This window comes from Leuresthes tenuis, unplaced genomic scaffold (assembly GCF_036924035.1).
Source record: "Leuresthes tenuis unplaced genomic scaffold, fLeuTen1.0.hap1 SCAF_7, whole genome shotgun sequence".
Lineage (NCBI taxonomy): Eukaryota > Metazoa > Chordata > Actinopteri > Atheriniformes > Atherinopsidae > Leuresthes > Leuresthes tenuis.
In genome coordinates, this window is record NW_027325361.1 from 35317754 (window position 1) to 35389105 (window position 71352).

Below are 71352 nucleotides of genomic sequence, written 5' to 3' on the forward strand. Positions count from 1 at the left end.
CCGAGATCTGCCAGACAGGTCATTTCCCAGCCCACAGCATGCTGAGACAGTCCCACACTGATTAACCTTTGTTTTATTATTACATTATTCATTGTATCAAAAGCTTTGGATAGATCAATGAAAAGGGCCGCCAAGTTCTGTTTGTTATTTAAGGTTTCAACAAAATAATTTATTAAAACCAGATCGATGCTCTATAAGATGTTTTTAGTGGAATGAAACTCTTTCAATTGGTCACTTGCAAGAATTTTGAGAACTTTTATAAGCACAGACAACTTGGAGATGGGCCTGTAGTTGTTTAAGTCTGAGTGGCCACCTCTTTTAAACAAGGGAATAACAAAGGCAGATTTCCATACAGGAATCATTTCATTTGTGAGCAATGAAATATTAAAAACATGTGTTAGAGGTAATGCAATAAAATCAGAAGCTAATTTTAAAAAGTATGGCTCCAGATTATCCAGAACAGCTATTTTCTTAAAATTTATGAGATTGAGAGCGTTATGTACCTCTGAATGATCGACTTTGTAGTTATATCATCAAACGTCCACCTACTGGTGGTAAAGTGGATCTGTTGGCAGGGAAGACCGAGGGAGGCTGGGGACATGAAATCTGAATAGACCACGTTTAGAATCTCAGTTGCTGATGTGGCTTCCAACTTGTGGCCATAAGGTTTTTGCCACCAGAAGTCTCGCTGGCTGATGCTCTAAGTGAGGGAAACCATCCGCTGAAGTAAGAGGTTTTTCAGGCCGGTTGTCTCAGTAGTCATCTGACACACCTGATAGGTAACTGCAGCTGTGGTGGTTGCAGAAACTGAAGCTTCAGCGTGGCAAGACCACTGAATTTGGCAAGACCACGGAAAAGAACTTTCGGTTTGTCTCAAGGGTGTCCTGGCAAATTATTCGGCAGCTCAGAAAAGGAAAGCAGGGCCCATCCAGGTTGTACTTTTCCTCTCTAACAACTGCAGCTGTTCATAGCTACACAGAGTTCATTTGTCATTTCAGAATTTATCATCAAAGTATTGAAAGGAACAATCAGGGATCATCAATTTACACTGGACAAATTATTGCAACGTTGTTGGAAGGGTAGTGGAATTAGGATACAAGACCATTAAGATCTATAATTTCTTAAGGCTTTAGCACATTAGTTTTTTGTTTTTTTTTTAGTTTAGTTTATAGAGTTCAAAGATAACAGGGAGAAATTAGATGCACAAGAAGAGACAGGAGGGAGGACACCAGTAAGCCAACATTTGGGTACACAGGAGAAGAGTACACAAGAAGATAGATGATCTACTAAATCAATTCAATAAAGTCAAATATTTTAAGATAATAGAGTAACTCATTTCATAAGGATATGATTGTATTTTATTTCATCCTTTTTTCTCACTAGGCATGTAGAAAAAAACAAACCTTCTCGTGATCCATCAGTTGATGTCGGTGGCGCACCATTTCGCTATTGGCCAACTGCCAATAAAACTCAAAAAGAAGATAAATATTTGAACAAGTAATTCAGGAGATAATGTATATCAAAAACCTAGTCTGTCTCAGTGATGATAATGGTACAAGAATTGATATTAGCAGAGAAACAGAATCTGCTACATATCCTACTCGAGTTTCTGAATCAGTTGCTGGCATTTTCTCTTTGGAAACTCTAAAAGGAACGGCAGTCATGAGTGACCATTATCCTATAAAACTGAGATAGACTTGAATATGGAAGAATACACTGCTGAGGTACTAAATAGATTGGTGTTCAATAGTGCTGAATGGGAGCAATTAATGAAAGAGAAATGCAGAAGATGATTATAAATCAATACATCAACAACTTAAATATGTCTGTATGCCATACAAATGATTAAAAGGAAGAGAGCTACGTGCAAAAACAAAATAGTGCCATGGTGAACATAGAATTTTTTTAAATTCCGAGAAAGTCTTGAAAAAAAGCTTTTAAATTGTTAAAAATAACTCATACATTGTGGAATCTTATTGAACATAAATGATTAGAGGATAAGGTATAGCAAACAGTTGAAGAGGCAAAGAAGACTTTTTGGTCAATTAAATTTAAAGCAGAAATTCAAAGACAATCTTCTTTACAAGAAAAGAGATAACACTTATATAATCAAGAGTTGGAGAGTGAAACATTTAGGATTATGACTGGATGAAAGAATGACGTGGATAGTGCAGATTCATTTATAAAAGTAATAAATGTTATGAGATGTTTGATAAGGATGAATGGAGGGAAGACAGAGTGACAGTGAGATCAATTTACATAGGGATGTAGCTTTTGGATCAGCAGTAAGAGCAACACTCAGGTGTTATATATTATTCAATATCAGGCTCTAAGATTCTGTTCAGATGCCTGTAGAACAACTCCAACATAGGCACTGAAAGTGGAGATGGGAGAGTTAAGGAGAAATTATTTGGCTAACCCTAAAGGACATGCTGAAGATCACCCAACTATTTAGATACTTATGTAGGAAAAGTAGGAGAGCAACGAAAGTTTTGGGTGGATAGTTGACCTGTAAGCAACAAAGATAGAAATAACTGGAAATGAACGTTTGCACCACTCATAGTCATACATCCACGGGTACTTCCTAAAGCAATAGTAGACATCACAATACTTAAGAAAAAGGACTATTACAAAGACTTTGTTGTGCACCCACAAATAATAAAGACATATATAGAAAATATCCAACACAGCTACTGTACATTCAAAGCTACAAAATCAAAACTAGCAGAATTTCATTGCATTTACAATATCAGAGTTTGAAAAAAGAATTCAGGAAAGGGGCAGTGGTAGACTATCAATATATACAGGGGAGATGGTAGCAGTTTTGTTAACATTATAGTGGATGGAAGAAATAAGACCTCCAAAAGCAACTATATACTCAGATTTGAGGTCATTATTAATTAGCTTAAAAACAATTATTCAGAGTGTAGATCTGATATTCTAACAGAGATCCAACAAAGAGTTTACAGAATTCAATATATGGGAACCATTGTGATATTTGTATGGATACCAGCACATTTAGGAATAAATGGAAATGAAATGGCAGACAAGTATGAAAAGGAAGCCACAGGAATTCATCATATTGACACCTTAAATTAAACAGAGATAAAATCAATAAAATGAAAGAAAGATGGCAGGAACAATGGAAAGAGGACAAAATGGAGGAGATACTTCTATGGGCTTCATAGGAAAGAGGGAAGTATGAGGAGAATAATGAAAACTCAAAGAGAGGACAATAATATCAAGGATAAGATAATGTCACACGGGTTTTGATAACTGTTTATTTAAAAATTGGAAAACACAACTCAAGAAAATATAAATTTGTGGACAAAAAGAAAGTGATGAACACATACAATATTGTCCCAAATTTAAGAAGGAAAGAAAAGAGCTAACAATGAATATTGGGCAAGAAAAATAAAATGTTATTTGAATTTAAAAGTTGTTACAGAGACATTCTGAAAATAGATATTATATATTCTTGTTTCAGTATGTTCGGAGAACAGGGTAAATAGAGAGGATTTGACTTGTTTTGTGTTTGTGAAATAAGGAGTGTTTAACATCATCACTAGAGTGTAGAAGGTAGGTAGAAAAGTAACTTACGGAGAGTGGAGTGGGGGATATCGGCCGACGGCCTGTACAGGTATCCTAGCGCTACTTTTGGTAAGCGGGTGTAAAATGGAGGGGGATAAAGAGAGCTGTAACAATACGGAGATGAGTGAAGAGGAGTTTGAGATTGATAAAGAGGGTGGTGAGTGGGAGCAAGTAGGGAGAGGAGGAATGGGTAAAGGGGAAAGTGGGAGAAAGAGAAAGAAAGAAGATAAAGATAGCATAGAAGACACGGAGAGTGAGGGACAGGAAGATGAGGAAAGGAATAGGAAGAAGGGAAACCTTAATGTTGTAGTGAGATTTGAAGGTGAAGGGGAAGTTAAAAAAATGGATCCATTAAAAATTACAAAAATAATCAGAACACAAGTAGGAGAAGTCAAATACGCTAAAGTGTTAGGAGATGGAAACTTGCTAATCGGGTGTAACACAGATACACAAGTGGAAAAAGCTCGGAAAACGGTGAGTGTAGGAAAAATGAAAGTTACAAAAACGGTGAGAGTTGGAGAGCAGAGAAGTTTTGGATGTAAGGGAGTGATAACAGGGGTTCCCCTTGGAATCAGTATGAAAGTCGTAATAGAAAACATGAGAGTAAGAAATACAACAGTTAAAGATGTTAAAAGAATGACAAGAGGGCCTGAGAAAAAAGAATCTGAAACAGTGGTTATAGAATTCGATGCAAAAACGATCCCAAAAGAAATTTATTTTGGATTTGTAAAATATAGTGTTAGAGAATTTGTTCCAAAACCAATGAGGTGCTTTAACTGTCAAGAGTACGGACATATTGCTAGCAGGTGCACAGGGAAAAGAAGGTGTGCAAGGTGTGGAGGGGATCATGAATATGGGAAATGTGGGACAGGTGTGAAACCAAAATGCTGGAACTGTGGAGGAGAACATAGTGTAGCATACTGGGGATGTGAGGCTATGAAGAAAGAGATAACAGTGCAGCGGATGAAAGTGAATGAGAAAATATCGTAAGCTGAAGCTGCCAGGAGAGCGGGAAAGGAGGATGATAAGCAGAAGCATAGAGAGAAACAAGTGGTGACGGATGTTGGGCAAGAAATTGAAAAGAAAATGGTGGAGGAGAAAAAAAGATTGGTGACATTTGTAGCAGGGGTCATAAATGCGACTGCAGATGTTAAATCTAAAACCGAAAGAATACAAATCATAGTCAAAGCAGCAGTGCATCATCTGGGTATGAGAGGGATACGATGGGAAGAAGTGAGAGATGAGTTGAGTGTTCAGGCCAGTCAAGATTCATCATGTATTGGATAGTATTAATAATAATGATAATCCTTCAATGGAATGCAAGAAGTCTAATTGCTAATGGTCAGGAATTTAAACAATTCATATATAGTCAGCAGGAAAAACCAGACATATTGTGCATACAGGAATCATGGTTAAAACCAAATTTAGATTTTATTATCACAGGATACATGGCAGTCAGAAGGGACAGGGAAGAAGGGGTAGGAGGTGGGTGTGTCACGTTTGTTAAAGAGGGCATTCCTTACAGGGTTATCGATATTGGAGTTGAGATGGAGAATATTATAATAGAAATATGGATAGGGAAGAGAAAGTTGGCAATAATAAATTTTTATAACCCATGCAGGAAGTTTGATATAAAGAAACTGGAAGAAATGGGGGGCAAGAGCAATGGAAATACAGTGTGGTGTGGAGATTTTAATGCTCATAATACATTGTGGGGGAGTGAGAAAAATGACAGTAATGGAGAAATAGTAGAAGAAATGTTAGATGGACAGAATCTGGTTTGTGTGAATGATGGAAGAGGGACAAGGATAGATGTAAATACTGGGAAGAAGTCAGCTATAGACCTGACAATAGTGACGTATGTATTAGCACCACTGTGTGACTGGAATGCGTATCAAAAAGGGACCATAGGAAGTGATCACTACCCTATATATAATAAAATAAATATAGAGACAGTACAGGACACGGAGAGAGTAGGGGGAAGATGGATCTTAGAAAAAGCAAATTGGATAGAGTTTACAAAGGAAAGTGAAAAAAATCTGGATCGGGTTAATGATAATGTGGAGGTGGAAATGATGGAGAGGGACATAAAGCAGGGGATCATATCAGCAGCAAACAGATATATACCTAAAAGTTCAGGGAGAAAGAAAAACAAGTTAGTACCATGGTGGGATGAAAAATGTAAACAAGCAATAAAGAGTAGAAATAAAGCGTTTAAGTTAGTTAAAAGATACCATAACTTTCAACACATGATTCAATATAAGCAAGCACAAGCAATGGTAAGGAAAACAATAAGACAAGCAAAGAGGTCGTATTGGAGGAAATTTTGTGGATCGATTGGAAGCAAAACTAAGATGGGAGAAGTATGGGGAATGTTGAGGAAAATGGGTGGGGATAGGAAGGGTTGGACTTATCCAGTCCTGAGTTCTGGAGAGGAAGTGGCTATAACTAATAAAGAAAAGGCGGAATTAATGGTTAAAACTTTTGTTGTGGTGCACAGTTCAAATAATTTAACTGAGGAGGGAAGAAATGGAAGGAAGAAAAAGAGAGACGAAAACAGGGAGGTGTTAAAAAGAAAAGAAAGTAGAGAAAACGAATTAGATGTACCATTTACAATTAGAGAAATGAAACGAGCAATAGAGAATACAAGGAGTGCGCCAGGCAAAGATGGGATATGTTACACTATGATCAAACATTTAAGTGAGGGGGGATTAACAAAGATATTAACATTATTCAATAAAGTCTGGAAAGAGGGGAAAGTACCACGAAGTTGGAAGGAGGCAATAGTAGTACCAATTAGGAAGCCGGGGAAAGATCATAGTAAGACAATAAATTACAGGCCCATAGCACTAACATCCCATATAGGTAAGATAATGGAAAGAATGATAAATGAAAGAATGATGTATTATATAGAAAGAAGGGGATTGGTAACTAGACATCAGAGTGGGTTTAGAAGAGGTCGGAGCACTATTGATCCAGTAGTATGCATTGAAGATGATATAAGAAAAGCACAAGTAAATAAAGAAACAGTGGCAGCAGTGTTTTTTGATGTGGAAAAGGCATATGACATGTTGTGGAGAGAGAATGGGAATTGAGGGAAACATGTTTAATAGGGTCGGAGGTGTCAGAGAGCTATGTGGTAGAGAATGGCACACCGCAGGGGAGTGTGATAAGTCCAACACTATTTACAATAATGATAAACGATATATTCGACAGTATACCAGCAGGAATGGGAAGATCTTTGTTTGCAGATGATGGGGCATTATGGAAGAGGGGAGGCAACATAGATCACATAGTTAAGAAACTACAGGAAGGGATAGATCAAGTGGAGAAATGGGGAGAAGAGTGGGGTTTTACATTTTCAGTGGAGAAAAGTAAAGTAATGTTCTTCTCAAAAAAGAAAATTAGTGAAAATAAAAAGTTAAACTTGTACAGAAAGAACTTAGAGAGAGTAAACAGCTTTCGATTCTTAGGAATGATAATGGATTCTAGATTAACATGGAGGGAGCATGTGAAGGGAATTGTAGAGAGAAGTAAGAGAGTATTGAATATTATGAGGTGTTTGGCTGGGTTAGAGTGGGGTGCGGATTTTACAGCATTAAAATATATATACATAGCATTAATAAGGTCTAGAATAGATTACGGTTGTGTGGGATATGGATCAGCAGCAAAATCAGTCCTCTCGCAAATAGATATAATCCAAGCCAGAGCATTAAGAACTTGTCTCGGAGCAATAAAAACAGCACCAATATGTTCACTACAGGTTGAAGCAGGAGAAATGCCACTAGGGCTCAGAAGAAAACAGCTAATAGCCAACTACTGGATAAATTTAAAAGGACACAAAGAAGAACATCCAGCAAAGACAGTTCTGGAGATGTGCTGGGAAAAGGGGAAGGAGGAAAAAACGAGTTTTGGGTGGGTCAGTGAGGGTTTAGCAGAACAACTAAAAATACAACATGTGGAATTCAGCCCAACAGTTCTGTGGACAGTAATACCAAAATGGATGCTACAAGAAACAAATGTAGACTTAAACATGTGGAACATCAAGGAAAGAAATAAAACAGCAGATCTAGTGCAGGAATTTTATAGCTATGTGGAGGAAAAATATGGAGAATATGTGTATATATATATATACAGATGGGTCCAAAGAACAGGCAACAGGAGTAACAGCAGCAGCAATGGTGGTTCCCATTTATAATAAGACCATTTCAAAAAGAACATCAGATCATTTAAGTATATGTGCAGTGGAATTATGTGCAATATTGATAGCAATTGAATGGATGGAGGGGGTGAGGGATAGGAGAATAGTTATATGTAGCGATTCATTTTCATCACTCTTAAGTATTAAAAGCGGAACAGCAAAAACACATCAGGAAATTTTATATGAAATACAGTTAAAAACATCCAGGTTAATGCAACAGGGGAGGGAAATAGTGTTCATGTGGGTACCAGCTCATGTAGGAATAAAAGGAAATGAAAAAGCAGACAAAGCTGCTAAGGAGGCAGTAAAGAAAGAGGTGGTGGAAATGAAAGTAAAATTATCAAAAACAGAAGGGAAAAGTTTAGTATGGAAAGAAATAAACAATCAGTGGAATCAATATTGGAAGAATCAGGAAAAAGGAAGACATTTATATAAATTACAAAGTGTAGCAGGAGAGGCAGGGTGTTATGGACAGAACAGAACAGAACAAGTAATTATTAGCAGGATAAGAATAGGTCATTGTAAACTGAATAATACACTTAAGATAATGGGGAAACATCCAACTGGGCAGTGTAGCTGTGGGGAGAAGGAAACAGTGGAACATCTGTTGATAGCATGTCCCAGATATGGAAGGGAGAGGGAAATAATGAAGATAGGGCTGCAGAGGGCAGGAATAACAGAATATAATTTGAAAATCATAGTAGAATCTGCTAAGTTTAAGGAAGGGATGAGAATAACAATAAGATTCTTGGTAAATACTGGAATAATTAAAAGAATATAGAAAAGAAGAAATAAGAAGGAAAAAAGAGAGAAATTTAGTCCAGTAGATGGCGGCATATGCAACACCAAGGATGCCAGCTGCCATTAAACATCAAAGAAGAAGAAGAAGAAGAAGAAGAATGTTTTGTGTTTGTTATTTTCTGTTTTTTTACAGTGCACTGCCTCACTCACACTCCACACCAGTTGGTGGCGGTACTGCACCAGCGTGGTTTGCTAACCGCCACAAAAACAAAGGAGCGCAGTCGCTGACTGCAAACCACAAAGTATCATCGACGGAAGTCCTGTTCGTCGCCAGGGCGGGAGTGCAGTGTTACTTTTTGTCTTAAGGCGCAGTGAACCTGGCAGTCTGTTAGCGTTAACGTAAAGTTACTCTGACTGCTCAATACTCAGCGAAAGGTTTTATTTTTACTGCAGCGGTCGTTAAATAGGGTAAGTTTGATTAATGCAGCTGGGAGGCAACAGCTAATCACAGGGTATTCATATTAGTTGGTACATGTAGTTAACCAGGCCTGCAGTGCTTAAGTCAGAGTGAGGTCTGAATAACTTTGAAATGAGAGCTTGGTGGCGGACGCGCGCATGAGTGTTTGTGTGTATTCCAGTGAGTGACAGAGAGAGAGAGAGCCTGTGATGCTGTGTATATTACCAGTACTGTGAGTGTATGTGTGAATGGGTTAATGTGGCTTGTTAGGTGTAAGCACTTTGTAGATATAATTAATTTACTTATGTTACTGTTGGACTTGTTGTTTCTCGCACACAGTGACTTTGTTGTACTCCTATTTTCTAATGGCGAAGACATATGGGTTGATTATTGTCACATTTTTCTTTTTTGGAGGCCCTGAAATGCATCATAGTATTTACTGTATTGTTTGTCCACATTAAATTTTATTGTGTTACTTTTTTGATAGTGCTATTTCAGTATTAACAAGATAGTTTGTCTCTCCTTTGAGCAACTTTAGGAGGAGTCATGCAGGCCTTTTTGAAAGGAGCGACTGTTCAAAGCAGACCTCTGAAGGGCAAGACGAAAGCAGGCGTGAGCACAGAGAAGAAGGCCAAGGCTGTTCCCTGGGTGGAAAAATAGTAAGTGTGAATCACAGAGATGTGCCTTTCAAAAATTATCACCCTAATTTAAAGTTAACAAAAACCCAGTTAACAATTTAAGTTTTTTTTCCCACCAGCTGATCCTTGTTTTTAACTTTTTTGGCTATTGTAATGCTGCGTAATATGATTAAGTGACTTCTTTTTTTTCCTACATATTGATAGGTGGGAAAACCATTATGATTACGATTAAAATGACACATTCCTGGAATGTCGCCAATAACCTTTGAGATACATGTTACAGTTAGGCTGTTGCAGGGGTTATACACCTAGAAAACAGACAATATAGACACTGATGACATACTTTCTGTTGATAATAGGTTATAGTAGAATCATATGGGTCAGATTAGTTAACTGATCAATATATATTAACATTTTTTTCTTTTTTCTTTTTTCTCTTCTTTTTTTCTAAACTACAGCAGACCAAAATGTGTTGATGAGGTAGCCTTCCAGGAGGAAGTTGTAGCTGTCCTGAAGAAGACTATGGAAGGAGCAGATGTAAGTGCAGTAACTTTTGCTAATTGATTTATAGCCATCCCTGTGTCGCAATTGTGAATTTTAAACATAATGCACTTAAAAATAAAAACATAAATCTTATTCATGGGCCTGTACAATAGTAATCTGATTACAAATGATGTAAATGCCAGAGTTAGTTGGACCATTCAGTGTATCATAGAAATGTCGTTCGATTTTCCTGCAGTTGTACATGATGGTGTCATGTCTGAGCACCCGGGTGTTTTTCAGTAAGGACATATGACAGAAATCTGACTAAGTGATCATTTCTGCCCGTCACTTTCAATGTTTCAAGTCTAAACTTCTGCAATCGCAATAACAGTCGTGCACTGTCCATCCCTGTGGCTGTGGGTCTTAATTTAGAATATAATATGGTTTATATATGATATGCTATATCTGAATATAAAGCAAACTCAAATATCATATTATTATACAAGTAAATAACCAGCTTTTACCCCTACATGGTTTACTTTGCAGTTATTTGGTGCAAGTAAAAAATAAAACTGCTCTGGGTTATTTCCTGTAGCTTCTCATTTTGCACATGATCCTTGGCTTCTAGTTCTACAGTGAGGAACCTTGGAGTTTATCCAGAAGGATATAGGTCGATAATTAGCAAACACTTCTGAATCAAGAGTAGGTTGTTTTTTAAGTAAAGGTTTAATTACAGCAACCTTAAAATTCTGAGGCACATATCCTGTCAACAAAGACCGATTGATCAAAGTTTTCAGTTTTCATCCATTTGGCTCAGGTGCCATGTCCGAGGTCATATGCATTGTGATGATAATAAGTAGAGAAAAGCATTGAGCGGGGAAGTAAGAACAGAAGTGATATTTATTCATCAGCACAACCTTTCTTGAATAACCTCGGAGTAAATTTGTCTGCAGGCAGTTCAAACTTAAATAAATGTCATCAACTTTTACTTTGTTATATTTCTATTGCAAATCAGAGCAGTTGCAATGTGACCAAGTCAGGATTGCAGGTATTGCGTATTATTTCACAGAATCCTGAAAATTCAGCATGAAAGAAGGTTGTCACCAAAAGACAGACCAGAAAAGTGAAAGGAGAGAGGGAAAGCCGCATCAAATTCATCACTGTATGTAGTTTAAAAAGACAAACACTCAAACTGTAAATGGGGAATTGGACTGCATGATATCTGGATATTATCAGTTCATTGAAAATTAACAATATTTGGAAAAGGCCATGGAGACAACATATGGCCATTATCAACATTTGTTTATTCTTTAATGTTCATGTTTTTTTCATTTGACCAGTAGGCCACAGTGGTACTAAAGTTCTATTGTAATTGCAGCTTCCCAACTTGCTCTTTTATGGCCCTCCTGGAACAGGAAAGACATCCACCATCTTAGCTGCTGCAAGAGAACTTTATGGGTGAGTGAACTGTTTATTGCTGTGTTCCAGCTCTGTGCAGTACCAGAAAGTTCTTTGTTATTATTTTTGTATGTTAATAATTTTGCTTTTCTGTAAATGGAATTTCGTCATGTACAAATCCTGTTTTCCTCAACTGTGTCTCCCTCAGTCCAGATCTATACAGACAGAGGGTTCTAGAACTGAATGCCTCGGATGAACGTGGTATCCAGGTTGTCAGAGAGAAAATCAAGCACTTTGCTCAGCTCACTGTGTCTGGGAGTCGTCCGGAGTGAGTCGGCACTCACTGCAGAACATGAATGCTCAGGAATCCTGACAAAGACTGAAAGACCTGACTTTACTTGAATTTAGTCAAACTTCACACACACCAATGGAAAGATCAGATGTACCTGTTCACCAGTGATGTTCATTCAGCTGTGTTAGCTTTATATTCAGATATGCATAGTATATGCCAAATTGATGAATCAAGGGAACTGGGACAAATTGTAAAATGTCCTGAAAACTACTAATTTGCTACAGCGCTCTGCTGGTGCCAGCTTGCTTTTAGACATTTGGGGTCAACTTCTTTTTTGGGGGTTTCAGCAGATTAAGAGTTTAAGATTAATCTTAAACTCAAGATTATGATACAGAATGATTATGGGCTGATCAGACACCATGATCAATAAGAATGTAAACATCTATAGTATCTTAAAATAGTTTTAATGGCAACCTCTAAAAAAGTGTACCGTTGGATTGTAATTGCAGCCTGGTGCACCACTTCTGTGTCAAAGAAATGTTGCTTAGAAATGATTTCTTCATGAGCAAACACTTCAAATGAATCAAGTGAAGTTGTTATAAATAACTTGGTCAGTGAGATTTAATCTAATTCCAAAAGATTTGGTAATTGTGTTTTGTTGTATTTACAGTGGGAAGCCATGTCCTCCTTTTAAGATTATCATCCTGGATGAAGCAGACGCTATGACATCAGCAGCTCAGGCTGCTCTTAGACGATCCATGGAGAAAGAGTCTCGCACCACCCGCTTCTGTCTCATTTGTAACTATATAAGCAGGTCAGATCCCAGAGACTTCAGACACAAAAAGTGCTTTGTGGCCCTGTGGCCCTGTTCAGATCTTGTCCTAACATATGTCCTTGATGATCCATTTGCAAGTGGACACACTAAGTATGTGTGTTCACTGCACCCTTACGTTGATCCTCAATGACTACTTGGATCTCAGTTATTTCGTGGAGGTCTCACTACATCCCGTCTTGGTCACCTCAGTAAAATTGTGTGTGGAAGTTCTCAAAAACTGTATTCAATTCAGTGGTTAAAAAAAATACATATATATATATTTATATATATATATATATATATATATATATATATAGTCAAGAGACAAGGAGTCAAAATGAATCTTCTGTAAAGTTCAAGCAGTGGGCATTTATTTAGCCAGTCATCGAAATATAGCCAAACAATACAGTGAGACACCTCCAGAGTTGTCTGTTTTGGGTAACACCCCCTGTCACTTTTTAATTGCACAAACTAATGGTTACTTGGCTCACTTACTTCTGATGCTCCATAGGACATGCACACATGGCGCATAGTTGGTATGACTGAACAGAGGCATACATGCAGCTGTCTGTAGGGCCCTTTTTTCCCCACTACAGTTACTTGCCATACAACCCCAATTCCACAAAAGTTAGGACTCTATGGGCCCTGTCAAATGGTCTATTTTGCTTATGAACCTTCCTTATTTATATTTATATGACCCAGAAGTATCTGGGTAGCACCCAAGATAAGAGCCGTTTTAAAAAATCTCCAAATTCTATTTAAAGGTGCTCCGATGCTTTCTTGATTATCTCCTCTAGTATAGCATACCATCCATTTATGAGCGAAAGGAGATCATTACGTTCCACAATTCCAAAAGTCTATTTTGTCGTGGAGTGAAAGGAAGAGCTGATGAGGCAGTAAATCAAGCAGAATCACAGCTGCAACTGTTGTAGAGAAAGAATTAGAGTAGTCTGACTCGGTCAGGCAGCGTCTTGGTGAATTTATTATGCGAACAGCAAAGATATGTCACATGAACGGTATACAAGGAATACCCCAAGACAATAGATTGCGAGATTCTCTTATACTTTCTTTCTTCTTTTTTTTTTCCAAAGCCCACAGTTTACAGTGCCAGTGTTCTCATCAGAGTTTGCAGCTCCATTGTTTTTGTTCTTTTGAAAGGACAGATAAAAGAAAGAGAGGAAAAGAGATGGCTTGAAAAGATGCACACCAATAGCCAAAAACCAGGTAACCAACTGCTGCATCTGTGGAGAGTCATGAAAGCAAACTGCAGCCATATGCGGGTCGTCAGGAGCAGCTGCAGAAACATAGATGAGAAGAAACGCACAACAAACAAACAAACAGCAACAACATCACCAGCAGCAAGTATATGAGAAGGAAAATCACTGTAGTTGAGGATTATCACTTGCCAAAAAATCACATTGTAATAGTGGGGTGAGCATGTGAGTGAATGAATGTTTGTACATATGTGTGTCTTAATTATATGCTAAAGTCTCCACATGAATTGCTTTTAAAGAGATGGAAATATGATGGACAAGCTTGCCAGAAACTAGGCTGGAGAGACGGGTGCTTTCCTGTTGAGGTTGGCTGCAGGGGTTTTGTTTGACAGTCCCTATGCAAGGCTCATTCTGCACTTGGCATTACAGGAGGGAAGAGGAGGAGAGCCATCCAAACATCTCTCGGCTGCAAAGATGCCTTGAGGTGGCTCTGGAATAAAAGGGCTGATTTGTTTGTAGCTACTACAGAAATAGTCAGGGTCTGATCAGCCCCTATTGGGTTGCCTGGGCTTGAGGGTGGATGATGTTTAAAGATCTGAAACGCACGATGACCCCAGGTTCCATCACTGATGATCTGCCCTAGTTATTCATCACCTGCATTTGACTGATATCTCTATTGAGACTACAGGATTTTCCATGTCATGTCCACAGGCTACAATAGACAACTGCAGCAAAGAAAGCTCACGGCCTTCCTCTGTCATGAAAGAACCAATACAGCTGTAAACAAGCTTCATCGGGTTCAGGCCCATTGAAAGGCAACTCCCAGGACCGACAGATGCGGAGCTTTGGAGCTGTGCTCGCAGCTGCTTTGCTCACAGTCTACAGACAAAAAATTAAAGATGAGGAGAAATTTCTTTTGTGAATAATTCATCCTGCGAGTCTTAAGGCTTCTTCGCAATTTGAGAGGAAACCAGGAAAAGGAGACCTCCTGGAGGTAGCTACTGCTTGCATGAAGTTGAATCTAAGATATGACAGCATGCTGGACCACCTCTGAATGTGGCCTGAGTGATCAGATCTGAATGTTCATATTCCTTCTGAATGCTGTCGCATTCGTGTTTTGCACTGTCCACTTGTGATTACCCGGGATTCATTTTAACAACCCGGTAATTTATTAATCTTGAATCACGTGTGTTTATTGGGACCTTGTCGCCATTAGTATGAAGTGATTGTGGAAGGTTAAGACTTTGTTTTAGGGTCAGGGTAAGAAGTGGGTTAGGATTTAGTGGAATGGTTAGAATAGGCATTCAGTTGTGATGATTAAAGGTAGGGGATTGGGCTTTGGAATTGCATTATGTCAATAGAGGATCTGCTCTGGCATATAAACCAGTGTATCTGTGTGTGTTCTTTAGGGTTATTGAGCCTCTTGCCTCCAGATGTTCCAAGTTTCGTTTCAAACCTTTGGCGAATCAGATCCAAGAAGAGCGTCTCCTGAAAATCTGTGCGAAGGAGAACCTCAGCTACACAAAAGAGGTAGAAGAGAAATGAATGTTGATATAATTGAGTGTGTGTGGTTTATGTGTATGTTTGTGTACATACATGCTATGCTGCATCAACAGCATGCGCATAACTGCAGCTGGATGAATGTTTATAAGCTTCAGCTCAAAGGCATTCTTTTTGTGGCTGATGGAGATGACATTTCAATATTAATTTTTTTTCTCTTTTAATTCGTGTAGAGTTTAGCAATACTGGTGCAAGTGTCTGAAGGAGACCTACGGAAAGCCATTACATTTCTCCAGAGTGCAGCACGTCTCAACTTTGACAAGGAAATCACTGGTCATGCTGTTATTGAAATAGCAGGGGTGAGTCACACATTATATTACAAAAGATTGTTGATGCACTTATGATGGATTTTTTTTTTTATGTCTCGTTTTGCGCACTTGAGCTCATACCCTCCTTTATTTAATTCACATCACCCTTTATCTACTGTCTTATAGGTCGTTCCTTCCAAGATGATTGACAACTTGTTCCATATCTTTTCAAAAGGAACATTTGAGAAACTAGAGATGACAGTGAGGGTAGGTGTTGAGGCATGCTTTTGCTTTTTCCTGCCTTTTCATGTTTGTGTCCAAAATTTATAGTAACATGGTCACTTAGACATGGACTGTCGTTCTAAATGATATCTATGAACTAAGTTAAAATTCTGTTACTTACATTTTTCCTTTTTTCCCCTGTCAGAATCTGATAGAGGAAGGCTATGCAGCGACACAGATCCTGAGTCAACTCCATGATTCCATCATAGAGCAAGACATTACTGACAAGCAAAAATCAGTCATCACAGAGAAAATGGCAGTACGTATTTTGTTTGAAATATTATCTTAATTGACATACTTCGTCAGTCAAAAGTATTTAGTTAGCATTTGGCTTTAGTATTAAAAAGAATAAACTCACATGCAGGTAGGTAGATCCGTATTTGTGGGGAGTGAATGACGATAACTTGGGTAGTTGAACGGGTTTTTTTTGTTGTATCTTGGTGAAATGTATCATTATCTGCAGCATTTCCAGTAAGAAGTAAGGAACAGCTCATGATAATAATCAAGCTGCAATGTTTGTATAAGGCACACTTTCCTATTTTAAAGGGTATACAGAAAGACGACTCATTAACAAAAAAAAAATCCAATAATCCCCCACTTTGAGTGTTGTAACCTTATGCTTACAGGACAATGGTTTTTGGAAGTTCCACAAACATGATTATCCATCTATACTTGATTATTCACTGGCTGTCACCACGAGATGACAATGTTGATCCATGGAAGATGTATCAAAATTATATCCCCCAAGATTAACAATGGCTGACTGGTACACTAGTCCAAAGTATATTGACATGAGTTTTAAAAACATGCATGAAATTGATGGAGAACCAAAAGCTGGTTCACTCATGAGGCTCCTTGTCACCCCCCAACCCAGCGTTTCACTAAGTCTGTGGACTTGGGGGGTAAATGTCTTTCATCTGTGGGCTGTTTGAATCTGTGTGTAAATTAATCAGAGACTGTAAATCTTTGATCTTGGCAAAAGTTTACTCCTTTTCCTCTACCAAGGGTGATTGGTCAGCAGGAAATGCTTTCTTTCTTAGGGCCAAGTGTTTGGTTCGTCACATATGTTTTCTCCTTGGTTACTACACATCGGTGCATATGGAAACTGGCAACTTGCACATTTGGAAAGGCACAATCAATGCTGATGGGTAAAAACAGTTTAAGCAAAATATGCTCTCATCCAAAAAACATCTCTTTCAGGGAAGGCCTTGTGTATGTTAGCAAGACAAAGATAAATAGTGTATTGCATCTATTACAGCAGTATGGTTTTGTACCAGAGGAGCAGAGAAGACAAAGAAGACCTAGGACTGTTAAGCAGATAGAAACCCATATCAGATAATGAGGAAATATTCCTTTCCCAAAGAGTCCAGTAAATTGTCTCTGTTGTTCCCAGATGTTTATAGACCATTGTTAAGGGAAAAAGCAGAGCTACACAGTGGTTAACATGACCTTTTTAGATCGGATTCTATCATTAAATTCATGATGCGACATTGAAGTTTCATTTAAAAAAAAATTGTAAAATTTCACTTTAAATATTTTCTATGGTCATTGGTTTAAGATTTGCAAATGATTGCATTCTGGTTTTATTTACATGTTGCATATCATCCTGATCTTTTTGGAATTATTATTGTACATAAGTACGCAGAAAAATGGACACTTAATTAATCCTTCAAAGGGAAATATTTTAGTCAGCATAATATGTACAACATGAAATTGAATAATGTAGAAAATAAAATGGATCTATATCAGAAGCTAAAGAGTTAAATTAGGACAGCTGTGCATTTAGAAAAAAAAGAAACCATTACAGACCATACAGATAGTCGTGCAAATAAGAAATATATATATAAGGGGTTGTGATGCTAGATGACAAGGATTTACGTATTTGGCAGTACATGCAAATGTGAAGTACAATGGTGTTTTCATCTGTTACAAAGAAGTGATGGTCCAGTCTGAGTAAAATATCTGATGACATGAGATGATATCATCTCATGTTTGTTACTGCAGACATTAGTTAGACGTTAGAAAACTGAAGTAAACGAGCTTAGAAAGCTGAAGGTCAAGCCTTAGATTGAAAATGTGATTGATATCTAAGTTAACCGAACGTCACTTCATTTATTGTTATTTTAGCCACAATGAACTTAATTTCATGTTGAAGATAAAATCCTATGATCACATTTTTACATATGGCCTTAATGTGCATTTTCCCTCTGTTTCAGGTTGTGGGTAAGTGCCTGTCAGATGGTGCAGATGAGTACCTACAGATATTGAGTCTATGTTCAGTCATCATGCAACAGGCCTCCCAAAGTTAAAACTCCACAAAGTAGCTTCTCCTTCCTAAGAGGGCCATCGTTTCCTTCCTGCGGGACCAACAGCCTTTACTAAAGTCTTCAATCATATCACTTCACTTGATCAGATTAGTAGTTGGGGATGTTGTCCCTTGTATACCAGATGGTGATGTTTACTGAGGATGCTTACTACAATAATTACATGTATAACTTCTAACTTGCATGCAATGCTTTCACACTTTGAAAATGAATAAATAGCTTTTTGTGCCTTTTCAGTGGTTTCCTTTCTGAAATTATTGTTCATTATTAGGACAAACAGTAAATGGTAAATTAAGCAATTTAAATCTAATCTGTCAGCCTATATGTGGGCTATTAAATGCTTGCTAGTGGAATATACTCACATTTCTTTAAGGTAGTTATGGATGGAAATGACAAGATAGACTAGTGTACCAGACTTTTTTTTTTTTTTTTTTTTATAACATACTTTTTGATAAACAACTGTTATTCTTTTTTAAAATTCTTATCTAAAAGGCTGTTTCTGTTGCTTGGCATTTCAGTTTTATGTCTGAGGCATGACAGTCAGGAAGATTGTCTATTAACCAGTTTAGTACAGTTCCGGAAAGACCCGCCCAGTTCTCCAGTTGAGTCATATTGTGGTCAACAGTATCAAAAGCAGCACTGAGATCCAGTAAAACTGAGACTGACATTTTTACACCGTCTGTATTCAGACATGTCATAAAACACTTTGGTCAGAGCAGTCTCATTGCTGTGGTGCTGTCTAAAGCCTGACTGGAAGATATCATAGCAGTTATTTTGTGTTAAAAAGTAACTAAGCTGTTGAAAAATTGCTTCTTTTTTTGGGGTCTTACTTAAAAATGGGAGATTTGAGATGGGCCTGTAGTTGTTCATTTGCGTCTTGTCAAGATTGTCCTTTTTCAGCAGAGGTTTAATTACAGCTGTTTTTAGAGGCTCTGGAAACACACCTGACATTAAAGACAAGTTCACAATCAGTAACAGGTCTGACTCCAAAATCTTTGAGACCCCTTTGAAAAAACCTGTTGGTAGGATGTCTAAACAGCAAGAGGAGGACTTCAGGTGACGTAAGATGTCCTCCAGGTCTTTACTGTTAATGGGTTGAAATAGTGTCATGGTGTTTAAACCGGTTTTCGGTGGACACGGTACATCTGCTGAACCTGCTGCTGATGTACCAACTGTTTGTCTAATATTTCGGACTTTGTCATTGGAAGCCATGGTGGAATGGAGTTCAGTTCCCACTGACACCGGAGGGTTTGTTAGCCTGTCAACTGTAGCAAATAAGGCCCGAGCATTATGACTGTTTTTGGTGATGATGTCAGAGAAGTAGGATTTCCTTGCATTCCTCAGTTGTAAATTATAAGAGTGAAGTTTCTCTTTATAGATGTCCTAATGAACCTGGACATTTGTTTTTCTCCATCTGCGCTCAGCTTTCCGACACTCTCTTTTCCCATTTTTCACCAGTGTGGAATTTTGCCGTCGAGACTTCTTACGTCCAGAGATAACCTTCACCTTAATGGGAGCAATACTATGCATAACATTTAACATTTTAGCATTGAAACTACTGACGAGCTCGCTGACTGAACCCCCGGACAGGGCAGGTGTTAAAGAGAAGACCTGGTTAAAGATCTCACTACTGTTTTCAGTTATACGCCGTTTTGAGATCACTGCTGTTGAGACATTTGTGTGCACTGAGATCGTACTCTCAAAGAAAACACAGGAATGGTCAGACAGGCCCACATCAGACACAGCAATCTTTGAAATGCTCAGACCCTTAGAGATCACTAAGTCTAGAGGGTGCCCCCTATTGTGCGTGGGCTCTGTTATATGCTGAGTCAGCCCAAAGTTGTCCAGAGTGTTACTCAGGTCTTTAGTCCCTCTGTCCTGAGGGTTGTCCATATGGATGTTAAAATCACCAACAATAATTATACAGTCAAAATCAACACAGATCATAGACAGCAGGTCACTGAGGTCTTCAGAAAAATCTGCACAGTATTTAGGGGGCCTGTGAACATTCAGAAACAGGACTCTGGGTGAGGCCTTCAGCTGTATAGCCATATATTCAAAGGACTGAAAACTACCAGGAGATAACTGCTTACATTGAAATGATTCATTGAATAAGACTGCGACCCCCCCTCCTCTCCTGCTCACTCTGGCCTCACTGATAAAACTGTAACCAGGAGGGGTTGACTCAATAAGAACAGCAGCACTGTTATTTTGTTCCAACCAAGTTTCAGTTAAAAACATAAAATCCAGGGTGTGCTCAGTGATAAAATCATTCATTAAGAATGTTTTCCCAGCTAAAGACCTAACATTTAATAAAGCCAACTTAAGTGATTTAGAGGTATTATTTGCCCCCTTGTGTTTGGGAGCAGTCTGTGGCACACAAGGTATGTTTACTTTATTTAAAGATCTTTTAGAGTGCAACTCTCTGTGTTTTGACTGGGACACATTTCTCCTTCTGTCACCTAAAAGTACAGAAATTTTAAAACCTTCTAATAAACAGGGTCCAAGCTTGTCCTGGGTAAAGTCACGACTGTAATAAGCCCGGACCCTCCACACATCACACATCAGACTGCGGAGACAGAACATGATGGCGGTGGGAGGGACAGTAAGTGGTGGGGATGGGTGCCGCCGCCTCGGCTGCTCTGGCCAACCTTTGGGCACTCTGGTGGGGGGTTTATGGGGGACAAAAATTGCATTGGCCTTGGGGGTAGATCCGAATAGAGGGCTCCATTGGGAGCGGGCGGCTATAAAAAACACTGCGGGATCGGGATGCACTGTTGCCAGGTGTATATGTGTCGGATTTGTATGATAATTTTGCCCTGTGTACGATGTACGATCAATAATCCGAAAAAAATCACATATACGATCATTTGACCATTCTGTGAATGTGTGGTTGCAATCGGTTGTAATCAGAATGTCGCAACTGTCTGTCGGATTTTTTTGTGAACCCTGAAGGCATTTCAATTTCCAAGTGACAAGTTTCAAGACAATCGTGCTTTTCTATGTGAGCTACGAGTGACGTGCATGCGTTTGTCTCCAGGCCTCATGATTTGGCTCATTAGTTCCCACTCGTCATTGTTTACGGGGACATTTAGCCGAACGCAACTGCTGATGCAAAGCCGTGAGTGCCTGTTAGACGCATCAAATAGACTTGTTATTTTGGTTATGACGGGTGTACGATAATTTCCCTCAAAATACGATAATTTTATGTTTCTGGTACAATAATACTACATTTCTCACCTGGCAACATTGTCGGGATGTATCCTTGCGACAGGATGTCAATAAATGATGTGGAAAAGAAGGCCAAAGAAGGTCTTTATAGCACAAAGACAAAGCAAGGCAAGTCTGACATCTGGAAAAGTTTCTCAATTGTCCATGAATCTCTATATTAATGGCCTAGTTTCCTCCTGCGGGACGGGAGTAGACACGAAATCAGATCATTTGGGGGGCAGGGGAAGGTTCTGGTCCTGGTCCTGGTCATTGCTGTTGAGAGGGTTGGGGGCAAATAAGGATCCCTTTTCTTGCCTCTGATGTCTCTCCTTTCCAAAGCTCTTCTCGGGTGGGGGCAGATGGAGTTCTTCCACAAGGTTTCTGCTGGGATTTGTTTGTTCCTCTCTATGAGATAACTCCACGTTTATCTCAGCCTTGGCCCCGAGCACAGATGGATGACGTAGGAAATAAAATATGTTGGAAGTGAACAGTTTCACCCCTGACTTGTTAAAATTAAATCCATTTGCCTTAAAAAGATGCCTGCGTTCCCAAAAAATGTTAAAATTATTAATAAAATGCACTGAGTGGTCAGCACATGCCAATAAAAGCCATTTATTCAGTGCCAGCAACCTGCTGAATCTTTCCTCTCCTCCTCGGACTGGTGGTACAGGTCCACTGATGAATACAGCTGCATTCAGCGAGCTCACTGTGTTTAATAATCCAATGAAGTCCCGTTTCAGAACCTCGGATTGTTGCTTGGACACATCGTTTGACCCTGTATGTAGAACGATGTTTGTCACAGTTGGATATTCATGTGCAATTCCAAGAATTCTTTCTTTCAGATTGTTAACCATATCCCTAGGAAAGCAGAGGACTTTAATGTGCTTACCGCACATCCTTTGTACATAATTTACGGCAGAGTCACCCACAATCAGAGTTTGAGGCCCAGCCTTTAGCTTTCCCTGTGGCCTTTTACTTTTCAACAGGTTTTCAGTCCTTGCCTTGCTGCTTTGGGATGGATGGTCGTCCAATAGAGATCCAGAGTCTTTCAATAGTAGAACAAATCTGTTCTGCAGTTTCACACTCGGTTGTTTTGGAGGTTTGTTGTTAACCTTCCCATTCACAGATGTCCAGTCCTGTTTCCTCCCATGTACAGGGGTAGAAGAGCTCCTCTGCCTCGTAGGAAGTGAGCCTTTCGGAAGGGGGACCCCGACCGAGCCCCATGGGCACAGGATCGGCCACCAGGTGCCAGGCCTGGCTCCGGTGACCCACGTCCGGGCAAGGGATGACGTTGTCCAAATTTATTTTTCATCATGAGGGTCTTTTGAGCTGTTCTTTGTCTGGTTCCTCATCTAGGGTCTGTTTGCCTTGGGTGACCCTACCAGGGGCTTAAAGCCCTGAGCAACATAGCTCCCAGACTCATTGGGATGCAAACTCCCCCACCACGGTAAGGTGATAGCTCATGCGTGTCCTTAATTGTGTAAACATAAACCTGGGATGTGCTGGATGGGTGGATGGAAATGATTAAAGTGATTAAGATTTAACTGATGTATGTAAACATATTTGGACTAGATAAACTATCTAGTCTAGCAGCATTTAAACAGGTCATAGCAGATGGATAGAAACTGTTTCTGAGTCTGTTTGTACCTGTTGTCATGGATCTGGAAACAGTCATGGAGCCTTGAAACAGTGTGTCCAGAGTGAGATGAGTCCTGTAGTATCCTTTTAATGTTCCTGAGGCGGCAGGAACTGTGCAGTTTTTCGATTGTGGGGAGACTCTCCGCTAGGCAGCCTTCACAATTCCTTGGATATTTTTCTTCTGTGCAGCTAGAGAACCAAGCACAGACACAGTAGGTCAGGATGGTCTCCAATGTGCAGCGATAGAAGGACACCAACAGTCTCTCAGGGATGTAGTTCTTCCTGAGAACCCTCAGGAAGTAGAGTATCTTTTGGGCATTCATTGCTAGCCCAGCAGTGTGAGCTGCCCAGGCCAGGTCCTCGCTGATGTCGACTCCTAGGAAGCAGAAGCTTGAGACCCTCTCCACACAGTCCCCATTGATGGTGAGTGGCTGGACATTGTCCTTTCTCTTCCTGAAATTTGTCTTTGTAGAGTTGAGGAGCAGGTTGTGACTCTGACAGCACACTGTCATGTGTTCTCAACCTCCAGGTTAATCAGAAAAAAGTCAAACAAACTTATCTCACATTCTAGTGTCGCAACATTTCTCCTGTACCTGTACCTACATCAAAACATGTATTTTTGTCTTCTTTCACTCATTCTGATCATCATTGTGATGGGTCTCGTTTTTTTCCAAATTGCCTCAGAGAGCAGAATTTGATCTGCTTTTCCAGATTTCTTCTTCAAATCTGCAAGTAAAGGGTTGTTTTTAAAGGGTTGAACTTTTGAGTAAGTATGTACTTTAAGATTTTGTCCAGGTATATGATGACAAGTCCGTTCTGTACAGCTGAAGATAGATCTATCATAGATTAGAAAATTTGTAAATATATTATAAATATATAAATATATAGAGAATATTCAATTGATAAATTAAAGACAAATTCTATTTGACTTGGTCTGAGGTTAAGGTGACTTCCATGTTGTTATAGGACAGTGTTAATATATAGTGTTGATATACTTCTGGATACATAAAACCACGAAGATCAGAATTCTCCGTGTAGCTCAGTTATATTATTGCTTACTCTGAGTATAACAGAAACTGTGGTGCCTCTTCTGGGCCTGAGCTCTTTTTGGGTAGACTGGGGTGAAGTGGAAACTGTCCAGAAGTATGACCAATCCTAACCTAACATTTTGTTTGGACATCATTGATGCTGCATCCTCTAGGCTAAACGGGAAAGAACTGTACTACTTGTTATCAGCACAAAGTACAAAGGCAGATGGTGCTAACCACCACACCACCGTGCAGGCCCTCTTTGCACTATTTTCAATTAAATAAAATAATTTAAATGGTTTGCAAATCATTGTTTATTTTTACATTTCACACAATATTTTTGGAACCAGGAAATCTTTATATGAATTGATTTTAAAGGAACCACAATCTATATTCTGAACTGAGTATATTTTTACACTAGTTCTGTCCGACTTTAAGTAGGGTAAATTTTCATGGAAGTGTCTTTGTTCATCACTGTTATGATATATATATATACTTTTTTTTGTGTGTGTGGAATGACTTGTTTCTGGGGGCTGCACGGTTGTGTGGTGGTTAGTGCTGTCGCCTCACAGCGAGAGGCTTTCAGGTTCAGGTTCAACTCCCTTCATTTCTGTGTGGAGTCTGCATGTTCTCCTCGTGTATGCGTGGGTTCTCTCCGGGTACTCTGGCTTCCTCCCAGCATCCAAAAACATTTATACAAGTATCAAATTCTGTCAAAGAACTACACCCTCTGTGTAGTCCTTTGACAGCAGTGCCTCCCTGTGGCTGCATCTGACACCTGCAACATCACAGAGAACATCACCCATCAACATGTGTGCCTTCACTGTTTCTTACTTGGATGCCTCAGTTTGTGTTGCTTGTTCTGTCAGGATTAAGTGGGCTCTCTTAAGACATTTTTTAACAGTTTGAAGTTTAAATGCATTGGCAAATGTAGCTGTCTACATGCCTTTGGCTTTGGCATTGGCACCCATAAAAATGTACTGAGGAACCAATACAAAATAAAATATGAGTAGATAAATAATGCAAGATAAAGAATAAAAGGTAATAGGTAACTTGCTAATAAAGAAATAATAATATCTGACAAAAAAGTTAATTTAATAGTAAAACAATAAAATCTGATAATAAAAATATTAATTGAAATATAAACAATACATTATCAACACAGCAGAGCAAATGAAAAAAAATAGAATAGGTATAAATGACACATTTATATTAGTAAGACACTATAACTATATAACTATATATAAAAGCCAGACTCAAAAGAGATATCAATATGTTTTATCTGAGACAAGAAATACATATATTTGAAGAAATATATGAATAATATTAATGTTGTTGACATCTTATTCTTAGTATCGAGCCCAGAGGTTGGACACCTGTGGCTCCGGAGCCGCATGTGGCTCTTTCATCCCCTCTGCTGCGGTTTTGGAAAATGAATAAGTTTTTGATTGAAATGTTTTTCATTTTAGTTTGTCAGGGGCGTTTTTAATGTGAAAATTATGGTGATCTTGTAGCAGTAAAATTAAACACTTAATTTGTTTTTTGTCAAAATATGCGTCAAGACAACCGCCGCCATGTGATTTATTGAGCTTTCCGACCCTCAGTAGGACCATTTTACGGAGTTCAAAATGTTTTTGTTGCATGCAGTAATAAAACGTTTTCTCTGTAGCAGTTCATTGATTTTATAAATGCAACACACTATAGTTGTGGCCTCTTGTCTTGTTTATTTTAACCCTTGAAACTTAATGTTTTAAGCTGCTGTCATGGCCAGGCGTCCCTTGGGAAAGAGATCATTGTGTCTCAATGGGACTGACCTGGTTAAATAATGGCTAAATAAAAATAAAATAAAAAGTATAAGGGGGAAAAAACTGTATATACAGTGTTATCTTCAGTTCAGATGTGGCTACCGGTGTTTTCTTTTCTGGGGGAAACGGGTCCAAAAGGCTCCTTGAGTGCTTAAGGTTGTCAATCCTTGGGCCAGCCTTACAGCCCACACAGGTAAAATGGGGTTCACTGTTAAGTGGACTGGGGAAGCCTGGGATCAAGCCATTGACCATGATTGGTAGTTTGATCTAATCAACTATCACAAAAGCTATAGCTGACCCTAAAAATGAAAATCAGAATAGTAGAAATGAAGTGTTTTTAGAGTAATAGAATGACCACAGCAGATATGTAAAGAAAATACACATTTGGGAGTCAGAGATGTGTTTATTTGCCTTTAAACAGCGTGCTTGTGGAGAAAAATACACACGTCCTATTTACGGCTTTAGCTTTTTTTTTATTTTTACAACAAAATGACAGACTAGCATGTAGGGATGGAAACAGTTTGATAATAATAAGCAGTTAAAAAAACAGAATGATGCAGAAGAGAGGCCATCACATGTTATTGACTTTGTGTAGTCTAAATGATCAGTTTCAAAGACATGACCTTGTTTCTCGTAAAGAAGGAATACAGAGCGTATAGAAAAGAGTACCTTTCTGAAACTCACTGACAAACTAATCTAAGCATTTTTTGGAGATACCATGAGAGGTGATTATGACAATTTCTCATGTAGATAAAGTTCAACCAACCGATTCAGTGGAAAAAATCATTAATTAATTGTGTATACGCCACACTAATTAATTCAAGTGTACACATTAAAGAGCACTACTTTGAAAATGAGCACTCTTCTGTCTCATCTCCTCTGGAACTGATTCTGTTATCAGTCTGTGTAATAAAGATGCAAAAGAAAAAAAAACTGGGTTATGCAACTGTGAGTGAAGGATGACTTTAGTGCAGTGATCCATCTTGTTAATTAAACTGGTTCCTGTGTAAAAACTACTGACTCAGTGTTGTTAAGTTTTAGTGCTCACTGTTCCATGTGCCAAACTCATCCAAAAACAAACAAGTCTTTACACTCTTTCACAGGCTTAACAAGCATGTTGGCATTGTATCATCACTGGTTTCTGTGAAAGCAAGAAGGATTTGGGAGTGGTGACGAGAATCCTGGCTGGAAAAGCAGGTGAACTGAACATTCCTGGTAAAGTGGTGACCAGAAAGATGGGTCAGCAGATGTTCATCTCAGTCAGTTGAAGGGGGTTCCTGTGGTTCACGATTAACTGAATCAGGCAAAGGAGAAAAGAAAAGAAAAACAATTTTTTTTTAAAGCTAATTGAGATAAGCAGAAAACATCATCACCCAAACATAAAAAAGATGAAATTTAATATATTGTGAAGGTCTATTTGTTGAATAATAGTCCGATACCTTCCTCTCTTGCCTTCATGCGGGCAACAAAGTTGTAGCTCTTAGTCCTGCGATAGTTGTCATAAGGGTCATCCAGTGAGACCCCCACACCTTTGTATTGGTCCCATTTATCCCTGATATCTCCGCCTTTGATAGGGTCCTGAATGCCCTGCTCCTTGGCCCCCAAACCTCCGGAACCACTCCAACCTACAGCAGATGAACCATAATAGGAACATTAATTGTAAAACATTGCAAGAGTCTTACTGAAAAATGGAATAATCACTTTAAATAAGGAATTACAAACAAGCAAGCATACCCATCTTCATTAGCAGTTGATGGCCCTTATTTTCCTCCCCTAACCGAGTATCTGTAGGCAGCTTGGAGGAAGGAGTGCCCAACCCTGCAGTGGAGCTACAGTGAGCAGGGGAGGTGGTCATTACAGCAGCATCAGCTTTTAGAAAAGCCTGTTTTTTTTTTTTAAAACAAGTGGCCAGCTAACTTACGCAGGGGAGGAACTCCGGGATTTTGGTCCACGGCGTCGCCTGGTTGGTGAACGTGAACGGGATCTGGATCTGGAGCCAGAACGACTCTGAGATGACCTGGATCTGCTCCGTGACCTAAAGAAGAAAAAAACAGGCTGACTTTAGTTCAGCATTTAACACAGTCATCCCAAACTATAGGAGCAGTCAGTGAATCATTCATTCCTTCGTAGTGTCACAATACGATCTTTTATTGCATAAAATAACAGCAAAACAAATAACTCTAATCTTAAACAGAAAACTCATTTGGTCTCGAAATGCGGTTAACAATAGTTTCCCCTTCCGCTCTCTAGCCAAACACACCTGCTTACCTGTTCTCAGGTGAAAACTACATATAGAGCCTCCTGACACCATCATCGTTCAGTAATATCATGTCAACATAATCAACGGTATTTAATCATGATCAGCATCATTTGAAATATAGGTGGCAGCATGATAATAAATTAAAACACAAATCAGTGTGTGGGCCTCAACACAAACAGCCTGGTCACAAAATTAAACAACCCTGGCCTCCCACCCTCCACCTGCCTCTGGATTAATGGCCCGGGGCCAGTAGAACTACATGCAGGCCAATCACAGTCATGGGTAAGTCGAAATTTGGATTTTGGGAAGAAACCTTAAAGTTGTTTGCCAACCACCATTTAGATAAAGAAGAAGAAAGAAAATGTCCGCTAAAGAGAAGTATGAGGCAGAAAGAAGAAAGAATCTTTTTATTCCCTCATTGACTCAGTATTCATGGCTAAAACTTAGCGACGGAGGTGAAATGTTTTGTTCAGTTTGTTGGCAATTTCCAGCGAAGGCTGACCGGGTGGGGGCGTTTGTTTTTTGTTTTTTTTAAAGGTACTGAAAATGACAGGAAACATGCCATTGATGCTCATGACGAGTATAAATCACTTGCTCTGTATGGTGGCTGAGCGGGTGGCGGACAACCCGGCTGCCGGTCTGCTTAACATTTGGGCACGATGGGCTAGCACTGAGCGTCACCAGCAGGTGACTAAACTCATCAACGCTGCCTACCACACAATCAAATCCCAACAGCCCTTCGACTCTTTCGAAAAGACGGTCGCTCTTCTGAAGAAGAACGGTGTCGACGTCGGGACACAATATTGCTCTGATGTTGCATGTCGAGGGTGAGTTAAAGTTCAAACCTAAAAGTTATACATTTGTAGAGTGTAATTTGCTCATTCGGTTTCATAGTGCTCATACTGTTTAGATCCAAAACAATCATACTTGCTTACAGTTTCGGCTGCAGCTTTAGCGTTGTCAGAGCTGTCAAAGCATCATGGTGTATGTGTCTCTCACATACCTGGGACACCCTCCACCCTCACGCCGCCGGTGGAGGACAGGCGCGGCTGGGCTGGGAAACTTTATTTTCAAAGGTTTCCCATCCCTATCAACTGTTTTAAGACACGTCGCACTTGGAAGATCCGACGAAGGCTGAAGCTACAGCCGAAACAGTAAGCAAGTATGATTACATCCTGTCCTTACTTACTTGTCTGATCACAAGAAATTAAAACTATAATAACTTGTGAATACGTTGTCCTAACTTCTACTTTTTTCTTTTTCAGGTTTGGAAACGTCATCTATGATGAGTTGTGGGAGGACTGTGCAGCTGAGATAAGAGCAGCACTTTTCATAAGTGAGTTGGCTGCTACAGATGTCAGTGGCAGAGATCTTGAGGGGGTCAACATCCAGATCCTAAGCAGCGGAAGGCCAAAAATGTTTTCATCAAAGTACAGGAGCTCCAGCACGCAACTGCACTATGTTACAATAAATACTGGTAAGACACCTTACCGAATAGAATGTTTATATTGCTGTGTTATCAGTTTTTGAGTGTATTGAAAAAAAACCCAAGTGCTCCTCTGTCGACAGCACTACAGAAGGCAGAGCTTTCTCACTGGAAAGAAAAGATTGTGGGTTTTGGATCTGATGGGGCTGCTGTGATGGTGGGGAGGCTTGGAGGTGTCACCACACTCTTACGAGCCAATGTTCCCCATCTCATTACCATCCACTGCCTGGGACATGTCCTGGAGTTGGCAGCAATAGATGCCATGACAGGCAATGATAGACTGAAAAAGGTGAGTATAAAACCACCTTATTCTACATAATCCAAACTGTTAAAGTGAACTCTAGTCCTCGCATAATCTATAATATGATGTGGAGATAATAATAAAAAGTAATAGGGACTGTTTGCATAATAACAAGTATTAAAATTTCAAAATTTAATTATGTAAAACATATCATTGGGGACCTAGCAGCGAAGCAGTGTTAGAAGCTTTTCTTTTTATTGATCTACTTTCCGCTGCAGATGGAGTCTATGGCTGAACGCTATGGTGAAAACACGTATTCAGGGCAGGGCCATTAGCAAAGTCAAGAATTTTCATGCACTCTCTAGCAACACCAACACGTCAAAGTCTGAAGTGCATTCAGCTGCATAACTTTGGACTCGTTGGATCATGACGAGTCCAACGCACCCTAGATTTTCCGCCATTTTGAATTTTATCAAAAACCTTCAAAAAGCATTTCAGGTCATGCAGATTGTCCGATTTCCACGGGACTTGACACATAGCATCTTCAGATCAAGCCGCACAAAAGTTATTGTGTGGATTTTCTAATTTCGCTTCCCTTTATTCATAGCAGCCAATCAAACTTGGCGTAGACGACAAACAAGAAGTAAGGCCATATCCTCGGCAACCGTTAGATGTTTTGACTTCAAACTTCTAACACAGACTCATGACTACTTCTCCAAGTGGCCCAAGAATTGTATTGACCTTTGACCTTCAGGGGCCGAAATTTTTAAAAAAAAGCATTTCAGGTCACGCTGATTGTCTGATTTCCACGGGACTTAACACATAGAATCTTCAGACCAAGTCGCACAAAAGGAGCTATACAGGTCCAGCAAATGGACTGAAAAACAGCACCTATCCCAGGGTGTTGCAATAATAATGAACATTGAAAGGACTCCCTCCCTTTAACAAAGCTGTGCAACATCTCAGAAAGTGCAATAAAATGTGAACAAAACATTACAGGAACACACGTTTCTTTATACATACATACATTTTGCTTTTTTGGTTTATACTGGTCTATTTATTATAAATCCTTTTTGACTTTTTTGCACATAGGAAAAGTGGGATGGGAACTGAGAACCGATTCCACCATTTTCCAAAGCATTAGAATTGGGAACCTCTGCTCCATTCCAACAGGTGCTGGCACTGCACACCGATTTCCAAATCAACATGCAATGCACATGGGTCTATATGTGCTGTTGTAAAAAGTGAGCCATGACAGAGAGGAAGAGGTCCAAAACATGGCGCCATTTCATGAAGATAAGTGACATACATATTATCATTTCAAATAAGTGTGGAAACAACAGCAAAACAGCAAATCATGGGATTTACTTCCAGGTGTTCTGTGTATTTGATGCTTTTTGTACCTGCAGCACTAAAGCTACTGTTTACCAGCTGAGCTGCTCATCTGTGACCAACAGGAATAGAACAACATCAGCACCATGCTGAGAATATTTTTCTTCTTTTCTTTTCACTTGCTTCCCCATATCCCATCACTTGATGGATGCAATCCATCCGATTGTGGATGATTGATGTATGCTTACCATTAGCACACAAATATGAGCGTGACAGTGCTGTGTGTGTGTGTGTGAGACGTGTGTTTCTAGACCTGGATCGTGAGTAGGAGCGGCTGCGGGAACGAGATGAACGGGACCGCGACCTGGACGACTTTGAGGAACGAGAGCTGGAGTGAGACGAAGACCTGCCTCGGCTGCGAGAGTGACTCCTGGAGCGACTGTCTCCACGACCACTGGAAGGAAGAAGCACAGAGGGTTGACAAGAGCAGCAGAAAGAATAACACACACACACAGTGTGTCAGGCCTAGGCATTGATCAATGCATATTTTAAAAATATGGGCTGTAATCCTCCAAACAAAAGCTTAAGGAGGCCCTCTGGTATTATGTAGTAACCTACAAGAATTTGCTTAACGAGAACTTTTGACAGCTAATTACAGAACCCAAATGTGAGATGCAAACTGACTGTATGTGAAACAGGAAGAGAGAGACCCGAGCAAACAAAGACCCACCTGTTCCGCTTCTCCTGTTCTTTTTTCCTTTTGGCTCTCATCTTGGCCCTGAAGAACTCATACAGGCCATTCTGCTCCCAGCCTTCACTGGTAGAGTCACAGACCACATCATCACGAAAACACCACTTCAACAGCACTTTCCATCAGAAGCTAGCAATACTTCAGAGACGCTGTCCATGGCAACTACTGATGATTTTACAATTTTGAACTGCTGCAAACCATCACATTCTCCTTATCTCCTTTAATACATGCCTCTCTCCTCATCCCAGCACACACACAATTGTAAACAGTTCACTACTACATAACTCCAGTAGCACTGGTTCCACTTAAATAAACACAGCAGCAGATGACATCTGGACAGAATTAACATGGCTTAAATTACTCAGATATTTCTTACAGGTCTCATCTCCACTAATGTGTCAAAATGGATTCTGCCTACAGTAAAGTCTTTCAGTCAACACACAGCAACAGCAACAGAGGTGTGTGTACCTGTTTCTAGGCCGATCATGGGAAGGTGGGCTGTAAAACGCTTCCACAGCAGCCAGCAGCCGATCACTGGGTAGCATGGGAGGCGGCAGACGGATGTCCTTAGGGTCCAGTGGTTTATAATCACAGTCCTCCAACTGGTGATGTTAACAGGACAAAGACCATGAGACAAGCAGGTTTTACATTTAAAAGGTCAATAAGTCTACTAGGGATGCCAGGAGAAGCGAAAGTTTGGCACCAAATTGATGACAAAGTTCTGAATATATCACGGAACTGGAAGCACAGAACACATGGCAGCTACTGGACACACTGGAATAACACATTCACATTCATTTACAGCTGCCAGAAAATTTCTTTCAATACATGTAAAAACATTAGTCCGAGTGAAATCATGCTAAATATTTTCCTTCAAAGTCCGACCAACATAATGTCATTGACTCCTGCATGGATGTGTTCAACAGAGCTCAGACTGCACTCAGCACTTGGTACATCCTTTACTGTTGTAGGTGAAGAGACGGAATGTAAAGGGCTATAAAGATGTCCACTTCATTGCTAAACACAGTATTAAGTTATTTGCCAATTGTTTGGGTCAACTGGAAAGAGCAGGAGCTGGTAAAGAGATGAAAGGGAGCACACTGCCACTTATCATAGTGGACGCTACACAAGTCATGCTGGCATAATGGGACAGGGATAGTGGTCAAAGAAAGCCATAACTGTAGCTCTACTTTACTGTGCAAGGAAACACACATTCATGTGAGAAAGATTCAAGATTTCTTTATTTGTCATTTCTTTGCACAATATACATTAAAATGAAACACCGTTCCCCGAAACTAGAACCAGTATCGCAGAACTTGGGCTGGGTATTAATCAAAAATTCGATACCGGTACCAATACCGATACCATCACTTCGATACCGGTTCCTGAACGATATTTTTTTTCGATACAAATTTTATAATATCAATTCTAACAAAAAGGAAATTACATTACACATAACAGTACAACTCTTCAGTTTTATTTACTCAGTATTTCATTTCCCGGAGGGAACCTCCCGACGGCATTAATAAAGTTGTCTATCTATGTTTCCAATCCAAGCAGTTTTCTTACAGAAAAAATTTATAACAAATAATTTCCAGTGCAAAACAGTTGCGAACATGTGACAGGTTGGTGTCTAATACTATCCTACATACTGAGGATACTTTTCACTGAGCAGTTTTTCTTCAGAAAAGTCAACATGTCTGCTTTCTGCATGTATTAAGTTGCAGTAATATTGAGATTACTGCCGGATTTTGCTGAACGTTAATTTACCTCTTAAAATCCACACACTGCACCGTTCTCGGTGCTCTTAGATGAAGCCGAGTCCAGTGGTGGAGATTTTGAATTATGCCACTCGGGCTCTGTGGCGTCCACAGGCTGACTTGAATGCTGAGAGGAGGATGGTTGCGGTCCGACCTTCTTGCAGTCAAACACGGAGCAAATTTCTGCTCTTAAACTGATTTTGTGCACGGTCAAATAATTAATTAAATTAGTCGTGTTGCTGGCCTTAACAGCAATGACTTTTTGGCATATATTCCATCGCGCACTATTGACATCAATCTTGGTGAAATGGAGCCACGCTTTTGACCTCGGTGGCATTGTTTAACTGCTTCGACGACATGCACACACCTACAGTTCCCAACGCAGATACACATGAACCCCGTCTATGGGCTTAACCACATTTTCCTGCATGCGGCAAAGTGTAACGTTAATACAGCCAATCGAGGGTAGCATTTGAAGGTGACATATTCAGTAAAAATCCCTTTTTCCTGTTCCTGGGGTGTCTGAAGTCACCAGCAGGTGGAAAAACTCCCCAAAAACACAACCCTGGTATTTTTTTTTTGTTCCCCTTTATCTGAAAGGTTCTCATTTAACCAGTTTTTCAAAAGTACGTCACTCCTTAAGTTGACTCCACCTCTTCTGCTAAGCCCCGCCCACTCACATCCACCCTGCTCGAGGATGAAGCCAGCTTCTGGTGGACATGTTCTGTTGTCAGCTGTACTGAGGAGCATGCATGTTCCATCTACCAGCAGCCTCAGAGGATATAAGAGCCCAGTGGATAAACTAAGTTTGAGGGCAATAGTCGATGAAAAGTGGTTGCTGCACATAAACAGTCTAGAGTTTAGCTAACTCTTGCTGGAATGTTTTAACGTGATCCAGTTCAACGCTGTATTGAAGAAACTGAGCCACAAAGAGGGATCAGTTCCAACTCTCAGAGGAGGGAAATGGAAGTATCTGAGAAATAATTCCTCATGGTTTATATATGATTTATTTTTTCCTTTAGCAGTATCTAATGTTAACAGTTTAGCTAATGAAGATGGCGTACACCAACTTCTAAGGAGTTATTGCTGTTACTTTCTGAAAGGTGAACATTATTGTTACATTACTTTGTTAACTGAAGCTTTCTAGTTGAACGGTTACGTTCTGTAATTCAGACAACCTGCAACTGTGTGGATAAGGTGTGTTTTCAATACAACACTGGTGTCGTGCCAAGGTAGTTACCCCCCCATAGAAATTGCCCCTATGTGCAGGAGTGTGCGCTAACGCAGTGGAGGTGGATCCACAATATTATGCTTAGTTTTCTCCACGCCCCAGCTGGTCGTGGCAGATGGCCACCCCTCCTGGTTCTGGTAGAGGTTTCTTCCCGTTAAAGGATATTTTTTTCTCTTCACAGTCGCCTCATGCACGCTTAGAACAGGGGATTGGCTCGAAGACAGGTTCAGGTGCAATCTGTTGGTTTCCTTAGCTCGGCTACTTTTTTTCTTAAATTGACTGTATGAATTTGACTAATTTGTAATTTATTATCATTATTTATTTGATTAGATTGAATTGTGACTGTATTACAATGAATTGGATTGTAGTTGGCTCGAATTTAACTGTATCTTTGAAATGCCTTGAGATGATATAATGATGTAATTTGGTACTTTATAAATTAAACTGAATGCGGCATCCCCAATGTCTACTGAGAAAGAGGATCAATCTATTCCATTTAGAAAACAACTGTAATGTGATACATTTGGATTGACACTTTCAATAACTCATCTATTTAGCAACTATCTATTTAGTTATGAACAGAAGTCTAAAGGCATCAATATTTGAGGTTATGTATTTTCATAACCTCGTCCCAAAATCAGAAACAAGTTACTTACTTTAACCAGCGGAGCCATGAGACCTGCTGGCAGGTCAAAGTAGGGTACATTGGGCACCAGACTTGGGTCATCCTGAACCGGAGGCTGCCGATGACGGATGTGAGGTGAATGGCCATTGAAGCCGTGAGGGGGAGGGCCAAAATCAGGGTGCTGGCCTCCGCCCCAGGGAGGATGATCAGCTCCCATACCTGGTGGAGGGAGCCTCTGATTGGGATGGTGGTGGGGAGGCGGACCTGGCATATCTGCCAAATGGAGTTGGGTATCTTTAAAATACAGGTCATTCAAATTAATTACAGGAGCTAAAACAGGTAGTTTCACTGATCAATCACTTTGTAACTCTGCACACACCTCCAGGAAACTCTCCTTGAGCGTAGTCAAAGCGATGCGGGGTGTATGGTCTGTCAAAGTGGTGTCTGGGAGGAAAGTCTTCCTGTATAAAGCGCGGTGGGAAGCGTCCAAAACCATGTGGTGGTGGTGGGGGCTGGTTGAAAGGAGGTGGCTGCTGGTGGGGAGGAAAAGGTCCTCTGAAATGTGGAGGTCTCTACAAAAATGCAAGGAGCACAACACACACTCAGAAAAATGAGCAGAAATGTTAGTTTTGCTACCACGAGAAGGTAAAAGTTCAACTCACAACATACTTTAATTACAGTAAAAGTGTAAAAACCATATTCAGTACAACACAACTCCAACATGTAAAATAAATCTGAGTAAGTATATAAGATGAGGTAATACTCATCTTCATAAGGTAATACTCATCTTCCACATACCTGCATTCGTGGAGGAAATGGAGGTTCTCTCTGACCCCAGGGTGGCTGGTCAGCCTGGTTTCCCCATGGTGGTTGCTGGTCAAATGAGTTCCATGATGGAGGGCCAGGGTCAGACCCACCTGGGCCGCTCCAGGGGCCTCCTTCTCTTGGAGGACCTCCGCTCCAGTTCCCTGGGTCCCTCTGGTCATTCCATATCCCCTCGTGACTGTTCCACGGAGGGCAAGGAGGCGGTGGCTGGTTTGGGTCAAAAGGAGGCTGGAAAAAAATAGTTAGAAAAGTGTGAGTGCTGTAAAAGGTGAATCCCCCATAGAATCACAGACATCCTGAGTGTATATTCCCAGTGGTGCACCAGTGGAGACAGATAAGATGCTGCAGCACCACAAACTGTCAGTCCTTCTAGAGGTACACTTTTTGTTTTGCCATAAAATTCTGCTCAAACACTTCTGAAAAATGAAAAAAAAAAAAAACACTTCCATTGTGACTAGGGCTGTCCAAATTGCTCCAAAATGACGCTTGAATATTCCCTGTTCGAACAGTTCAAATATCTTTATTTGTGCATTATGTCAATGACGTGCATACGCATCTGAGGGCTTTCAGTCAGCCAGACTGCCAGGCGATGACAGCATTATGTCAATAACAGGACTGATCAGTCTCAGGTTCTTACATATGAATGAAATTTATTTCTGCGTGGAGGCCTCTTGTCGTGCTGCAGATAAAGAGCTTGTGGCGGGCACTTGCAAAATATGTGTCGAGACGTGGCTGTTTAGTTGCAGTTTCATATATTATACCATGCTCATTTGGGTGCACATTTTCAAGATGTAACCTCATGTTGCTGGTGGTCAAAAGATAAGCAAACTGTAGCTTACATAGCTTGCATACAACTTTGTCTCAAGGCTCCACAATTTTTCCATCAACAGACCAGTATTTCCAGACAGGGCTTCTCATATTTTAGGAGGTTAAAATCCCTTTCTCTGCACCTGAGTTGGTCTCTGAACTTTCTGCAATTTGATTTTTTAAATTTATTTCTTTTTATATATTTTCTTTTGGGCTTCTTATGCCTTTAATGGACAGGACAGTTGAAAAGAGACAGGAAGCAGGGAAGCAAAGGGCTGTCCGATGCGGGACTCTAACTGGGGCCAGCTGCAGCGAGGTCTGCAGCCTCTATATATGGGACGCCTGCACAACCCACTGCGCCACCCCACTTTCTGCCATCTTCATGTAAGACTTTCAGCAGTGAGGCTGTGCCAGACAGTGCGACTCCTGTGACCTGTCCCTGACCCCGTCATGATGTGCATGACAGTGCGTGACCGCAGCTGCGTGGATGTGTTTTTCCACATTCAAATATTAATTTTCACCTCTGAATGTCTGCTTTTAAAACCTATTCAAATATATATTTGAATTTAGAGTATTATTTGATAGCCCTAATTGTGATCTAAAGAAAAAAAACCCTACAGAGTCTCAGAAGACGGAATGCGTTCATGCACATTTGCACACACACACACACACACAAACATACACACACAGGTCTTTACCGGCTGGTTGGGGTTCCAGGGTCCGACATGCTGGGGGTCATACCATCCAGACTTGTTGGAAGGGATATCGGAGGGTCCACTAGAGTTGTTTGAGTCTTGTGGTCCATCAAAGTCCCCTGGAGGAGGACCCGACATTGGAGGCTTCACATCTCCTGCACACAATATTGTGAAATTAGAGACATTCTGGTAGGTAGATGGTGCCGAAATTGGTGATATGAAGCAACACTGCACTGTGGTTGCAATTTTAGTTTTTCATTTTAAACATATTTTAACCCCTTAGCATATGTAGCAATTTTTAAAACAGAGTATAATAATACTCCCCTGTGGGACACCTGACCATCCAGTGAACACATCAGACACTGTCCCTGCCAACAGTCTAAAAGTCAATATGAGAGGCAGTGCATGTTAATCAGCTGAGAGCTCGTAGGAATGGTTTATAGTGCGCTCTCAGAAAAAGGCTGTTTTTTCTGGCCACAGGACAGTTTTCCACTTGGCCTTGGTCCATTTTAAACGAGCTTTGGTCCAGAGAAGTTTCTGGATCATGTTCAGATGTGGCTTCTCATTTGCTTTAACCTGTTTTTGTGGATGAAACTGTATTCACAGACAATGATTTCTGGGAGTGTTCCTGAGCCCATGCAAGGATTTCCATGTCAGAATCATGTCTGTTTTTATTTCAGTGCTGCCTGAGGGCCCCAGACATTATCTGGAGATATCTGTGTGTGAATGCTGATAATCAGTATTGGATGTCTATGAATCTTTTGATGATACCATGTTCTGTAAATGATGGAATATTCAAAGTTTTTTCTGGAGTTTTTGTCAGATTGTCAAGATCTGGCCCTCTTTACTTCTGAGAGACTCTACCTCTCTGAGGTTCTTTTTTTTAAAATCCAATCATGTTACTGATCTGTTGCAAATTACCTCATTAGTATCAAGTTCCTCCAGCTTTTTCTTTCTATTATCACTTACTTTTCCAGCCTTTCATTGCCCTTGTTGCTGCCATAAAATACCAGTTTTTCAAGAAATAGTTCAATTTCTAATTTTCAACATTTAATGTATTTTTATCTGTTCTTTTATAAAACAAATGATAGTTTATGAGATTTGAATTTTGTTTTTATTTACATTATACATAGCAAACCTTTTTGGAATTGGGGTTCAAGTATTGTGCTGCTAAATTTTAAGATCAATAACATCTTAACACATCAAGCTTTACAATAGTGTTTTTGGGGTATGTCTTTTTTTTTTTTTTTTACCAGCTTGTGATGTCATGGGTGGGGCCTTCTCAGGTTCAGTGGGGGTAGTCAGCTGTCCAACAGGGGCAGGCTGTGGCTGCTGCTTCAGACTAGCAACAAACTCTTCATGCTGGGTCTTCAAAGCTTGGATCTGCTGCTGGAAGGCCAGCTGAATCGGTTGCACCACCGCAGCATATTCCGTTATCAGAGATGCCTTTAGGACAGAATGATCGAGTGTTGAATATACATATAGACACACACACACACACACATATGACCCTATGATCGACTTAAGTCTGATCCATTGACCTGGTACTGGCCCAGGCCCAAAGCTGGATTCTGGAGCTGCTGAATGGTCTCCTCATTAAAGTAGCCATTCTTCTCCCAGAGCTGCAACAACTGGGAAGTTACAGGGAGACAGAACAATCAGAGAAACCAAAAACAGATACCAGAGGATCAGAGTTTCCAGTGCAATACAGCGCAGAGTGATTGTTTGCCGATGTCTACATTTGGCTGACAGCATCCTAATAAAAATAAGATCTTACAAGTATTCATTATATTTCATACCACTGAAATAAAAGTTAAACTGACTACTTTTAAGAAATGATTCAATTCAATTTTTTTTTATAAATCAAGTTTTTAAGGATTAACTAAATTTGAAATCCCTATAATCTGTAAAAGGCTGAAGATGCAGAAAATGTGCGCTGGAGTTTACCCTGGTAATCTTCTGCTGCTTGTCTTCCTCTACAGCAAGAAAGCTGGTGCAGTAGATGGGAACAACAACCTTTTGAAGTGCTGCCAACAAATCCTTCTGCTGCTTTCGCTGGCTGGGAGTAAAACATTAAAACACACAAAGTCACAAAAACAATACACTGATACACAATAAATGCCTATCCATCCAAAAATGCAGTGTTCAATTTAGCTGCAGTAACTACAGTTGTTTTTTTTTTGTTTTAATTAATCATTTAGTCTATGAAAAGTCAACAAATTTTCAGAAGAATAATAAAAACATGGTTTCCTTGTGTCCAAGCCATCAGCTTTGACATGCAGTTCACATAACAGAGAATCTAACAGGCAAGTAACATCTTCCTTCATGTGAGCCATGATCCAAACATGCTTATCAATCTATCTAGTTTTGTATACCAGTGATGGAGAACGTCATTGGTTAAATAGATGAGGTGTAAGCAGAGCTCAAAATGTGCGCCATCAACAGTGATGCGGTTGCGAAGATGTGATGCCATCAGTTCACAGTGCTGTGGAGTCTTGGCGTTGTTGAACATCCAGTTCTTACCAGCCTGAGAGGAAGACAACATGTAGTAATGAGGTGTAAAGCTTCTTTGGCTTCTACATAAGCATCCCTGAATCGACCCCCATGACCACAAGCTTACCGAGATGGCATCTTTGGTGCAGGTGTCTATGATGGGCTGCAGCAGGTTGTCAAACTCTGTGATGTCCAGCTGAGTTTCCAACAGAAACTTCTGGGTCTGCTGCTCCATGGCCAAAGCAATGGCTGCAGTCACCTGTTCCTACATTAAGATAAGCATTATAAAATATCAGCCAGCATTAATTCAATCTTTGGATTACTTATTCCCTTTTATTTCTTTTGCAAATGAAAAAGTTATAATCTGTGTTTTGTTAGTTAAAATAATTTCTGTATGAAAATAAACTCAACAGAAAACCATCACCATTAAATTACCTCAAGAAAAGATAGACTTAGCCTCATATCACATATATGACACGTGACTGCTCAGAATAGTGAGAAAGTCCCTCAGAAAGCTTTGTGCTTTTAGATGTCCTCTGTTGTAGTTCTTTCCTTTCTCTGTTGCTCTGTACCTGTCTGAGTGTGTGCAGGTGCTGCTCCTGCTGCTGCAGATTCCACTGGCTCTGCTGGATGAGCTCATCCATAGCAGGCGCCGTGGGTGGAGGAATTAGAGGTGGAGCAATCATTGGTATTGGTGGCGGTGGGATGTCAACCACATCTTTGGCACCAGGGTTGTACATATCTACAAAAACAAAGACAGCAGGAAAGCAGTTGACGTTTGAAGGTTTTGTAAAAACTGGATGTGTGGCCTGAGAGCACCAATGCTGTGGAACTGCAGACGTGACGCACATAAGCAAAGGCAGTGAGTTTTCCAGTAATCCAATGATGTACAAGACAGACAGTTTCAATCAAAATCATCCCAAAAAGGTAAAGTAAGATGACTTACATATGGCAAGCAGATGGTAAGTTCCAGGAACAAAATTTAACACATGCAGGCAACATTAACACAACTAAACTCCAACTTCTCCTGCTCAAAGGATACATCAGGGTGATCACAAGCACAGAGGTTTGCAAACCCAAAACAGTAACAATTGTCATTGACACTATAGCTCACCTCCAAACTCGAATAAATCCCATGTCTTGATGACCAAGAGGTGGAATAATTTAGACAGGGTCTCTGGCTTACTAATAAAGATCAATCTATAAGTTTAAAAAGCTTGCAATATCCAAAGTTAATACATATTCAAGAAAACTATTATCTTACAGGCACTGATGACCGCAAAAGCATCGCAAAATCAAGAGCAAAAAGTACAGTGCATCCGTAAAGTATTCACAGTGCTCCACAATATCCTATGTTACAGCTTTATTTCCAAATAGATTAAATTCATCTTTTTCCTCAATTCTACACACTATACCCCATAATGGCAAAGTGAAACAAGTTGGTTTGAAAAGTGGCACGCTGGCAATACTTTCTGGGTGCACTGTGAACTTCTAACACATATTCTCCCTTAAGCTCATGTGCCTCCATCTTACTGTAACAAAATTTTAACTTTACTCAGTCCTTACAACAATTTCCCAATTCAATCCCACTGTCATCTGTACTAAATTTATAGCTTGAGATTTCTTCCACATGCATTTTTAGTCTTAATTTCTCCCAAATAAACACATGTTCAATTTCAGCTACTCTACAGTGAGCTCATGATGCAGTTCCAAAATAACATCAACACCATAGCTGTAACAAGCCGGGTTTCCATTAACTATCAAAGCAAATCTGCTGTGACTTTTTGAAAAGTTGCAAAAACAGATATGAATCAAACACGTAAATTTCCGCTGATTTGAAAAGAATAAACTCAGCTGTGTGGGGTCATCAGAGTGAGGCAATATAGGCTTTGTTGTCAGTGGTTGCAATTCACTAGAGGAAGTAGTTGTCCTAACTGGAACCTAACCTGGAGGAAAAACAACAACTGCGGTGGACATCCACAAGAGAAAAATGGAAAGAGCTCTCCTTCAGGAATTACTTTCATCTCTGGGAATATCTGGGATATCATATCATGTCTGGAAAGATGCTGGTCAGTCACTGAGTTTTTTTTATTTGTCAGCTTATGTTTAGTAGACATTTGTTTACCATTTACATCCACCTTTTCTTATTCATATCTTCTAAATGTGCATCAAACAGCACTGGAAACCCAGCTAGTCATCTCATGGGGAGTGAAAAGTGGAGAAGTTGATTGTGACAACACTTTTTTCCGAGAAAGAACAAAATTCTGAGGATTTTAGTAATCTCAACTAAGAGCAAATACATGCCAGCGACAAACATATGAAACAATTAGGCCTTGTGTGTAGGCAGGTAACCAGGTGCCTTCATCTGCTTGTACGATCAAAGCTGACAGTATCATGATGGAGTGTTTTAATTTGCTCCATTGTGGAGATATGTGTTGTCAAGCTTCAAAGAAAAATACAATAAAAGCTAAAGAAGAAAACAGGTGAACATGAAAAATGCAACTCAAAACAAACCAAAGGGCTTACATGAGGTAATGTCTGGCAAGATTCGCAAAAACAGAAGTAGAAAGTTTCAACTGGACTTTTGAACTCATCTGGTAAATCTGCTTCAAAATAAATACCTTCAGATTTATATTCCTCCCCATCGTGGGTAGAGGGATCTAAGTGGAGAAAAGCAAACTTTAATTCATTTCAGTGGTAGTACATGCTTGTCAGAAGAGCTGCATGCAAACCTGCACAACACTGTAGTAGTAGTAGTAGTATTATTATTGTTGTCAAGCTGTTGATCATATGATCATCTACCAGTCACCAAAACCCAACTGTGGGTCCCAGAAGATTGTGTATACATAAGTAGCAAGTGGTAGTAGATGAGTCAAATATTTTAATAAATATTTCTGAAAATAAATGGAAATAAACTGAAATTTACCCTTCTACTCAGCATCTAGGGATCCTTCATCTTTCCAATATGCTTGCCAATAATATGTATGGTCATTATTTAAAATGCTCATTATTCAAAATGTTCCATTTTCCAGGCGGGTACTGGCTCTGCTTTCCATTAATATGACAGCAACCGAGTAATTTACAGCTCACTTTCAACATCAGTTCAATTCAATTCAGTTTTATTTATATAGTGCCAAATTACAACAATTGTCATCTCAAGGCACTGAAATAATTTAGTCCAATTCAAGCCAATTCAATTCATTGTAATCATAATCCAATGAAATCCAATTAATTCATTTAAAAATAATCCAATTCATTCATATAGAGCCAATTCAAAAAACAACATCCTAGCTAAGGAAACCAACAGATTGCACCGAAACTGAACTCTTGCTGTCACATTAACAGATCTCTGGGATCACTCACATGTTGTGGTTCTGCTGCCTCTGCTCTCTAGTGGTCTGTACCATTAGAACAGGTGAGAAACCTTTCAAGACATTCTGCTGCTGCTACTTCCTCTTTAGGAGATCATGGTGCATGGAAGTACAGCTGAATTCTCTGCACAGACATTGTCTTTGAGGTACTTGGTGATTTTGTCAGATGAGACTGTGGTTATAAAATCAGGATTTTTTTTTAGAGCAGAGCGACAGCCTGGAAATGCTTTAAGTGAGCTGACACATAGTCCTAATGGAAAAATATATGAATGAGAGCAGCTTTATTGGGAATTCAGCTGGGATACACTTAATTGTTTTTACTAAAAGATGCAGAAAGATGGAACTCTGGAGCTGAACACAGCAGCTGGGACCATCTGAGTGTAGTGGAGTGTTTACATGCCGAAGGGTTTGGATCCACAACTGTCTTATCTGGGTGTGTTAGTCCAGTTTGGGGAGGCTGGATTTTGTAAGATTTCAGTCAGACTAACATGTTTACATACATTACAAAAATCCAGTTTTGGTCTCACCAACAGTTTTTTTTTCCTAGTGAAATGTAAACATGCTTACTGATCACCCTCCAACAGCTCAATGCAGCTGTGAAAAATGTCACTGGAAGTAAAGTCCAAGGCAATCCCACACGTCACTATCAAGTGTGCCTTGTACTAAGAACATAGTCTACATGTGCTCCAACTCTGCAGAGGCCTGAACCTTTTCATCATCGCAAAGTAGCTATGGATACAGGGGTGGATTGGTCATTAACTATCTGCAATACTATATGCCAAGAGTGGGGTAGACACAGACTCACTAATCCATCTAATCAGGATCTACAGCAAGTACGCTTGGATGTATAGCTGCACAGTGGCAAAAATAGAGATGATGATCAGAGGAGTGGGATTGCCAAAAGGCAGGACAGCAGACATGCAGGACAGCTACAGGTCATGTGAACAATAAAGTATACCATCTTTCAGTTCAATGGTTTTATGTATCAAGACATCAAAAAAATAATCTGGTCCCCTTAGCAGGGCCCTGTACTACAAAGCAGGATTTGTGACTTAGCAAGGTAACTTAAACATGGCTCCTGTATGAAATTGCATCTACACTTATGTAACCAACCAAGTCTTCAGTAATCTTTTGGCTGTATGTTTAAACTCAGATTGTAACATTTATAACTAGTACACAACACCAGAGTATGGAAGGTGGATCTGAAAAGGGAGTTTTTTCTTTCAGACAGAGAAGTTTCGATCCAATCTGTTGGTTTCCTTAGCTAGAGAACTTTTTTTTTTGTTTATTTCTTATTTCTTTAATTGGCTCTATATGAATTGGACTAATTTGGAATTTAATCAATTGGATTTGTTGTGATTTGGTGCTTTATAAATAAAATGGAATTGAATTGATATCTGTGTGGACATGATATTTGATCTGTGAGAAATGTCAGCATCACCGCCAATCCCAACTGTACTTGCAAAGGTACTATGAAAATCAAGGTTCATATCCTGTGTTTTTCTAAAAAGAGCTCTTCCACTGATTAATGTAGTTTTAGATTGAAGAAGACAACTAACATGGCACAGACACTAAAAGCAAATCACTACAATGAAGGAGGAAAGCAGTGTTACAAATACAGGCTCGGGGTGCTTAAAAGGAAATAAATCCACTCCAAAAGTCAATAAATATGATCTGAATTACCTTTGACAATTTAATTAATGATCTCTCACAGTGTAGTAATGCTGCCATGTCATTTTGTGTATCAGAAAACATTGATGCTATCGAGCTACTCTTTATTCAGCTGTACAAGCTGCATAACAGCCCAATGTAATACTGTGACCACTTCTGTGATTGCAAAACAGATCTACTCTTGGAAACCAAATGAGCCTCTTAAGCCCCTTTTAGGTGTGCTCTGCTTTTCACTAACCTGTCAGTAACTGAAAATGGTGGCATCACATTTGAATGAGCAGTCTGGTGCTCTTCAACATTTCACGATAGCAGCCTGACCAGTTGGGATTCAGTAACAAAAACCTGCCCCTCTAACCCAGCACTCCAGACCTCTTTGTAACACTGACTGCTCAGCAAGCTTAAAGATGCAGAAGAGCTGCTTCTATTCATGGCTGCAATGTTTGACACAACCACAAGCTAACAAGTTGTTTTGATCATATGAGGTATTGTAAGAAAACACTGACACTATAAGAACCATAATGAAACACCTAACTTTATGTATCAGCTAATCTCACGTGAATGGTAAATACAATGCATGGCAGGCACATCCGACAAAGGCTGTGGGGAACATTAATGTGAGCAATGTCTGAATGCAACAGATTGATAAATGTTGATAATGTTAAACAACATCTTTGTGTGTGCAAATTCTGTATTTATGGTGGACTGCTACTTTAACTACATACGCTGCTGTTGCTCCATAGCAAGCTTGCACTTGTAGTAGCTGAAGTATTCTCCTCCAAAGAGGAAGGAGAACTTAGGGTTGTCCTTCTGTTTCTCCATTGTCATCTTTTCAAACTCAGGCCCGTTCCTGGCAACAAACTGAGCCAGTTTGTCAATCACATTCCTCAATTCTTGATCTGCAACAGGAAGAGAAGAAGAAATAAGATGTGTGTAAAAAATTAGGTCAAACTAAGCAATGACAGTGTTTTTATGACTCTCAGGCCCTTAAGGTTTTGTTTTAGCTCTCTACCTGAAGAAAGTAAAAGCGGTACCAGATTCAAAGTTACACCTGTGCTAAACTGTCGCAGTCTTCTTCGGTCTGTCCGTTTGTGGAAATGTTTGCTCTCGGCTGGCTCTATAATCACTTGTTCTGCAGTAATTAACGACTGATTTCGTTATCAACTGATTTTGTTTACTCCACTGTTTGCCTAACTGAGATTCTCGGTGGCCCACCAGGTCAAACTCTAATCTGAAAAACAAATTCAAACTCCTTTCGTCGTTGCAGCAGCCTGAATGGTTTCAGGAGGCAGATCAACTGGCAGCTAAGTGTAGTCAGCTGCGGTGGGTTGTCCTAACATAGCTGCCTCGGAGCTTTTCTTCCTGCACTTGTGGAATAGAACTTTCATGCCTTTACAAAAAACAAAGACTCAGATGCACATTACCGTTAGCCTGAATGCTACATGCTGGGCTACCGCCCGCTTTTTGGCACTTTGCGCTGCTCACCTTCGGGAGGGTTGGGGATATCCATGCTGGATTTCTGTTCCAACCAACTGCTGGATGAGAAGATATAGGTCAAATACTTTTGTAATTCACAGGGTGGTCTCTAAAATATCATTTAAAAATACACTTGCCTTCCCCTGCAATACACCGGATGTACTACAGAAATATGGCGAGTGCCAAAAAAAGATTGCTGTGTTATTTCCGTACAGTGCCCCCTAGAGTTAGGAGTAGGAGACGACTGCATATTCTGATTAAACTTGATTGAATTGGAGAGTATCTTTAATGTGCTTCTATAAGTAAAACTGAAATTAAGTGACCTGAACTGCAGACACAAACAATCCCAATGATTCTCAGGAAGAAAGTAGAAGGGGGCAGACTTGACACAGTCAGGCTCAAGTCCAATGTTTCCTATGAGTTACTTTATGATGAGGAGGGAATTTGATTACTTCATCTCCAAGGGCGGGGGCAATAGAGGTTGCCTGCAGTGGACAGGCTATCTTTTGGACTATTTCATACTATTTCTATTCTTAAAAAAAAACTCACCTGAATTTGTATTTGAATGATTAAATCCGCTATCCACAAGACACTACTATTAATACATGGGATATGGATTACAATAAGCTCCTCCTCCTGCCACACGTGCGTTTCCTCTATCTGAGAATACTTCTTACAGCTGCTTTCAACATTTTCATTCAAATGGTGTACAATCGTTGTCTTTGTTTTCTAATGCACTATCATGTCTGCCTGGTTTGTTTTCCTGGCCTACTCTATATATTTAGCTGTGAAGAATGGCTTCCTCATTTTTCCCAATTTAAATCAGTGATGGCCTCCACAACACCACTTCCTGCTCTAACGTCCTCTTCTCCCAAATGATAAAACATCACTGGCCTCACTAGTTCTTTTGATTAAACCCTTGATGTAGAAATGCAGTGTTTTGATAGGGAGAAAATTGTCTATCTGAAGAGGAGAGGATGGGCCGTAAAGCTCATGTGTAAAGAAATTAAAGATGTCACAGGTGTAACTCGCTCTCACCTGCTTTCAGCAGGGTGAAGCTCTAGAACCCCAAAGCCAGTGGTGTAGTGTGGGTAGACCCAGGTATAAGGAATACATCCCACTTACTTTTCAGTCAGAATTGATTATTATCACTTCAAAATCCCCTAAATGTACATCACATTCAGGAATATTCTGCAAATCAGTTTTATTTCTGAGGATATGAGATTATTTCCGATTCCCAGCCGGATATGTTCATTTGAAGACATGACGTGTGATGAGTAATCAGTGTTAGTTTAGCCAATCAAACGCAAAGTAAAGATGTTTGGGACAAATTACAGAAGACAAAGAAACAAAAATGATTAACACGAGAATAAGAAACCACACATATATCCAATGATTCTTCCTCATTCTGAAGAGCTCACAAAGCTGGACAAAAGTGATGTGTTCAGTACTCCCAGTAGACCACACACTCACTAAGAGTGAAACAGCTTAACTATGTATATCAAGCAGATATATTTCCAATGTGTGAATTAAAACACAGTATATTATACGTATGATAGATAGATAGATAGATAGATAGATAGATAGATAGATAGATAGATAGATAGATAGATAGATAGATAGATAGATAGATAGATAGATAGATAGATAGATAGATAGATAGATAGATAGATAGATAGATAGATAGATAGATAGATAGATAGATAGATAGATAGATAGATAGATAGATAGATAGATAGATAGATAGGTTGACGAGACTGTAATCGAAGAAACGAAGAGAAGGATTATACATTATAAGAAAGAAAAGCAGTTAGAAAAAGACAGAAAAGTCAAAGACTCTGAACATGCGGCAACAGGTAAACATAGAACAAATGCATACTGTGCTATGCAGCCAGAGGGTGACATCTTCGTTTCATTAATTTATCGAGACGCCTGGGTAAAACAAGCCGGTTGATGGTTTTAGCGCGAGATTTGGGTGCGGAAGGATAGTTTGGTGGAGTGCGGTAAATTCAAAAACAACACGAGAGGAAAAAAGTGAAATAAGGAGTGTTTAACATCATCACTAGAGTATAGAAGGTAGGTAGAAAAGTAACTAGAGAGTAGAGTGGGGGATATCGGCCGACGGCCTGTACAGGTCCGGTAGCGATATCCTAGCGCTACTTTCTGTAAGCGGGTGTAAAATGGAGGGGGATAAAGAGAGCTGTAACAATACGGAGATGAGTGAAGAGGAGTTTGAGATTGATAAAGAGGGTGGTGAGTGGGAGCAAGTAGGGAGAGGAGGAATGGGTAAAGGGGAAAGTGGGAGAAAGAGAAAGAAAGAAGATAAAGATAGCGTAGAAGACACGGAGAGTGAGGGACAGGAAGATGAGGAAAGGAATAGGAAGAAGGGAAACCTTAATGTTGTAGTGAGATTTGAAGGTGAAGGGGGAGTTAAAAAAATGGATCCATTAAAAATTACAAAAATAATCAGAACACAAGTAGGAGAAGTCAAATACGCTAAAGTGTTAGGAGATGGAAACTTGCTAATCGGGTGTAACACAGATACACAAGTGGAAAAAGCTCGGAAAATGGTGAGTGTAGGAAAAATGAAAGTTACAAAAACGGTGAGAGTTGGAGAGCAGAGAAGTTTTGGATGTAAGGGAGTGATAACAGGGGTTCCCCTTGGAATCAGTATGAAAGTTGTAATAGAAAACATGAGAGTAAGAAATACGACAGTTAAAGATGTTAAAAGAATGACAAGAGGGCCTGAGAAAAAAGAATCTGAAACAGTGGTTATAGAATTCGATGCAAAAACGATCCCAAAAGAAATTTATTTTGGATTTGTAAAATATAGTGTTAGAGAATTTGTTCCAAAACCAATGAGGTGCTTTAACTGTCAAGAGTACGGACATATTGCTAGCAGGTGCACAGGGAAAAGAAGGTGTGCAAGGTGTGGAGGGGACCATGAATATGGGAAATGTGGGACAGGTGTGAAACCAAAATGCTGTAACTGTGGAGGAGAACATAGTGTAGCATACTGGGGATGTGAGGCTATGAAGAAAGAGATAACAGTGCAGCGGATGAAAGTGAATGAGAAAATATCGTATGCTGAAGCTGCCAGGAGAGCGGGAAAGGAGGATGATAAGCAGAAGCATAGAGAGAAACAAGTGGTGACGGATGTTGGGCAAGAAATTGAAAAGAAAATGGTGGAGGAGAAAAAAAGATTGGTGACATTTGTAGCAGGGGTCATAAATGCGACTGCAGATGTTAAATCTAAAACCGAAAGAATACAAATCATAGTCAAAGCAGCAGTGCATCATCTGGGTATGAGAGGGATACGATGGGAAGAAGTGAGAGATGAGTTAAGTGTTCAGGCCAGCCAAGATTCATCATGTATTGGATAGTATTAATAATAATGATAATCCTTCAATGGAATGCAAGAAGTCTAATTGCTAATGGTCAGGAATTTAAACAATTCATATATAGTCAGCAGGAAAAACCAGACATATTGTGCATACAGGAATCATGGTTAAAACCAAATTTAGATTTTATTATCACAGGATACATGGCAGTCAGAAGGGACAGGGAAGAAGGGGTAGGAGGTGGGTGTGTCACGTTTGTTAAAGAGGACATTCCTTACAGGGTTATCGATATTGGAGTTGAGATGGAGAATATTATAATAGAAATATGGATAGGGAAGAGAAAGTTGGCAATAATAAATTTTTATAACCCATGCAGGAAGTTTGATATAAAGAAACTGGAAGAAATGGGGGGCAAGAGCAATGGAAATATAGTGTGGTGTGGAGATTTTAATGCTCATAATACATTGTGGGAGAGTGAGAAAAATGACAGTAATGGAGAAATAGTAGAAGAAATGTTAGATGGACAGAATCTGGTTTGTGTGAATGATGGAAGAGGGACAAGGATAGATGTAAATACTGGGAAGGAGTCGGCTATAGACCTGACAATAGTGACGTATGTATTAGCACCACTGTGTGACTGGAATGTGTATCAAAAAGGGACCATAGGAAGTGATCACTACCCTATATATAATAAAATAAATATAGAGACAGTACAGGACACGGAGAGAGTAGGGGGAAGATGGATCTTAGAAAAAGCAAATTGGATAGAGTTTACAAAGGAAAGTGAAAAAAATCTGGATCGGGTTAATGATAATGTGGAGGTGGAAATGATGGAGAGGGACATAAAGCAGGGGATCATATCAGCAGCAAACAGATATATACCTAAAAGTTCAGGGAGAAAGAAAAACAAGTTAGTACCATGGTGGGATGAAAAATGTAAACAAGCAATAAAGAGTAGAAATAAAGCGTTTAAGTTAGTTAAAAGATACCATAACTTTCAACACATGATTCAATATAAGCAAGCACAAGCAATGGTAAGGAAAACAATAAGACAAGCAAAGAGGTCGTATTGGAGGAAATTTTGTGGATCGATTGGAAGCAAAACTAAGATGGGAGAAGTATTGGGAATGTTGAGGAAAATGGGTGGGGATAGGAAGGGTTGGACTTATCCAGTCCTGAGTTCTGGAGAGGAAGTGGCTATAACTAATAAAGAAAAGGCGGAATTAATGGTTAAAACTTTTGTTGTGGTGCACAGTTCAAATAATTTAACTGAGGAGGGAAGAAATGGAAGGAAGAAAAAGAGAGACGAAAACAGGGAGGTGTTAAAAAGAAAAGAAAGTAGAGAAAACGAAATAGATGTACCATTTACAATTAGAGAAATGAAACGAGCAATAGAGAATACAAGGAGTGCGCCAGGCAAAGATGGGATATGTTACACTATGATCAAACATTTAAGTGAGGGGGGATTAACAAAGATATTAACATTATTCAATAAAGTCTGGAAAGAGGGGAAAGTACCACGAAGTTGGAAGGAGGCGATAATAGTACCAATTAGGAAGCCGGGGAAAGATCATAGTAAGACAATAAATTACAGGCCCATAGCACTAACATCCCATATAGGTAAGATAATGGAAAGAATGATAAATGAAAGAATGATGTATTATATAGAAAGAAGGGGATTGGTAACTAGACATCAGAGTGGGTTTAGAAGAGGTCGGAGCCCTATTGATCCAGTAGTATGCATTGAAGATGATATAAGAAAAGCACAAGTAAATAAAGAAACAGTGGCAGCAGTGTTTTTTGATGTGGAAAAGGCATATGACATGTTGTGGAGAGAGGGATTGCTAATTAAAATGCATCGAATGGGAATTGAGGGAAACATGTTTAACTGGACTATGGATTTTTTAAATGAAAGAGTTATACAAGTTAAAATAGGGTCGGAGGTGTCAGAGAGCTATGTGGTAGAGAATGGCACACCGCAGGGGAGTGTGATAAGTCCAACGCTATTTACAATAATGATAAACGATATATTCGACAGTATACCAGCAGGAATGGGAAGATCTTTGTTTGCAGATGATGGGGCATTATGGAAGAGGGGAGGCAACATAGATCACATAGTTAAGAAACTACAGGAAGGGATAGATCAAGTGGAGAAATGGGGAGAAGAGTGGGGTTTTACATTTTCAGTGGAGAAAAGTAAAGTAATGTTCTTCTCAAAAAAGAAAATTAGTGAAAATAAAAAGTTAAACTTGTACAGAAAGAACTTAGAGAGAGTAAGCAGCTTTCGATTCTTAGGAATGATAATGGATTCTAGATTAACATGGAGGGAGCATGTGAAGGGAATTGTAGAGAGAAGTAAGAAAGTATTGAATATTATGAGGTGTTTGGCTGGGTTAGAGTGGGGTGCTGATTTTACAGCATTAAAATATATATACATAGCATTAATAAGGTCTAGAATAGATTACGGTTGTGTGGGATATGGATCGGCAGCAAAATCAGTCCTCTCGCAATTAGATATAATCCAAGCCAGAGCATTAAGAACTTGTCTAGGAGCAATAAAAACAGCACCAATATGTTCACTACAGGTTGAAGCAGGAGAAATGCCACTAGGGCTCAGAAGAAAACAGCTAATAGCCAACTACTGGATAAATTTAAAAGGACACAAAGAAGAACATCCAGCAAAGACAGTTCTGGAGATGTGCTGGGAAAAGGGGAAGGAGGAAAAAACGAGTTTTGGGTGGGTCAGTGAGGGTTTAGCAGAACAACTAAAAATACAACATGTGGAATTCAGCCCAACAGTTCTGTGGACAGTAATACCAAAATGGATGCTACAAGAAACAAATGTAGACTTAAACATGTGGAACATCAAGGAAAGAAATAAAACAGCAGATATAGTGCAGGAATTTTATAACTATGTGGAGGAAAAATATAGAGAATATGTGTATATATATACAGATGGGTCCAAAGAACAGGCAACAGGAGTAACAGCAGCAGCAATGGTGGTTCCCATTTATAATAGAACAATTTCAAAAAGAACATCAGATCATTTAAGTATATATGCAGTGGAATTATGTGCAATATTGATAGCAATTGAATGGATGGAGGGGGTGAGGGATAGGAGAATAGTTATATGTAGCGATTCATTTTCATCACTCTTAAGTATTAAAAGCGGAACAGCAAAAACACATCAGGAAATTTTATATGAAATACAGTTAAAAACATCCAGGTTAATGCAACAGGGGAGGGAAATAGTGTTCATGTGGGTACCAGCTCATGTAGGAATAAAAGGAAATGAAAAAGCAGACAAAGCTGCTAAGGAAGCAGTAAAGAAAGAGGTGGTGGAAATGAAAGTAAAATTATCAAAAACAGAAGGGAAAAGTTTAGTATGGAAAGAAATAAACAATCAGTGGAATCTATATTGGAAGAATCAGGAAAAAGGAAGACATTTATATAAATTACAAAGTATAGTAGGCGAGGCAGGGTGTTATGGACAGAACAGAACAGAACAAGTCATTATTAGTAGGATAAGAATAGGTCATTGTAAACTGAATAATACACTTAAGATAATGGGGAAACATCCAACTGGGCAGTGTAGCTGTGGGGAGAAAGAAACAGTGGAACATGTGTTGATAGCATGTCCCAGATATGGAAGGGAGAGGGAAATAATGAAGATAGGGCTGCAGAGGGCAGGAATAACAGAATATAATTTGAAAAACATAGTAGAATCTGCTAAGTCTAAGGAAGGGAGGAGAATAACAATAAGATTCTTGGTAAATACTGGAATAATTAAAAGAATATAGAAAAGAAGAAATAAGAAGGGAAAAAAAAGAGAGAAATTTAGTCCAGTAGATGGCGGCATATGCAACACCAAGGATGCCAGCTGCCATTAAACATCAAAGAAGAAGAAGAAGAAGAAGACATGCGGCAACAGAGAAGTGACCCTCCAAGCCAGTTGGTGGCGGTAATGCTCAGTGTGTTATCTTCAAACCCCCTAAAGACTCAGCAGCGGCAGGACAAGCGGAGCGGACGGGCTGCGTAACGTCGCCTGCTTGTTGCTAAAGTAAGTTAGAATATAACAGATGTCTTCCGGCCGTCAGTGGTTCTCCCGAATTATTTATCCGTTTGTTGAGTTCAGCTGGTGAAAGGTGACATTTTAACTCCGGAAGTGAGCAGCTAGCTTTATCAGTGTGGTGGTTATGTAGCTTCAGCTGGTGGGAGGGCGCGCACGAGCAGGCTGAAACGTGGCTCATGTGTTTCTGACACCACTGGACCATCCAGAAGAACAGGGACTGTGTCAACACAACTAACTAATCTGTTTGAGTTTTCAGCTTCAGTACGATTGTCTTCGCAAGGTTAATCTGCAGGTTGGATGGATTAATTCATCTTTTGATCTTCCTTCAATATCCAGCAGTGTGTAGTATTGACACGGAGTGAAAACGTGATGTCAGTAATCTCTTTCTGTATGTGGAACAGTATGACAGATGTGGAAAAGGTGTCAGCCGTAGGACGAGTTCTGGTGGACCCAGGTCTGGACTTGACCCAGCGCTTCAGAGCTTTATTCACCCTGAGGAACCTGGGAGGTAAAATTTGTCCACATTCGAGTGCAACTGATAGGAACATGTTGTGTTTTTGAGAAATTGTATTTGTTAAATAACAATGGCAGCAAACCAAGTTCCTAGTTTAATAAAGTTCGAAAGAGAAGTTCATAACCTCTATGCAGGGCTTAGGTCACTGCTGGGTGCTTCCATGTTCAGGCCAACACCTATTTATCTAATATGTAGTTTATATTTAATATTCATCTGCTGGAGAAAGTCTGTCAGAGGGAGCCCCCCCCAAAAAACACCAGAGATACTCTGAAGAACATCCAGACATTTTGAGTCATCATGTTCCAAGTTCAAAGACTCAGAAATGAAAAGGTAGACCCTGCCAGGGAGGTTTCACCTTATAACCAGAAAACACGTGTAAGACTTGCCAAAAGGGATCCACTCTCCTCCCAGGAGTGAAAAAAATGTTTTTTCCAACAAAAATGTCTCCCATTATAAAGAATTAGTTGTAGTTGACTGTTTTCCATACATTTCCTCTAATATGGTCACATCAGCTTTCTTTTCCCAACACTTTCTAACGGAAGCAGTTGAGTTTTTCTTCATTGAGGTAATAGAAGACATTAGTGTTTTCACACACCATCTCTCCAGAACATCTATAGAACATTTCAGGGCTCCAGTGTGTGTTTTACAGTTGTTTTGTTGCCATAACTGTTGGTTATGTTTTGGACTTATGATGGCCTTACTTCTAAAATGATGATCTTCTGCAGAATTTCTTAGAAGATAGACTTATCATGACTTGTGGACCAAAAAAATGGTTGTGATAAATGCTTTAGGGAGTCTGTGTCACTGTACATGAGCTGATTTAAGATGAAACTTGTATGTCAGGTGCTGAAGCTGTAGAATGGATCAGCAAGGCCTTCAGCGATGACTCTGCCTTACTGAAGCACGAGTTGGCCTACTGCCTGGGACAGATGCAGGACAGACGGGCCATCCCCACTCTGACTGCTGTACTCAGAGATACAAAGCAGGAGCCAATGGTCAGACATGAAGCAGGTAAAGATGCACTCACTCTGGGGATGGATACCACACACACTGTCCTAGTAATCACCTCAGCTGCAGTAACCTTACAGTGACCTTGTCAGGACAGTGGACTCGTAAGATGTAATGCATAATCTGTATTTTGTTTTGTTTTATTAATTTATTGGTAAAATGATAGATTTTCACTAACACTATAGCTTTATAATTTTCTTTTGGAAAGGATTCAGTTCAGTTGTAGTGCAGAATAGGTTTTCCCTTTGATGTGAGAGCAGCCTCAGTCTGCAGATATTAGAGAGATTCTTCTCCATGTCCACTTGATTTCACTGCAAAATTCCCACAGATTGGTCAGCTGAATGTTTATGCTGCAGATCCTCCTTTGTACCACATCTCAGAATATTCTACTGCTCTCAGATATGATAACTGAGAAGAGTCCACTGCATTCACTGCCAAGTTCAATCAGTTTCACACACAGTTTTCTTTGTGCAGTGTCATGAAAGGAGGATTGTGTAATTATCTGCTGTTCGTCAGATTCTGTAATTTCCTAGTGTGTTTGAACGGTATTCGCTAGATTCTATAATTTCCGATTGCGCATTGAACAAAACACTCAATGCTTTGGAGAAACTATGGTGGCCTGACGCTGCCTGCAGCACACACTGCCCAACCCATCCATCACTCAAATGTGTCATGATGTCTTCTCCATCGAGTGAAACCACCTTCTCACGTTCTGAGGTCACTTTTAGAGATATAAATTATAAATAGATGTTACATTTGGTTAGATATTCTGTGAAAAGATAACTTGCAGTGAATGTCACTGTTAGTTGTTCTGCATTATATTAGTGTTTTGTGGACCCCAGGTAGCTACCTGCTTGGTAATAAAAGCTAATATTAGCTACGTAAGGCTAAAGGCTGTTTCAGTTTAGTCTGATAGAGGGATAGCATTAGCAGGCAACTCACTGTATCTGGCTGACATTATCTTCAAAGCCTCTTAGTATCACATTACACTTTGATTGAAATCAGCTGATCTCCGTAACATGACGCTGAGCAACTTCTGTCCAGCTAACAAAGATACTTAGTAGTTTTGGTGCATAAACTCACGTGAATCAACAGTTTTCAACAGGGACACGGAGAAAATGTTACGTTTGTTTAATCAGATCAGCTGATCGTCTGCAAAGTAGCAGCGAATCGTGCTTGCGCCACTCTTTGTCCCTTTTAGGCCACTGTAATCAATATGGCGACGCAAGTTGTGTCCTTCCGGATAAGCCTTTGTGTAGAGCGGACTACGATTATATGTAAATAAAAAGGCAAAATCTAAAGTAATAAAAATTTAACGACTCGTTTCATAGGGTATTCATAGATATAGCACTAACAACATAGTTATATGTATTATATTTAATTTCTGTTAATAAAGCACCATAATTATTACACACTGCTCTTGTAAAAAGTCATTAGTAGATGCTGAATGGTGGCCAGAAACGGATGAATGTTTTCAGCATGACATTTATAATGATAAAGTTTGGATGCACCCACCCATTCATTTTAAATGAGTGGGTGTACTGGTATTGTATTTGTGAACTGAATTAGTATTACCAGGCAAGGAGAGAAGTAAGCTGTCTTTAAGTGAGTGTTTAGCAGTGAGTACTTCAACCCACCTGCACACATGATCACTCACTCAAGCCTTTGTTGGAAGCTAAAGAAAAGGTTAAAGGTGATACAGAGGACAGATATACCATCAGGAATCAAAGCAACAGTGTTGGCTCTGTGTGCTGATATGTGTCACTCCGTTAACTGCTCTGTGTTGATAGGGGAGGCTCTTGGTGCAATTGGTGATTCTGAGGTTCTGGACCTACTGAGAGAGTACAGTCAGGATCCTGTCATCGAGGTAAGAGCATGACACAAACCACAGCAGGCTGGAACACATGGCAGTCAGTTAAATATGTTAGGGTTTATTGGGGAAAACTGAAAAGGCTGTTTAATCTAAAGTCAGAGCTAGTCTTGTGTTTTTTTGTTATGTGACTGTAATGATGAAGACAGACCTGATGCAACATCTGCTTTTACCTTTAAAAATCAGGCTATCTTACAGTAATAGTCAATTAAGCTGAAATCAACCAATTCTGATAATCAGTTGGTCAATCAGGGCATCCCTAAAGCTAAAGCTTTTACCTCTCAAATGGTTTGTGTTTGTTTCCTCAGAGGCTGAGAAACGAAAGGTTAGAGTGGACAGTTGAGCCCTTTTTAGATCAAACTTTAGCGCTAAATGTAGAAATATTGGCTCTTTTTGCTGTATGCTAACGGTTAATGGTGTTTATGTTTTATTTAACTTCTCAAAATTCAACGAAACACTCCACTTCATCAGAGGAGGACAGGAGGCTGCTTGTACAGCTCCTCAGCAGATGAGTCCAGCCTTCAACAAGGCTTCAACTGCTCCACCAGACAGCCCGGTTTCGAGCTCGACCTGTAGTGATTCGCTGCGTGCCTCCTCGCCTCTGCTCTGCCAGAGGACAGTCGGTACGCTGCATCGAAGTTGGCTCAATGCACTGCAATCTTTCAGCTAAACACAAAGTGTTGCTACTGAGAAGATGATACCGCTGCAGTGCAGTGTTAGCACTACATGGAGTTGTACAGGAAGAACATTAATTATACACGCATGTAACTATGTGCTTTCATCGGACCTGCTGTACTTTAAGCAGTTTTGTATAATTTCCAGTAGTCGTACCTTCTTGGGTTTTAAACAGATGTTTGTAGCGGTGGTTGCACACTCTTGACTCCTCATCCTTCTGTTTTTAAGAGGAACATTTTTAAGGCAATTCACAGTTCCATGATACCTGCATAGTGTCAGTTACCAGGGGACTCAGCACACAGACGCAGGGTCTTTTGGATTCCAAGAGGGTTTTATTATTAAATACAGCACACAGAGCACAGCAAGGCAGGGCGATCTCCAAGCAGAGCAAAGTAAAGGGCTGTGAAAAACCTAAGCGCTCTCCTCAGTAACTTTGGTGTGGAGGACCAGCGCAGCTATGAAAGCTAACAAACATAAATTTCTCCAAACTGGGAGGAAAACAGAAAAGCTATGAACAATTAAACAAACAAAGACACGCTCTCCTAACAAGGCGGATTAACAAAAGACGCACTCTTAACAAAACCGAGGCACTATGAAACTTTGACGATAAACTCAAAACTCTCCTTTAACGGAGGCGACTATGAATGGTTACAACAAAAATCACTCCTTGAAAACGGAGGAAAAAACAAGGTTATGAAACTTACCGTATTAATAAATAAACTAAGGCTAGGGACAAGAATAATTTACAAAACAAGGTGGCACTGCAGGAGGATCGCTCACTGCAGGCTCGTGGAACTATGGATCAAGGTTATAGACAAATGGCTGGTAATGATGCTCATGGGGAGGGACAACATACTGGCAAAAGACAAGGGAAACGCAGACTATTTGAACATGAGGGACCAAGGGGAACAGGTGGAAACACTTGAGAATCAGGGAAGACAATCAGACGGTTGACATGGAAGGAAGGGCAAGATACCTGAAACGAGAGGAGAAGGTCAGTGCTTTCAAAATAAAACAGGAAATGACGAGACAAGACATGGAACAGAACATAAACTGTGACACATAGCATGTGTTTTGTCATCCTGACCAGCCTGTGAGGGCCACAAGGTCCCTCTGCAGCCCAGATTTTTCAAACCACATTGACTGAGTGTGCAACTGTGCATCAGTCTCTATTCAGAGATGAAAACGTAACTAGACAAAGAAGACTAGGAGCAGAAGAACAACATGGACACTTGTTTTGAGGAAAGACTGTGTAGCAGAATAACTGTTATCACAGCTGTGGAGTGTTTGAAACAATCTCCACACAGCCAAACATTGATGCACTGTGGCTCCATTCCCAGTCAGTTCTCTAACAGCCCTTTCACATCAAACTTCAATGACTTTGAAGTTCAATGACTTTGACAATCTGCCACACACACACAAACGCAGAGTCTCTCCCTTCATTAGGAACGAAGGACATTTTAGTTTGGTACTTTGCTACCGGCAAGTTTCTGGGCTCTGACTAGCCTGTTGCAAGTCATTTACATGTTTCCCACTAAGCCACATAGATGTTGCTTTAGCAGGATGCTGAAGGTCATTTTCCTGCTGGATAGGGAACCTCTGTCCAAGCCAAAGTTCTCTAGAAGACTGAAACGGGTTTTCCATGTATCATTCTTTCAGTTCTGAACTATTTTATGTTTCAGTGACTTCATATTAAAACCTCTTTTCAGTCATTGGGTTTTGATGACATCTTTAACACTTTTTGAAAGATCTACAGCTTACATTTTGAAATGCATGCACTGGAAGCACTGCTTCTCGTCTCAGAGCCAGTTCCCTACAATTGCTGGAAAGCTCAAAGCAACATTCTGAATTAACAGACTTGTTTCCACTGCATACTGAAAGTTGTCAGACCCTTTCATTTAATTTCCAGTTTTCACATTAATCTACACAGTTCACCACGAATACACAACAAAAACAAGTTGTTGGGGTGAAAACTGTCATTTCACATTTACAACTTTTACTTAGTACATGTTAAGCACCTGTTAGGTGAGGTGAGGTGAGGTGAGGTGATACAGCCATCATGGTAGATACAAAAACAGATCAGAATGAATAAATAGAATAAGAAGGCTGTACAGTCAGTAGATTTCAAAAGTTGGTGTGTAGTTCAACAATGGCCTAAATACTATTTAAGTAAGTTTTGATGGCTGAGGGAACAAAACTGCCTCTATATCTCTTTGTTTTGCAAATAGGCATTTTATACCTACGGCCTGATGGGAGAGGCTGAAATTCACCATATAATGGGTGCGAGCCGTCTTCTAAAATAGACCCTGCTAGCCTCTGTAGCTGCTTAATATGTAGGAATTCTGGGTTTAGCTGTGGCTCTCCAATCAGCCCACTTGCCCACCTCGCACTTTGGTTCAGGGAGTTCTTATTTTTTAGGGATAGGTTGCTGAACCAAGACACCAGGGGCCTCATGTACAAAGACTTGCGTGGATTTCCTACTGAAACATGGCATACGCTCAAACCAAAATGCCCTCCAACTTACAAAAATATCCGGATGTATCAATGTGTGCACGCATGAATCCAAGCACGTTTCGTTTGTACATCCCAATCAACGTAGAATTGAGCGCACATGTCGGAGTCCCTGACTCCTCCCTGTCCACGCCCCTACTTAAATATGCAAATCATATTTAAATGAGCCCTGCACCTGCGTTTCATCTCTCTGCACAATCAAAAAAAAAAAAAAAAATAATGAGTAAGACCAGAAAAAAGAAGAACTTCACGGAAAGCGAGATGAAGGTGCTACTTTCTGAAGTGGAGGCCCGCATTAATGTGCTCTTTGGCACGCTGTCCTACGATATAAGCAGCAAACGTAAGAGCAGTGGCTGGGAGAGCGTGAGCGAGGCCTTTGATGCTGTGGGGTCTGAGAAGTCCACACAAGCAGAGGTGAAAAAGAAGTGGTCCAATATTAAGGTGGATGTGAAGCAGAGACTGGCTGCCCACCGCCGAAGTGTGGCCAAAACAGACATTTTGGGTGACACTGTTCTCTCAGGGGTGGTGGGTGTGGGAGTGTGAGTGACTCTGATTACCCCCAAAGTAAATATCTATATTTGTGTAACTCACAACAAACGTGTTCATACAGTAACTAGTGCAGAAGTAGCCGGGGAAAAGGTGAGGCTGATTAAGAGATTTCACACTTTAAGCGCGGGGTTATTAACGTTTGAACACAGAGACGATCAGGGGCTTGTTAGAAAAATCTTAAGCTGTTGTTTAACCAGCAAAAAACAGCAAGTTACTAACTTTAACCACCAACTATGATGCTGTGAAGACGGAATGGAAACTGGGGGCGCACATGCTCAATGCACGTCACGGGGAAAAAAATTAAGCCACCCATCGTGCACAGTGCCAGCTTGTAGTATGTTCCCAACAATTCTGTTACTGAATGTATGAATCGTGCGTTGTACCAGCCCCCCCCCCCCCCCCCCCCCAACCCCTCCCACACACACACACAAAGCATTTGTGCATCACATACGATCTGTACATTGATGGAATGAAAATGTTTCATTATCATGTGATTGCGCTTTTATAGCACTGTGTGTGCAGTCGAGAGCTCCGATTACATTAGGAAAGCTGGATCTCGCTTCAAATTGCGCTTCAACGTTGGCCTGTTCAACTGCATTGTGGGAATTTGATACACCTGCTGAGATGCAGATAATTCCGTCCCACTCGGCTCAGGGTCGACTGACACAGTCCCAATCGGTTGGCCAGCTCCCTCTGGAATGCCCCGGTTGCTTAAACCCCTGTGTGCACATCATCTGTGGCACAAGCAACGCATGGCTCCTCGCTGTCTTGTGTTCCAGCGCCGACCGCAGCTCTGCGCACAGTTCCAGGAGGATTGCCCTCAAAACGGCTGATGAGCCAGTTGTCATCATGTGCCAGTAAATCCTCTCTGTCACTTAACACACGCTCTCTTCCAATTACACCATTTACAATGTCTTCCAATACCGCTAAAACAGCCATTGTTTTTAATGGTATGCATTGCACCGCTTTGCACAAGCTTTTATATCCACTCGTGTAATTGCAGACACATGGGTGTGTCAATTGTTTATCAGTGTTAATTGTTCATGTGTCTCAGATGTGCACATCACTCATTTTGAGGACAAATTGTGTTCACATTTATTTATTATAACAGTTTCCCAACATCACCTCTAAGTGTCGCCAAAGAATCAACAGCTGTAGAAAAGTGCGTACGACAGCCCTGAAGTTGGCGTGAGGCACCGCACATTTCCACGGTCATTTCACTCTTGATACATCTGATCGTTGACGTGAAAAAGCTCGTACGCCACTTTTTTGTGAGTACGCATCCTTTGTACATGAGGCCCCAGGCACGTATTCGTGTAAAGGATGAAAAGGAGAGGGGACAGAACACAGCCCTGAGGGGAGGCAGTGGAGGAACAGTTCTGGTCAGACAGTACTCCATTGACTTGCACTCTTTGTGTCCTATTAGTTAAAAAAATCAAGAACCCAGCCGTCAAGATTTTTACTGAAATCTAATTGCTCTAAAAATATTTCTTTTAAATGGTGAAGCTGAGCATGTGTTCCTTTTCCTTCCAGATGTTTAAGACTGTGTTTGTGGCATCCACGACACCTCTATGTGGCCTGTAGGCAAACTGTAATGGCTCAATCTTCCTTAAGATTTCATTTCTCACTAGTTTTTCAAAAGTTTTCATCACAATAGATGTCAGCGCAATAGGCCTAAAATCATTCAGTATTTTGGGGTAGTTTAACTTGGGGAAATGGAACAACTACCGCATCCTTCCAACATTTTGGGGCATGTTGATTTTGTAAGGACTTATTGAAAATGTAATGAAAAATTGGACAAAGTTCTCTTGAACACAATTTAAGCAGTCTACCACAAATATTGCCAGGTCCACAGCTTTTATTTAATTTTATGGACGCGAATACCTTTTCAATATTTTCCTCTTCAATTGTGAAGTGGTTCTGGTCAGCTAATTTATGACTGAGTTCCTGTGTTTTTCTACTAAAATCATAAGTGTCAAATTGGGAATAAAAATGTTTAAAAGCATTTGCAAGGTCAGAATTTGCATGAAAACCCTCTAAAGTGACAGTGTTTATACTTTTTTTAATTACTGGTTTCTGCAATAGCTTTCATACTCGACCAGGCTGAGCCCAGGTTGTTGGCAGCCATTTTGTTTTCCAGAATTATTTTATAGTCCTGTTTTGCCCTTTTAAAATTGAAATTGTTGTATCTTTCGTGGCTGTATAGAATTCAGAGGCAGTCTTGAAGGCAAGTTTCTTAAACTGTATGCTGGATTTGACAGATTTTGTAACCCATGGCTTGTTATTAGAGTACATTTTTACCCTTTAACATGTTATGATCATGTCTCCGCAAAAAGCGGCACAAGAACATGTTACATCAGCTAATTCATCTGTCTCCCCCACATGCCTCTATAAACAGGATGTACATGCCTCCCAGTTAGTACAGTCGAAACGGTTTCACAGGTATCCCCCATGTTTTCACTATTTTGGATTAGCCCAACCCCCTAGAGACGGGTAGACTGAAGAACGTCCACGTTATTCAACGACCAGTGATTTGCTGAATATTTTTTACTTTGAGCATTTCATTAACAGTATGTCCTCCTCTACCATCCATGTCAAAGACATCGGCAGTGTGGAAGAATTTAACCAAAATAGATGGCGGGAAAAAAGTCCAATGCAAAATTTGCAAACAACAGTTTGTATATCACAGATCGACTACAAACATGGCGTGTCATCTAAAACGGTAATATTTCAATATTCCAGGCTTTTAATATCATATTAAACATATTTCAATATTTTAGTCCAATAAACATTTATTAGTTTTATAACTGCAGGCGCACCCGCCCGCAACAATGGCAGCATCCCACAGATAGACGCCTTTTGTGTTTATTTGCCTTGTGCTGATATCAGTGTATTTTCGGTAATCATGGGCTATTAGATGCACATGATGCAAAACGCTGTCAGAGCCGTCAGTTGAGTTTTACTCCTCCCGGTTGGACGTACCTGAAAAACCTTCAAAAGGAGGAACCACCTGAGCTGACTCCTTTCTATGTGATGGAGCAGCGGCTCTACTCTGAGCTCCTTATGGATGGTGGAGCTCCTCTCCTTTTCTCTAAGGCTGAGCCCAGACCCCTCTCTGAAGGAAACTTATTTCAGCCGCTTGTATCCACGACCTCATTCTTTTGGTCACTACCCAGATCTGTGAACATAGGTGAGGGTTGGAATAAAGATGGAGCAGTAAACTGACGTAGCATAGTACCAGGAGCTAGAGAAGCTGCTGCACAGATGTGTGCCGCCATCTTGACAAAACCTTACTAATGGCTCTTTTAGTGGTAACTACCGGGTCTTGAGTTAAACATTTTGTTCCTTCTCAAATAAGTGCTGACTGGAATGATAATAAAAACTCATTGAATCCTTAAAAGCTTCTCCTTGAGGCTCAGCTCCATCTTCACTACGGAGCGGAGTAGCGCTCTCATTACTGCTGACAAGGCCCCAATCCTTCTGTCCTTTTGAAATTCCTCCTTTTCTGAGCTTGTTTTCCTGTTGAAATGGAAAACGTTCTCCCCAACATGAGAATCTGAACCCTTTGTAGGAGGTTTTACTCAGGATTGCTCTGTTTTTATGCACCCATCTTTCCCTCTGTCCTGATTCATCTCTGTTGAAAGCATGATGCTGCCATTACCATGTTAGACAGTGGGGTTGGTCACAGTAGTTTCTTTAGGGAAGTTTGTTGTTGTTTTCATCAGAGCAGAGGATTTGGCTTCTCTTTGTCTTCCAGTCCTTCAGATAACGTCCATCCGTCCTCTTTTTGCTTGGTTTCTTTGCAACACTCACAGTCAAGCTTCAGAGACCTTACAGACAGAAATAGACTTTTCCTAATTGTGTTTAGTTAATTCTGTCAAGTTAGAGAAACCTCTGTGTGCATCAGTGCGAGTAAGATGAACTCTGTTTCAGCTTTCATTAATTCCCTTTTTACTGAGTACTCGTGTAAACAGCAAATTTCAATCCTTTATTTTGAAGAAGTTAACAAAATACCTCAAAAACAAGTTTCTACATTGTCATTGTTTTGTATAAAATGTGGATTGATGGAGAAAAACCAATGGAATCCATTTTAAGTACGGTAGTCTAAAAATAATTCTAAAACCAAATGTGGAGAACTTTAAATGGAACAGGAAATTCAGCAAAGTAGAAGATTTTAAAAAGTAGGATTTTTACAGCTGCAAACTAAAAAGCCTGTTTTAGCAAAATTCTTAACAAATGAGAAATTGTTTGTCCTCATTGCACAATTATAGGTATTAGTTGTTGCGCAACATTATACTTGAGTCCCATGTCTTTACATAGTGGCTTGGTATCAGTTATGGGCCAGTCTGCAAATCGTCTTCATAACAAGTATCCAAGGCTTTGCTCACCAGAACACATGGTCCTGTTAATATCCCATCCCTGCAGGTTGCAGAGACATGTCAGTTGGCTGTTCGGCGGCTCGAATGGCTACAGAGTGGTGGAGGGAACCAGCTGGAGGATGGAAGCATAGATAAGAACCCTTACTGCTCTGTTGACCCAGCCCCTCCAGCACCAAGGAAGAGCGTACCAGAGCTGCGCTCCACTCTGCTCAATGAAAGTCTGCCACTGTTTGAACGCTACCGTGCCATGTTCGCCCTACGGAACCTGGGCAGCGAGGAGGCGGTGGTGGCACTGGGAGATGGTAGGACTTAACACTTCAGTGCCTACAAAGTTGAACTGTAATTCCACATCTTGTAACTTTAGCTCACTTTAACATTTAAACCTCAGTGTTGAATTTAAAGTTGTCAATTTGAAACATGATTATGATCATCAAGCTGTGAAGTGTAGTATTGTAATTTAATTGTCTCCAGGCCTGCAGTGCTCCAGTGCTTTGTTCCGTCACGAGATCGGCTACGTCCTGGGTCAGGTGCAGCACCCGGCAGCAGTCCCAGCCCTGCGTGCAGCTTTGGAGCGTTCTGGTGAGAACCCCATGGTCCGACACGAGGCAGCTGAGGCTCTCGGCTCCATTGGAAAAGAAGAGTGTCTGGCTGTGCTGCAGTGTTACCGTGGAGACCACGAACGTGTTGTCAAGGAGAGTTGTGAAGTTGCCCTTGACATGCTGGAGTATGAAAACAGTGACCAGTTTCAGTATGCAGATGGATTAGTAAGGTTGCAGGGTTAAATGTTACACTGTGCAGCAGTAACCATTCTAACCTGGAAGCCTACGTGATTCAGCACTGTATGAGTAAAGCTATGGGAGGATGCTCTATCATATGAAAAATACTCTGCACATAAAATCAAAGCTGAAGCAGCATGTGAGTCTGTCATTTAGAACAGCCTTTGGCTGGTTGTACAACTTTTTCTTTAATCGCCATCCTGGCCAAAACAACTTTTCTGCTGTTTATGTTGAGTTTTATGAACACTGAAGCAACCCCCTCCCTACAGCCTACAGATCTGGGCTTGAGGTTGAATTCTTGAATAATGTAATGATATGAATAAAAAGGGCTTTTCCTCTTACGCTGTGTTGTGTTCTCTCCCCCCCCCCCCCCCCCAAAAAAAAAGATCACAGTACAACTAGATCAAGCTAATCAAAGGTCATTTTGAATGAAGCTGCAATGATTTATGGGACTGAACTATCTTCTTTCTTTCAAAAAGGAGATAATAAAGGAAGCATGGAAGCTTCTTTCCTTAGTGTTTAAAGAATTTGAATAGCCCCTATTGTGGCTGCTGCTCATTTACTTCCAGATCCTTTCACTCAATAACTTGCTAAGAAATAACACCTTAGCATAGGTTCTGATACACGGATTTTCTATGATGTGGTCACTCTGCAGTAACTACTGTTTATAAGGAAACTTTTGAAGTTATCACAGAACTCCACAATAACAAAATGAAAAAAGTACGTACCTTCCTTTTTTTTTTTTTCTCCCCTTGTCCTGTTCAGCATTATGGCAGCAGAATTGTAGTCTGAATACCTTTGATGCCAAACAGATTTGCTTTGCCAAGGGAAGTTTTATAAATGTAAAGCTCCCCTTGATGCCCATTTATTTATTTCTGTTTACAATATATGACATGTAATAGAACTGAACCGGACCGGGGGACAAGGAAAGAAGAAGAGGAAAGAAGAGGAAACAGAACAAAAATAGAAACAAAAATCAGACAACCAGCTGCTACACCTGTGAAAAACAAAACAGACAACAATCCATGGCCTCTGAGGGGAATCCAGCCTTAGCGCCACCAGGAGCACCTGAAAGCAGACAAGCAGAGAAAAAACAAACACACAAACAAACAAAAACAAGCACAAGAAGCGGCAATCGCATACAACACAGCTGTGGATATAGATGACCTGAGACGACATGATAATACATCAACTGCTTAGCGACCATGTTACTGGACTAATGAATGTGTGTGTGTGTGTGTGTGTGTGTGTGTGTGAACATGCAACACCCATGGCACAGGACCTACATGATAACCGTGCTTAGTTATGAGTGTATAAGCGTACAGGGCCACAATCCACAGCCCCCCCCAAGCAATCAGAAGCAGGCAGAGAGGGCCACAAGACCCAGGCGACCAGCAGCCCCCACAGAACACAGAACCCAGGAAGCCCACCGCAGGGACAACCACGCATCCACCCAGAAGACTGCAGAGGAAGCCCCCAGAAAGAGCCCCCATAAGCATAGGGCAGAGGCCCTCCTACGTGGCCCCATCCACTACACCCCACAGAACACACACGCCCCCAAAACCCTTCATGTCTGAGTGTGTGCTGTGTACAGGAGCCAGAAGGGAGAGGGGTATGGGGATATAGACCGGGGGAGCTACTCTCCCCCGGAGAGGGCAGCCAGGGACTGGCTGTAATAGGCATCCCCGCTACCTGGGAGCCAACACAGGGCAGGAGGGCCTGATGTCCACCAGGCTCAGGGCCTGCAGCGACCATATTCCGGGAGCTACTGTACCCCCAGAAGGTACCCATCCCGCCCCACCCCACTCAACCCAACCCCACCCCGGAGTACAAAAAAAAAACAAACAAACCACCCGGTCACACCAGTCGCAGCAGCCCGGGCCTGAGACCCACCATCACCCAGGCACCCCCAGGCCCCCCCCCCAACAGGGGAAAAGCACCCCCCCCCCCCCACCACCGCACGCCCCAACACCCTGAAAAAAAAACAACCATCTGCGGACACCTTGGAGGTCCCAGAGCAACAAGCCCGGCACCAGGATCTGCACCAACCCACGCATACTGTGGCATGTCCAGGGCAACCCAGCCCCCCCAGGCACAGGCAGGGCCCCCCCCCGGGCGCAAGGCAGCGCCCAGCCACCAGGGCCCAGGCCCAGCACCACTACCCACGCCAGAGCGGCCCGGCCACCCGGCATAGAGCCAGCAGCCACCACCCCAAGGCCTCTAAGGGACCCCGCCCCACACCGCAAGACAGTCCCACCCGCAAGCCCCCAAAACTGCCCTCCAAGCCCGACACACAGTCCCCCCCAGCAATGACCAACCCCCACCCCACGACCCGAGAGACCACCAGACGCCCGAAGCCACACGACCCACCACCACCACTATGTGATAAAGCTAATCAGAGGGGACCAGAGAGAATGAAATTCAGCCAATTGATGTTTTGAGGAGGCAGACATTGTTTCCATGCTAATATAATCTAAAAGAAAATGTCTAAACTGGTTAATACACAGATTGTTCTTCGCTTTCCAGTTCATGAGAATAATTTTCTTTGCGATACATAACACTGTGAGGACCATGTGTGCTGAGTTCATTTCCATGTTGATGTTGTCTAAGTCACCCAGTATGCATAGTGTGGGGCATGCAGGGATGCTACACTTTGGCCATGTTGATAGGTCCTCACAGACTTCCAACCAGAACTTCTGGACAGGCGCACAAAACCACAAAGCGTGTGCATAATCATCAGGTGTGTTATCTGTGCAATGTGAGCAGATGTTTGAGTGTGTTAGACCCATCCTGAACATCCTTTGTCCTGTAAAATGTGTTCTATGAAGAATTTTGTATTGTATGAGCTGTAAATTAGAATTCTGAGTCATTCTGAAGGTGTTCAAACATATTTGTGGCCAGAAGCTATGACTAGAACTGATGGATAAATCTGCCTCCCATTTTGAGGATGGAAGAGACATTGTGTCATCTATCTTAGACAATAATTTATATATTTTTGATAGTAGTTTTGGGGTGCAAAGTACGTACCTTCCAAAATTTTTGTTTTTAAAAAATATGACAATAAGACTGAAATCGCTGAAATATTTACACCATGTGTTATTTTAGCTGTAAAGCGATACCAGCTTCCCTGTCTGAGTTTTAGTAGTTGAGGAACACAGAATTCACAGTTCAATTACACTCAATACAAATCTTGAATATGGTATTGGACCTGCTCGTGGTTCTTCACTGATGATGAATTTTACCACCATGTTCACTAGACCAATTTTGATTTCTTTTTTATTTTATGAAGCTTTAAGTAGATTTGAAATGTGTGTTTTGGATCCATCAGGTGCATCATTAGGGTTGTTGTCAACTATGAATTGAAATTATCAATATTTTGTATATTAACAGTTATGTAATGACTAAAGATCACCCTCCTGCGGTTCTAAAGTTTTAAGTATCTGGACGTAATAAAACAAGATCTGGGTTCTCATGTACAAAGGGTACGTACGCACAAAAAAGTGGCGTACACACTTTTTCACGCCAACGATCAGATGTATCAAGAGCGAAATGACCGTGGAAATGTGCGGTGCCTCACGCAAATTTCAGGACTGTCGTACGCACTTTTCTATAGCGGTTGTTTCTTTGGCGACACTTACAGGTGATGTTGGGAAACTGTTATAATGAATAAATTTAAACACAATTTGTCCTCAGAATGAGCGGTGTCGTCCCCCCCCCCCCCCCCCCCCCCCCCCCGTGCACGCCCCTGTCTCCAGTCCACCCCCACCCTAACTACCACTCTGTTGCGGTAACCATACCAACCATAGCGTTTCCCCTTCGGCATTTTTAAACTAAATACTAAGTACCGTCCGCTCCAGACTCGTTTGCACTGTTTGTTGATTGACTTCGAAGGATGGACGCTAACGGCGGTAACCGCGACAGCAGGCAGCAGAGTCCGCAGGCTGCCTCCCTCAAGGCTTTCATGTTGAAAAACAGCTCCAAGAGCTCCTTGAATCTGTGAGTAACGTCTCTCTGCTGTATGCTAGCATGCCTGGTTGGTTAAAGCACGCTGATCTGTGCTCAACACCTGTCTGCAAGGGCGTAACCATGGTTTAGACATTGGGGGGTCCAAGAAAAACAAAATTGTTAAGTGCATTATCTACAATTCTTTATTTATATATGAAAAATTGGACATTTAGAACATAGTTTAGAGGACTACATTGACCATGTAAGTTCACATCTAAAGGAATAGTGTAATTTCTCCGAGACAGTGACTGCCCCCCCACTTTGTTTTGGTTAGTTGCTTACTGTTTACTGACCTTAAACACACCTACCAATTACAATTATGCTCTTACAGTAGTACTGTAGCAAATAGGACAGCTTCCAATGGAAAACGACCAAATACCCAAAGCATGTTTATGGAAATATTTTAATAAGGACAACTAATGATGTAACAAAGTACAGACTTTTCCTTTAACAAAAAATGTGCTGAGGACTTTTAAGTCCAGGTTCATTTCTATTGTGTCATTGTCTCAAAATGTGCATTAACAATGAAAAGTCTAATAGTCTAATGTTATTTTTGTTTTAAGTTTTTTTATTTTGTTGATTCTGTGTTGGATTTCCTGTTCTGGTACAATCTGCTCTGTTGAGCTTGGCGCGGTTGAGCAGTGGCTCCGTCAAAAGTAGAAGTCCAACGTAAAGCTAACGAGAGCCGCTGCTGAGACGGCGGCGCG

The 71352-nt window shown here is 40.5% G+C and overlaps 4 protein-coding genes and 1 long non-coding RNA gene across 8 annotated transcripts in view; 4 read left to right on the forward strand and 1 right to left on the reverse strand.

The window, feature by feature from the left end:
* The first annotated feature begins 8839 nt into the window (after nucleotides 1-8839).
* rfc4 (replication factor C (activator 1) 4) lies at nucleotides 8840-18456 on the forward strand. The gene is made up of 11 exons (XM_072390216.1): nucleotides 8840-9001; nucleotides 9529-9649; nucleotides 10087-10165; nucleotides 11490-11569; nucleotides 11718-11837; nucleotides 12472-12615; nucleotides 15239-15359; nucleotides 15563-15688; nucleotides 15824-15904; nucleotides 16065-16178; nucleotides 18136-18456. The coding sequence occupies exons 2-11, from the start codon at nucleotides 9537-9539 to the stop codon at nucleotides 18226-18228; spliced, it is 1071 nt and encodes a 356-aa protein (XP_072246317.1). The 5' UTR covers nucleotides 8840-9001; nucleotides 9529-9536; the 3' UTR covers nucleotides 18229-18456.
* A 7851-nt stretch (nucleotides 18457-26307) lies between these two features.
* Nucleotides 26308-47122, reverse strand: cherp (calcium homeostasis endoplasmic reticulum protein). Of its 2 annotated transcripts, XM_072390217.1 has the most exons (20): nucleotides 46955-47122; nucleotides 46195-46368; nucleotides 43052-43090; nucleotides 41003-41172; nucleotides 40558-40695; nucleotides 40313-40464; nucleotides 39885-39996; nucleotides 39479-39568; nucleotides 39191-39383; nucleotides 37941-38092; nucleotides 36409-36663; nucleotides 35990-36182; nucleotides 35642-35904; nucleotides 32463-32596; nucleotides 31974-32060; nucleotides 31557-31697; nucleotides 27846-27959; nucleotides 27659-27753; nucleotides 27364-27549; nucleotides 26308-27218 (listed from the first exon to the last, which is right to left on the reverse strand). In XM_072390217.1, the coding sequence occupies exons 1-20, from the start codon at nucleotides 46977-46979 to the stop codon at nucleotides 27181-27183; spliced, it is 2751 nt and encodes a 916-aa protein (XP_072246318.1). In that variant the 5' UTR covers nucleotides 46980-47122; the 3' UTR covers nucleotides 26308-27180. The 2 variants fall into 2 exon arrangements, with proteins under 2 accessions (XP_072246318.1, XP_072246319.1); XM_072390218.1 differs by lacking the exon at nucleotides 43052-43090.
* On the forward strand, nucleotides 29328-31557 carry LOC140312395 (uncharacterized). The gene is made up of 3 exons (XR_011916956.1): nucleotides 29328-29661; nucleotides 29754-29959; nucleotides 31004-31557. It is a non-coding gene; the product is annotated as an uncharacterized lncRNA (long non-coding RNA).
* A 7150-nt stretch (nucleotides 47123-54272) lies between the features above and the next one.
* On the forward strand, nucleotides 54273-66964 carry dohh (deoxyhypusine hydroxylase/monooxygenase). 2 transcript variants are annotated; one of them, XM_072390219.1, is made up of 6 exons: nucleotides 54273-54346; nucleotides 54760-54866; nucleotides 55716-55883; nucleotides 57671-57747; nucleotides 65911-66166; nucleotides 66336-66964. In XM_072390219.1, the coding sequence occupies exons 2-6, from the start codon at nucleotides 54761-54763 to the stop codon at nucleotides 66644-66646; spliced, it is 918 nt and encodes a 305-aa protein (XP_072246320.1). In that variant the 5' UTR covers nucleotides 54273-54346; nucleotide 54760; the 3' UTR covers nucleotides 66647-66964. The 2 variants fall into 2 exon arrangements, with proteins under 2 accessions (XP_072246320.1, XP_072246321.1); XM_072390220.1 differs by lacking the exon at nucleotides 54273-54346 and adding an exon at nucleotides 54360-54650.
* A 3433-nt stretch (nucleotides 66965-70397) lies between these two features.
* rsph4a (radial spoke head component 4A) overlaps nucleotides 70398-71352 on the forward strand; it is a 7358-nt gene continuing 6403 nt past the window's right edge. For both annotated transcript variants that reach the window (XM_072388759.1, XM_072388760.1), the window contains exon 1: nucleotides 70398-70636. In XM_072388759.1, the coding sequence (XP_072244860.1) occupies nucleotides 70533-70636 (104 nt within the window). In that variant the 5' untranslated portion in view covers nucleotides 70398-70532. The remainder of the gene's footprint in view (nucleotides 70637-71352) is intronic.

Coding starts and splice junctions, on each gene's coding strand:
- rfc4 (XM_072390216.1), top strand. CDS start 9,537: ATGCAGGCCTTTTTGAAAGGAGCGACTGTTCAAAGCAGACCTCTGAAG. Junction 9,650..10,086: donor GTTCCCTGGGTGGAAAAATA/GTAAGTGTGAAT, acceptor TCTAAACTACAG/CAGACCAAAATGTGTTGATG. Junction 15,905..16,064: donor AACTAGAGATGACAGTGAGG/GTAGGTGTTGAG, acceptor TTCCCCTGTCAG/AATCTGATAGAGGAAGGCTA.
- cherp (XM_072390217.1), bottom strand. CDS start 46,979: ATGGATATCCCCAACCCTCCCGAAG. Junction 38,093..39,190: donor ACCCATGACATCACAAGCTG/GTAAAAAAAAAA, acceptor TATTGTGTGCAG/GAGATGTGAAGCCTCCAATG. Junction 27,960..31,556: donor CGCTCCTACTCACGATCCAG/GTCTAGAAACAC, acceptor TTTCTTCTTTAG/GTCACGGAGCAGATCCAGGT.
- dohh (XM_072390219.1), top strand. CDS start 54,761: ATGACAGATGTGGAAAAGGTGTCAGCCGTAGGACGAGTTCTGGTGGAC. Junction 55,884..57,670: donor AATGGTCAGACATGAAGCAG/GTAAAGATGCAC, acceptor CTGTGTTGATAG/GGGAGGCTCTTGGTGCAATT. Junction 66,167..66,335: donor GGTGGTGGCACTGGGAGATG/GTAGGACTTAAC, acceptor AATTGTCTCCAG/GCCTGCAGTGCTCCAGTGCT.